The 72,089-nt window shown below is 45.5% G+C and overlaps 1 protein-coding gene and 1 long non-coding RNA gene across 2 annotated transcripts; both read left to right on the top strand.

Moving 5' to 3' along the window:
- The first annotated feature begins 27,972 nt into the window (after positions 1–27,972).
- LOC123052246 (GDSL esterase/lipase At4g10955) lies at positions 27,973–29,921 on the top strand. The gene is made up of 2 exons (XM_044475369.1): positions 27,973–28,715; positions 28,809–29,921. Exons 1-2 carry the CDS (start codon positions 28,645–28,647, stop codon positions 29,572–29,574), a joined length of 837 nt encoding a protein of 278 aa, XP_044331304.1. The 5' UTR covers positions 27,973–28,644; the 3' UTR covers positions 29,575–29,921.
- A 678-nt stretch (positions 29,922–30,599) lies between these two features.
- LOC123049075 (uncharacterized) lies at positions 30,600–32,651 on the top strand. The gene is made up of 3 exons (XR_006423438.1): positions 30,600–31,138; positions 31,631–31,727; positions 31,841–32,651. It is a non-coding gene; the product is annotated as an uncharacterized lncRNA (long non-coding RNA).
- The last annotated feature ends 39,438 nt before the right edge of the window (positions 32,652–72,089 follow it).

The following is a 72,089-nucleotide window of genomic DNA, read 5'->3' on the forward strand; positions in this document are numbered from 1 at the left end:
AGGAGGGGGAGGAGGAGGCTGGCGGCCAAGGAGGGCGCACCAAGGGGGGAGTCCTACTTGGACTCCTAGTCCAAGTAGGATTCGGCCCCCCTCCTTCCTTCCAACGGAGAGGGAAAGAGGAAGGGAGAGAGAGGGAGAAGGAAAGAGGGGGGCCACGCCCCTCTCCTTGTCCAATTCGGATTGGGGCAAGGGGGGCGCGCGCCACCTCCCGTGGCCTGCCTCCTCTCCTCCACTATGGCCCAATAGGCTCAATAACTTGCCCGAGGGGTTCCAGTAACCTCCCAGTACTCCGAAAAATCCCTGATTTTCTTCGCAACCATTCCGGTGTCCGTATATAACCTTCCAATATATCAATCTTTACCTCTCGATTATTTCGAGACTCCTCGTCATGTTAGTGATCTCATCCGGGAATCCGAACAAACTTCGGTCACCAAAAAACATAACTCATAATACAAATCGTCATCGAACGTTAAGCGTGCGGACCCTATGGTTCGAGAACTATGTAGACATGACCGAGACACATCTCCGGTCAATAACCAATAGAGGAACCTGGATACTCATATTGTCTCCTACATATTCTACGAAGATCTTTATCGGTCAAACTCCATAACAACATATGTCATTCCCTTTGTCATCGATATGTTACTTGCCCGAGATTCGATCGTCGGTATCCTCATACCTAGTTCAATCTCGTTACCGGCAAGTCTCTTTACTCGTTCCGTAATGCATCATCCCACAACTAACTCATTAGTCACATTGCCTGCAAGGCTTATAGTGATGTGCATTACCGAGAGGGCCCAGAGATACCTCTCCAATATACGGAGTGACAAATCCTAATCTTGATCTATGCCAACTCAACAAACACCTTCGGAGACACCTGTAGAGCATCTTTATAATCACCCAGTTACGTTGTGACGTTTGATAGCACACAAAGTGTTCCTTCGGTATTCAAGAGTTGCATAATCTCATAGTCAGAGGAATATGTATAAGTCATGAAGAAAGCAATAGCAATAAAACTAAGCAATCATTATGCTAAGCTAACGGATGGGTCTTGTCCATCACATCATGAATAATAAACATGTACTAAGTTTCCGGTTAATACAATTCTAGCATGAATAATAAACATTTATCATGATATAAGGAAATATAGATAACAACTTTATTACTGCCTCTAGGGCATATTTCCTTCAATATGAAGTCTCCAACAAGTTCTATAGCTGCAAGCTGGAGGAGAACAGTTATGTCTGTGAACACATACTCAAAATTGCTGGGTATTATTATCACTTAACTAGTTGGGAGTTGATCTTCTAGTTGATTGTGTTATTAACAGAGTTCTTCAATCACTGCCACCAAGCTACAAAGGCTTCGTGATGAACTATAATATGCGAGGGATGAACAAAACAATTCCCGAGCTCTTCGCAATGCTTAAAGCCGCGGAGGTAGAAATCAAGAAGGAGCATCAAGTGTTGATGGTTAACAAGACCACTAGTTTCAAGAAAAAGGGCAAGGGTAAGAAAGGAAATTTCAAGAAGAATGGCAAGCAAGTTGCCACTCCCGGGAAGAAGCCCAAAGCTGGACCCAAGCCTGAAACTGAGTGCTTCTACTACAAAGGGACTGGTCACTGGAAGCGGAATTGCCCCAAATACTTGGTGGATAAGAAGGATGGCAACGTGAACAAAGGTATATTTGATATACATGTTATAGATGTGTATCTTACTAATGCTCGTAGTAGCGCCTGGGTATTTGATACTGGTTCGGTTGCTCATATTTGTAACTCGAAACAGGAGCTACGGATTAAACAAAGATTGGCTAAGGATGAGGTGATGATGCGCGTCCGGAATGGTTCCAAGGTCGATGTGATCGCCGTCGGCACGCTACCTCTACATCTACCTTCGGGATTAGTTTTAGACCTGAAATAATTTTTATTAGTTGCCAGCTTGAGCATGAACATTATATCTGGATCTTGTTTAGTGCAAGACGATTATTCATTTAAATCAGAGAATAATGGTTGTTCTATTTATATGAGTAATATCTTTTATGGTCATGCACCCTTGAAGAGTGGTCTATTCTTGTTGTATCTCGATTGTAGTGATGCACATATTCATAATATTTATGCCAAAAGATGCAAAGTTGATAATGATAGTGCAACATATTTGTGGCACTGCCGTTTAGGTCATATTGGTGTAAAGCGCGTGAAGAAACTCCATGCATATGGACTTTTGGAATCAGTTGATTATGAATCATTAGATACTTGTGAACCATGCCTCATGGGCAGGATGACTAAAACTCCGTTCTCCGGAAAAATGGAGCGAGCTAATGACTTATTGGAAATAATACATACCGATGTATGCGGTCCGATGAGTGTTGAAGCACGCGGCGGGAATCGTTATTTTCTGACCTTCACATATGATTTAAGTAGGTATGGGTATATCTACTTAATGAAACAAAAGTCTGAAACATTTGAAAAGTTCAAAGAATTTCAGAGTGGACTGGAGAATCATCATAACAAGAAAATAAAGTTTCTACAATCTGATCGCGGAGGCGAATATTTCAGTTACGAGTTTGACCTTCATTTAAAACAATGTGGAATTGTTTCACAACTCACGCCACCTGGAACACCACAGCGTAATGGTGTGTCCGAACGTTGTAACCGTACTTTATTGGATATGTTGCGTTCTATGATGCCTCTTACTGATTTACCACTATTGTTTTGGGGTTATGCTTTAGGGACAACTACATTCACGTTAATAGGGCACCGTATAAATCCGTTGAGACGACACCGTATGAGCTACGGTTTGACAAGAAAGCTAAGCTGTCGTCTCTTAATGTTTGGGGTTGCGACACTTATGTCAAAAGGCTTCAACCTGATAATCTCGAACCCAAATCGGAGAAATGCGTCTTCATAGGATACCCTAAGGAAACAATTGGGTACACCTTCTACCACAGATATGAAGGCAAGATCTTTGTTGCCATGAATGGAACATTTCTAGGGAAGGAGTTTCTCTTAAAATAAGTGAGTGGGAGGAAAGTAGAACTTGATGAGGTAATTGTACCTTCTCTCAATTTGGAAAGTAGCACATCAGATAAATCCGTTCCCGTGATGCCTACACCAATTAGAGAGGAAGTTAATGATGATGATCATGAAACTGCAGATGAAGTTACTACTGGACCTCATAGGTCGAACAGAGCATGTTCCGCAACAGAGTGGTACGGTAATCCCGTCCTGGAAGTCATGTTACTAGACCATGACAAACCTCTGAACTATGAAGAAGCTATGATGAGCCTAGATTCCGATAAATGGCTAGAGGCCATGAAATCTGAGGTAGGATCCATGTATGAGAACAAAGTGTGGACTTTGGGGGACTTACCCGATGATCGGCAAGCCATTGAGAATAAATGGATCTTCAAGAAGAAGACAGACACTTATGGTAATGTTACCATCTACAAAGCTCGACTTGTCGCGAAACGTTTTCGACAAATTCAAGGGGGTTGACTATGATGAAACCTTCTACCCCATAGTGATGTTTAAGTTAGTCCGAATCATGTTAGCAATTGCCACATTGTATAATTATGAAATTTGGCAAATGGATGTCAAAACTGCATTCCTTAATGGATTTCTTAAAAAAGAGTTGCATATGATGCAACCATAAGGTTTGTCGATCCTAAAGGTGCTAACAAAGTGTGCAAGCTCCAGCGATCCATCTATGGACTGGTGCAAGCATCTCGGAGTTGGAATATACGCTTTGATGAGGTGATCAAAGCATATGGTTTTATACAGACTTACGGTGAAGCCTGTATTTACAAGAAAGTGAGTGGGAGCTCTGTAGCATTTTTGATTTATATGTGGATGACATATTGTTGATTGGAAATGATATATAATTTTTGGATAGCATAAAAGGATACTTGAATAAGAATTTTTCAATGAAAGACCTAGGTGAAGCTACGTATATATTGGGCATCGAGATCTATAGGGATAGATCGAGATGCTTGATAGGACTTTCACAAAGCACATACCTTGATAAAGTTTTGAAGAAGTTCAAAATGGATCAGTCAAAGAAAGGGTTCTTGCCTGTGTTACAAGGTGTGAAGTTGAGTCAGAATCAAAGCCCGACCACTACAGAAGATAGAGAGAAAATGAAAGTCATTCCATATGCCTCAACCAGAGGTTCTATCATGTATGCTATGCTGTGCACCAGACCTGATGTGTGCCTTGCCATTAGTTTGGCAGGGAGGTACCAAAGTAATCCAGGAGTGGATCACTAGACAACGGTCAAGAACATCCTGAAGTACTTGAAAAGGACCAAGGATATGTTTCTTGTTTATGGAGGTGATGAAGAGCTCGTCGTAAATGGTTACGTCGATGCTAGCTTCGACACTGATCTAGATGACTCTAAGTCATAGACCGGATACGTGTTTATATTGAATGGTGGAGCTCTCAGTTGGTGCAGTTCCAAGCAGAGTGTCATGGTGGGATTTACATGTGAAGCGGAGTACATAGCTGCTTCGGAAGCAGCTCATGAAGGAGTCTGCATGAAGGAGTTCATATCCGATCTGGGTGTAATACCTAGTGCATTCTGGTCCAATGAAAATCTTTTGTGACAACAGTGGAGCAATTGCCTTGGCGAAGGAATCTAGGTTTCACAAGAAGACTAAACACATCAAGAGACGCTTCAGTTCCATTCGTGAAAAGGTCAAGGACGGAGAGATAGAAGTTTGCAAAATACGTATGGATTTAAATGTAGCAGACCCGTTGACTAAGCCTCTTCCGCGAGCAAAACATGACCAGCACCAAGACTCCATGGGTGTTAGATTCATTACAATGTAATCTAGATTATTGACTCTAGTGCAAGTGGGAGACTGAAGGAAATATGCCCTAGAGGCAATAATAAAGTCGTTATTTTATATTTCCTTATTAATGATAAAGGTTTATTATTCATGCTAGAATTGTATTGATTGGAAATTAACTTAAATACATGTGTGAATACATAAACAAATATCATGTCCCTAGTAAGCCTCTACTAGACTAGCTCGTTGATCAAAGATGGTTAAGGTTTCCTAACCATAGACATGTGTTGTCATTTGATAATGGGATCACGTCATTAGGAGAATAATGTGATGGACAAGACCCATCCGTTAGCTTGGCATAATGATCGTTCAGTTTATTGCTATTGCTTTCTTCATGTCAAATACATATTCCTATGACTATGAGATTATGCAACTCCCGGATACCGGAGGAATACCTTGTGTGCTATCAAACGTCATAACATAACTAGGTGATCATGAAGATGCTCTACAGGTATCTCCGAAGGTGTTTGTTGAGTTGGCATAGATCGAGATTAAGATTTGTCACTCCGAGTGTCGGAGAGGTATCTCTGGGCCCTCTCGGTAATACACATCATAAGAAGCCTTGCAAGCGAAGTGACTAATGAGTTAGTTGCACGATGATGTATTACGGAACGAGTAAAGAGACTTGCCGGTAATGAGATTGAAATAGGTATGAAGATACCGACGATCGAATCGCGGGCAAGTAACATATCGATGGACAAAGGGAATTATGTATGTTGTCATAACGGTTTGACCGATAAAGATCTTCGTAGAATATGTAGGAGCCAATATGGGCATGCAGGTTCCGCTATTGGTTATTGACCGGAGAGGTGTCTCGGTCATGTCTACATACTTCTTGAACCCGTAGGGTCCGCACGCTTAACGTTCGTTGACGATATAGTGTTATATGAGTTATATGATTTGGTGACCGAATGTTGTTCGGAGTCCCGGATGTGATCAGGGACATGGTGAGGAGTCTCGAAATGGTTGAGAGGTAATGATTGATATATATGATGATGGTATTCAGACACCGGAAGTGTTTCGGAGAAAACCGGATAGTCATCGGAGTACCGGAGGTGGTACCGGTCACCCCCGAGAGAGCATTGGGCCACAAGAGGGGAGCACACCAGCCCATCAGGGGCTGGCGCGCCCACCAGGGCAGCCGCCCAAGTGGGGAAGGAAAGGGCGGAGGATTCGGCCTCCCCTTCCTTCTCTCTTCCCCCTTTTCCTTTCATCTCCAGCAAATAAGGAAAGGGGGCGCCACTTGGGGAGGACCCCAAGTAGGATTCGGCCTACTTGGCGCGCCCTCCTAGCTGCTCCCTCCTCCCCCACCTATATATATGTGGGAAGGGGGCGCCTAGCACAAGCACATCAATCCCTTAGCCGTGTGCGGTGCCCCCCTCCACCATTTACACCCCCGGTCATATTATCGTAGTGCTTAGGCGAAGCCCTGTGGAGATCACTTCACCATCACCACGCCATTGTGCTATCGGAACTCATCTACTACGTTACCATCTTGCTGGATCAAGAAGGCGGACGACATCACCGAGCTGAACGTGTGCAGAACGCGGATGTGTCGTGCGTTCGGTACTTGATCTGTTGGAGCACGAAGAAGTTCGACTACATCAACCGCATTGTTTAAACGCTTCCGCTTATGATCTACGAGGGTATGTAGACACACTCTCCCCCTCGTTGCTATGCATCCCCATGGATAGATCATTGCGTGTGCGTAGAATTATTTTTTCCATGCTACGTTTCCCAACAGTACACCACCAAGCTGCAAGAAAGGAATGGTCTTTACCAAGAGCCAAAAAATTCCATGTATGCAGTCTATGAGATTGACAAAAACTCATACACATATACGAAGGCTACTGCAAAACCAACATTGAAACAACTACAGAATCTACACTGAAGCTATGGTAGTCTCACTTGCACAGAATCCTTATACGCATTGAAACTTCAGAATCCTTATACGTACTGAAAATCCTACTAGAGTTACACTGAATTCTGTAGTAGTTTACACAATCTGCTAAATTGAACCTCCTGCTATAGAATCTACACATATACGCACTGACCAAGAACCAAAATAGGACGATCTAGTCTCGTGTGTGCTTGGCTTGCCCACTTGGCCCATTAGCCTCGACTTTTTGGATCGGGTCAGTGACCTAGCGGGCTGACCCGGCCCATTCCCATCTTGAATTTGTGCTAAGAGATCATCTCTTAAATAAGAGAAGACACACCTTTTCATATGGATTCTCTCTCCTCCACCTCAACATTTGTCCTATGTGGCACACCTAAGATAGCATCATTGTACATGCCCTAAGTTTAAACCTTAAGTGCAACTTCATTTTGTGCTAGAAATGATAGATCAATTATAGTCTGCATCTTCTTCTGAATCTCTTTCAGATAGAGTTCAGGAAACTGATGCTCGTACAATGGCATTGTCAGTTGTTGCAATTGTGCATGACACTGATGCACCTATTATGCAAATAGTTATATACATTGACAATGAACCATACACATTCTTTGTTGATTGCGAAAGCACTCATACCCATTAGATCATTATTTTGTGTTTGAAGTCACATGTGTTTTTGCCAATAACACCATTTTAATTTAAGTTTGTTGGGGTCACTTCGATGCAGTGTAATTACTACATTCCTTCATGCAAATGCACATGCAATGATCATAACTTTTATTAAACAATTAGATTGCTACCACTAGGATCTTAGATGGCATTCTAGGCTTGATTTGTTATATGTCCATAGCCCAATACAAATTCAATGGGAACACAAATAGATGTCACTCTACAAGAAAGGGCAGTTAATTGCCTTGCAAGAGTTTATTACTAATGAAGTTGCCCGCACTATCATATCAATTTATTTATTACTTAAGTCAACCTCCTATTTACCAGTTATTCTGGAGTTGCTTCATTGATTTCCAATTCTTTTTAGTACACCTGAAGGATTGCCTCCTTGTAGGGCCTATGATCATGTTTGTCCTATCATTCCTAGTGATCATCATGTCTCCACTCAATCTTAGAGAGTTGCACCACACCTGAAAGATGAGATGGAGTCACATGCCACTAAATTACTTAAGTAAATCATGATTAGGTAGAGCAAAAATGTTTCTCCCCTCTAGGGTTACTTGTTAAGAAGGACAATAATTGGTGCATGGTTGTTGACTGGAGGAACTTAAATGCATTAACTGTTGAATGAAAGTGTCCTCTTCCAGTTACAGATGAACCGTTGGATGATTTGCCTCATGCTTGTTGGTTTCCAAGGTAGAGATAAAGGTGGGTTATCACCAATTAAGATTAACTATAGGAGAAGAGTTCAAAACTGCACTTTAGACCCACAATGGTCACTTTGAGGTCACAATGATGGCCTTTGGATTGACTGGTGCACCTGGTGTCTTTCAAGGAGCAATGAATAATACCATAATTCCAGTTTTGCGCAAAGGGTGCTCGAACTTCTGTGATGATATCCAGTTTCGCGCAAGAGTGCTCTAGTTTCTGTGATGATTCCTTATCAACAGTTAAACCATAATGGACCATTTGTTGCATACTGAACAAGTTTTGCAATTACACTCTTCTCATCGTAGAAAGAAGATGTCCAAGTGTTCTTTTGCTCAATGGGAAATTGCTTATTTGGGACATGTTATCAGTGGATCTTGATTGAGTACATACCCTAGTAAGATGTTGTTATTTCTAGTCGGTCCACACCTTCCAATAAGAGGATTCTTAGGTCTCTTTGGGTATTATAAGGAGTTCATAAATCACTATGGCATCATCAGCAAGCCATTAACTAATCTTCTCAAGAAGGACTCTCTTCTTTTGTGGACTCCTTTGTGCAGCGATCGCCAGCTAACTTGGAGGATACGATGGAGTGCGATTCTAATTGAGTCGGTAAAAATTATTAGCATGGGTGATCATATCTGTTTTATCAAGAACAATTAAACCACCATGGCTAGTTATGGCATGGATGGCTGCCTTATCCATGGGTCATTGAAGAACCCACAACAGGAGAACCCCAAGCCTCGCAAGAAGTTCACAGTAGGAGCTCACATCACCCTCAACCCCCCAAGGAAGAAGAGGTTTCTTGGAGATCCCAATGAATCCTCATCCATGTCCCATCAAGGATCATGTCCGTCAGAGGTACGTGCTAATGGTTCACTAATCCAGCGTGAGTTTTTACGTGATCACATCAAGGAGATGGAGGAAAATATTGCTTAGGGCACCAAGACACCTTTGGCAACGAGTTTGAGGGTCACCGCAAACATGGAAGATATGGTGGATGTGCTCAAGCTTCACATCACTAACTTAGAGGAGTCCAATAAATTCCTTCGTGCGACAATCACCCACTTCCACACACCTGCACCTGCCAAGAACCCTAGTATAGACAATAAGGGGGGTGAATGAATCTCATTGGCTTATAATGTTAATATTGGGAGATTTTGAAGCACTTGTATCTTCTTTATCGCCTTACGTGGTGATTCCTAGTTAAACTTGAATTTGCTTTCATTGAATAAAGTGGGTCATCTAGTTCCTTTTTTATGAAGGGAAGAATTTTATCCAATGAGTAATGGAGAGCATTCATGAACAGTTTTGTTGCATCACCTTGAAAATTATATTAGATGCACGATCAAATGTGTGTTAGTGTATTTTCACTAGTTTATGATTCTAAGTCTTTATATCTCCGGTGTCTGTTGGGTAGTAAAGGTGAGCAATTACATGGAATAGGTTACTTTAATTTCAATTGTCCTCTTTAAAGTTATGAAAAGAAATTGAAAGATCGGTGTGTGACATTATCCAACCATTGAATTAAATTAAATAGAGCAAGTAGCACCAAGGTCAAACTTTCTAAATAAATTAGGCCTTTTCAAAAAACCCGATCTTAAACAAAGACGCATCCTTAGCTTGCATGTCACATGTTAAAGTAAACAAATGTGACATGGGCACATAACATTGCCTTTCAAAGAAAGCGGGGATAGTAACCTAGTGTTTTGAAAAAAGTAGTACATTTGCTAATCGATAGAGTAGCAGAGGTGTTGAAGCCTTCATGATCATCTTGATATTACGAATAGAAGGAAATATGCCCTAGAGGCAATAATAAAGTTCTTATTTATATTTCCTTATATCATGATAAATGTTTATTATTCATGCTAGAATTGTATTAACCGGAAACTTAGTACATGTGTGAATACATAGACAAACAGAGTGTCCCTAGTATGCCTCTACTTGACTAGCTCGTTAAAAAAAGATGGTTAAGTTTCCTAACCATAGACATGTGTTGTCATTTGATGAACAGGTTCACATCATTAGAGAATGATGTGATGGACAAGACCCATCCATTAGCTTAGCATAATGATCGTTTAGTTTTATTGCTATTGCTTTCTTCATGACTTATACATATTCCTCTGACTATGAGATTATGCAACTCCGAATACCGGAGGAACACTTTGTGTGCTATCAAACGTCACAACGTAACTGGGTGATTATAAAGATGCTCTACAGGTGTCTCCGAAGGTGTTTGTTGAGTTGGCATAGATCAAGATTAGGATTTGTCACTCCGTGTATCGGAGAGGTATCTCTGGGCCCTCTCGGTAATGCACATCACTATAAGCCTTGCAGGCAATGTGACTAATGAGTTAGTTGCGGGATGATGCATTACAGAACGAGTAAAGAGACTTGCCGGTAACAAGATTGAACTAGGTATGAGGATACCGACGATCGAATCTCGGGCAAGTAACATACCGATGACAAAGGGAATGACGTATGTTGTTATGCGGTTTGACCGATAAAGATCTTCGTAGAATATGTAGGAGCCAATATGAGCATCCAGGTTCCGCTATTGGTTATTGACCGGAGATGTGTCTCGGTCATGTCTACATAGTTCTCGAACCTGTAGGGTCCGCACGCTCAACATTCGATGACGATTTGTATTATGAGTTATGTGTTTTGGTGACCGAAGTTTGTTCGGAGTCCCGGATGAGATCACGGACATCACGAGGAGTCTTGAAATGGTCGAGAGGTAAAGATATATATTGGAAGGTTATATACGGACACCGGAATGGTTTCGAAGAAAATCAGGGATTTTCCGGAGTACCGGGAGGTTACCGGAACCCCCCGGGAAAGTTATTGGGCCCATTGGGCCATAGTGGAGGAGAGGAGGCAGGCCAGGGGAAGTGGCGCGCGCCCCCCTTGCCCCAATCCGAATTTGACAAGGGGAGGGGGCGCGTCCCCCCTCTTTCCTTCTCCCTCTCTCTCCCTTCCCCTTTCCCTCTCCGTTGGAAGGAAGGAGGGGGGCCGAATCCTACTTGGACTAGCAGGAGTCCAAGTTTGGCTCCTCCCTTGGCGCGCCCTCCTTGTCTGCTAGCCTCCTCCTCCCCCTCCTTTATATACGTGGCCAGGGGGCACTCCAAAGCACAACAGTTGTTTCTTAGCCGTGTGCGGTGCCCCCCTCCACGGTTTACCACCTCGGTCATATTGTCATAGTGCTTAGGCGAAGCCCTGCATGGATCACATCACCAACACCGTCGCCACGCCGTTGTGCTGACAGAACTCTCCCTCGACCCTCTACTGGATCAAGAGTCTGAGGGACGTCATCGTGCTAAACGTGTGCTTAACACGGAGGTGCCGTACGTTCGGTACTTGGATCGGTTGGATCGTGAAGACGTTCGACTACATCAACCGTGTTACTAAACGCTTCCGCCTTCGGTTTACGAGGGTACGTGGACACACACCCCGTCTCGTTGCTATGCATCTCCTAGATAGATCTTGCGTGATCGTTGGAAAATTTTGAATTACTACGTTTCCCAACAGTGGCATCCGAGCCAGGTCTATGCGTAGATGATATATGCACGAGTAGAACACAAAGAGTTATGGGCGATAATAGTCATACTGCTTACCACCAACGTCTTACTTTGATTCGGCGGTATTGTTGGATGAAGCGGCCCGGACCAACATTACATGATCATGTTCATGAGATTGGTTCGACCGACGTGGTTCGCACACAGGTGGCTAGCGGGTGTCTGTTTCTCCAACTTTAGTTGAATCGAGTTTGACTACGGCCGGTCCTTGTTGAAGGTTAAAACAGCACACTTGACAAAAAATCGTTGTGGTTTTGATGCGTAGGTAAGAATGGTTCTTCCTAGAAGCCCGTAGCAGCCACGTAAAACTTGCAACAACAAAGTAGAGGACGTCTAACTTGTTTTGCAGGGCATGTTGTGATGTGATATGGTCAAGACGTGATGAGATATAAATTGTTGTATGAGATGATCATGTTTTGTAAAAGTTATCGGCAACTGGCAGGAGCCTTATGGTTGTCGCTTTATTGTATGAAATGCAATCGCCATGTAATTGCTTTACTTTATCACTAAGCGGTAGCGATAGTCGTAGAAGCAATAGTTGGCGAGACGACAACGATGCTACGATGGAGATCAAGGTGTCAAGCCGGTGACGATGGAGATCATGACGGTGCTTTGGAGATGGAGATCAAAGGCACAAGATGATGATGGCCATATCATGTCACATATTTGATTGCATGTGATGTTTATCTTTTATGCATCTTATTTTGCTTAGTACGGCGGTAGCATTATAAGATGATCCCTCACTAAATTTCAAGGTATAAGTGTTCTCCCTGAGTATGCACCGTTGCTACAGTTCGTCGTGCCGAGACACCACGTGATGATCGGGTGTGATAAGCTCTACGTTCACATACAACGGGTGCAAGCCAGTTTTGCACGTGCAGAATACTCGGGTTAAACTTGACGAGCCTAGCATATGCAGATATGGCCTCGGAACACTGAGACCGAAAGGTCGAACGTGAATCATATAGTAGATATGATCAACATAGTGATGTTCACCATTGAAAACTACTCCATCTCACGTGATGATCGGACATGGTTTAGTTGATATGGATCACGTGATCATTTAGATGACTAGAGGGATGTCTATCTAAGTGGGAGTTCTTAAGTAATATGATTAATTGAACTTTAATTTATCATGAACTTAGTACCTGATAGTTTTTGCATGTCTATGTTGTTGTAGATCAATGGCCCGTGCTACCGTTCCTTGAATTTTAATGCGTTCCTAGAGAAAGCTAAGTTGAAAGATGATGGTAGCAACTACACGGACTGGGTCCGTAACTTGAGGATTATCCTCATTGCTGCACAGAAGAATTACGTCCTGGAAGCACCGCTAGGTGCAAGACCCGCTGCAGGAGCAACTCCGGACGTTATGAACGTCTGGCAGAGCAAAGCTGATGACTACTCGATAGTTCAGTGTGCCATGCTTTACGGCTTAGAATCGGGACTTCAAAGACGTTTTGAACGTCATGGAGCATATGAGATGTTCCAGGAGTTGAAGTTAATATTTCAAGCAAATGCCCGAATTGAGAGATATGAAGTCTCCAATAAGTTCTATAGCTGCAAATGGAGGAGAATAGTTCTGTCAGTGAACATATACTCAGAATGTCTGGGTACCACAACCACTTGACTCAACTGGGAGTTAATCTTCCTGATGATAGTGTCATTGACAGAGTTCTTCAATCACTGCCACCAAGCTATAAAAGCTTCGTGATGAACTATAATATGCAAGGGATGGATAAGACAATTCCCGAGCTCTTCGCGATGCTAAAGGCTGCGGAGGTAGAAATCAAGAAGGAGCATCAAGTGTTGATGGTTAACAAGACCACTAGTTTCAAGAAAAAGGGCAAAGGGAAGAAGGGGAACTTCAAGAAGAACGGCAAGCAAGTTGCTGCTCAAGTGAAGAAGCCCAAGTCTGGACCTAAGCCTGAAACTGAGTGCTTCTACTGCAAAGGGACTGGTCACTGGAAGCGGAACTGCCCCAAGTATTTGGCGGATAAGAAGGATGGCAAAGTGAAAGGTATATTTGATATACATGTTATTGATGTGTACCTTACTAATGCTCGTAGTAGCGCCTGGGTATTTGATACTGGTTCTGTTGCTCATATTTGCAACTCGAAACAGGGGCTACGGATTAAACGAAGATTGGCTAAGGACGAGGTGACGATGCGCGTGGGAAATGGTTCCAAAGTTGATGTGATCGCCGTCGGATGCTACCTCTACATCTACCGTCGGGATTAGTTTTAGACCTAAATAATTGTTATTTGGTGCCAGCGTTAAGCATGAACATTATATCTGGATCTTGTTTAATGAGAGACGGTTATTCATTTAAATCAGAGAATAATGGTTGTTCTATTTATATGAGTAATATCTTTTATGGTCATGCACCCTTAATGAGTGGTCTATTTTTGTTGAATCTCAATTGTAGTGATACACATATTCATAATATTGAAGCCAAAGATGCAAGGTTAATGATGATAGTGCAACTTATTTGTGGCACTGCCGTTTAGGTCATATTGGTGTAAAGCGCATGAAGAAACTCCATGCTGATGGGCTTTTGGAATCACTTGATGCTTGCGAACCATGCCTCATGGGCAAGATGACTAAGACTCTGTTCTCCGGAACAATGGAGCAAGCAACTGACTTATTGGAAATAATACATACTGATGTATGAGGTCCGATGAGTGTTGAGGCTCGCGGTGGGTATTGTTATTTTCTGACATTCACTGATGATTTGAGCAGATATGGGTATATCTACTTAATGAAACATAAGTCTAAAACAATTGAAAAGTTTAAAGAATTTCAGAGTGAAGTGGAAAATCATCGTAACAAGAAAATAAAGTTTCTACGATCTGATCGTGGAGGTGAATATTTGAGTTATGAGTTTGGTCTTCATTTGAAACAATGTGGAATAGTTTCGCAACTCACTCCACCTAGAACACCACAGCGTAATGGTGTGTCCGAACGTCGTAATCGTACTTTATTAGATATGGTACGGTCTATGATGTCTCTTACTGATTTACCGCTGTTGTTTTGGGGTTAGGCTTTAGAGACGGCTGCATTCACGTTAAATAGGGCACCATCTAAATCCGTTGAGACGACACCATATGAACTGTGGTTTAGCAAGAAAACTAAGTTGTCCTTTCTTAAAGTTTGGGGTTGCGATGCTTATGTGAACAAGCTTCAACCTGATAAGCTCGAACCCAAATCGGACAAATGTGTCTTCATAGGATACCCAAAAGAGACTGTTGAGTACACCTTCTATCACAGATCCGAAGGCAAGATATTCGTTGCTAAGAATGGATCCTTTCTAGAGAAGGAGTTTCTCTCAAAAGAAGTGAGTGGGAGGAAAGTAGAACTTGATGAGGTAATTGTACCTTCTCCCGAATTGGAAAGTAGTTCATCACAGAAATCAGTTCTAGTGATTCCTACACCAATTAGTGAGGAAGCTAATGATGATGATCATGAAACTTCAGATCAAGTTACTACCGAACCTCGTAGGTCAACCAGAGTACGATCCGCACCAGAGTGGTACGGTAATCCTGTTCTGGAGGTCATGTTACTTGACCATGACGAACCTACGAACTATGAGGAAGCGATGATGAGCCCAGATTCCTGAAATGGCTTGAGGCCATGAAATCTGAGATGGGATCCATGTATGAGAACAAAGTATGGACTTTGGTTGACTTGCCGATGATCGGCAAGCCATAGAGAATAAATGGATCTTCAAGAAGAAGACTGACGCTGACGGTAATGTTACTGTCTACAAAGCTCGACTTGTTGCGAAAGGTTTTCGACAAGTTCAAGGAGTTGACTACGATGAGACCTTCTCACCCGTAGCGATGCTTAAGTCTGTCCGAATCATGTTAGCAATTGCCGCATTTTATGATTATGAAATTTGGCAAATGGATGTCAAAACTGCATTCCTTAATGGATATCTTAAAGAAGAGTTGTATATGATGCAACCAGAAGGTTTTGTCGATCCTAAAGGTGCTAACAAAGTGTGCAAGCTCCAGCGATCCATTTATGGACTGGTGCAAGCCTCTCGGAGTTGGAATATACGCTTTGATAGTGTGATCAAAGCATATGGTTTTATACAGACTTTTGGAGAAGCCTGTATTTACAAGAAAGTGAGTGGGAGCTCTGTAGCATTTCTAATATTATATGTGGATGACATATTGTTGATTGGAAATAACACGAATTTTGGATAGCATAAAAGGATACTTGAATAAGAATTTTTCAATGAAAGACCTCGGTGAAGCTGCTTATATATTGGGCATCAAGATCTATAGAGATAGATCAAGACGCTTAATTGGACTTTCACAAAGCACATACCTTGATAAAGTTTTGAAGAAGTTCAAAATGGATCAGTCAAAGAAAGGGTTCTTGCCTGTGTTACAAGGTGTGAAGTTGAGTCAGACTCAATGCCCGACCACTGCAGAAGATAGAGAGAAAATGAAAGTCATTCCCTATGCCTCAGCCATAGGTTCTATCATGTATGCAATGCTGTGTACCAGACCTGATGTGTGCCTTGCTATACGTTTAGCAGGGAGGTACCAAAGTAATCCAGGAGTGGATCACTGGACAGCGGTCAATAACATCCTGAAATACCTGAAAAGGACTAAGGATATATTTCTCGTTTATGGAGGTGACAAAGAGCTCGTCGTAAATGGTTACGTCGATGCAAGCTTTGATACTGATCCGGATGACTCTAAGTCACAAACCGGATACGTATTTATATTGAATGGTGGAGCTGTCAGTTGGTGCAGTTCCAAACAGAGTGTCGTGGCGGGATCTACGTGTGAAGGGGAGTACATAGCTGCCTCGGAAGCAACAAATGAAGGAGTCTGGATGAAGGAGTTCATATCCGATCTAGGTGTAATACCTAGTGCATCGGGTCCAATGAAAATCTTTTGTGACAATACTAGAGCAATAGCCTTGGCGAAGGAATCCAGATTTCACAAGAGAACCAAACACATTAAGAGCCGCTTCAATTCCATCCGCGATCAAGTCAAGGAGGGAGACATAGAGATTTGCAAAATGCATATGGATCCGAATGTTGCAGACCCGTTGACTAAGCCTCTTCCACGAGCAAAACATGATCAGCACCAAGACTCCATGGGTGTTAGAATCATTACTATGTAATATAGATTATTGACTCTAGTGCAAGTGGGAGACTGAAGGAAATATGCCCTAGAGGCAATAATAAAGTTGTTATTTATATTTCCTTATATAATGATAAATGTTTATTATTCATGCTAGAATTGTATTAACCAGAAACTTAGTACATGTGTGAATACATAGACAAACAGAGTGTCCCTAGTATGCCTTTACTTGACTAGCTCGTTAATAAAAGATGGTTAAGTTTCCAAACCATAGACATGTGTTGTCATTTGATGAACGGGATCACGTCATTAGAGAATGATGTGATGGACAAGACCCATCCGTTAGCTTAGCGTAATGATTGTTTAGTTTTATTGCTATTACTTTCTACATGACTTATACATATTCCTCTGACTATGAGATTATGCAACTCCTGAATATCGGAGGAACACTTTGTGTGCTATCAAACGTCACAACGTAACTGGGTGATTATAAAGATGTTCTACAGGTGTCTCCGAAGGTGTTTGTTGAGTTGGCATAGATCAAGATTAGGATTTGTCACTCCGTATATCGGAGAGGTATCTCTGGGCCCTCTCGGTAATGCACATCACTATAAGCCTTGCAGGCAGTGTGACTAATGAGTTAGTTTTAGGGATGATGCAATACGGAACGAGTAAAGAGACTTGCCGGTAACGAGATTGAACTAGGTATGAGGATACTGACGATCGAATCTCGGGCAAGTAACATACCGATGAAAAAGGGAATGACGTATGTTGTTATGCGGTTTGACCGATAAAGATCTTCGTAGAATATGTAGGAGCCAATATGAGCATCCAGGTTCCGCTATTGGTTATTGACCGGAGATGTGTCTCGGTCATGTCTACATAGTTCTCGAACCCGTAGGGTCCGCACGCTTAACGTTCGATGACGATTTGTATTATGAGTTATGTGTTTTGGTGACCGAAGTTTGTTCGGAGTCCCGGATGAGATCACGGACATGACGAGGAGTCTCTAAATAGTCGGGAGGTAATATTGATATATTGGAAGGTTATATACGGACACCGGAATGGTTCCAAAGAAAATCGAGGATTTTTCGGAGGACCTGGAGGTTACTGGAACCCCCCGGGAAAGTTATTGGGCCTATTGGGCCATAGTGGAGGAGAGGAGGCAGGCCACGGGAAGTGGCGCGTGCCCCCTTGCCCCAATCCTAATTGGACAAGGGGAGGGGGCGCGACCCCCCTCTTTCCTTCTCCCTCTCTCTCCCTTCCCCTTTCCCTGTCCGTTGGAAGGAAGGAGGGGGGGGCGAATCCTACTTGGACTAGGAGTCCAAGTAGGACTCCCCCTTGGCGCGTGCTCCTTGGCCGCCGGCCTCCTCCTCCCCCTCCTTTATATATGTGGCCAGGGGGCACCCCAAAGCACAACAGTTGTTTCTTAGCCGTGTGCGGTGGCCCCCTCCATAGTTTACCACCTCAGTCATATTGTCGTAGTGCTTAGGCGAAGCCCTGCGCGGATCACATCACCAACACCGTCGACACACCGTCGTACTGACAAAACTCTCCCCCGACCCTCTACTGGATCAAGAGCTCGAGGGACGTCATCATGCTGAACGAGTGCTGAACACGGAGGTGCCATACGTTCGGTACTTGGATCGGTTGGATCGTGAAGACGTTCGACTATATCAACCGCGTTGCTAAACGCTTCCGCGTTCGGTCTACGAGGGTACGTGGACACACTCTCCCATCTCGTTGCTATTCATCTCCTAGATAGATCTTGCGTGATCGTTGGAAAATTTTGAATTACATCGTTTCCCAACACGAATGTGCTAATACTCAGTGTGATCATGTATGTCATGTGGGTTTCAATTCATGCGATAGACTCATTCATTTACTTTTATCCGCACCTCTTGAACTTGATGACCTTGTTCTTACAAGCTGCAACATTTGCTTGGATTCTAGCAAAATTTTAAGCTTGGGGGAGTTGATGAGTCTATTTTGTGTGTTTATTGACACCTTTTATTTTGTTCCTTGGTGTTAGGATTCTTTGGATTGCCGTGATCGCGCACCCTTTTATCTATTTTGGATGGGATTTTTCCCGCGGGAGTATTTGGAGGCACAAGGAAAGAATCCCAATGATATAGTGCAAAAATTATGTTAATTGGGATAATAAAGGCTTACCATAAAATAATAAATAAAGGGGGGAAGAAATATGTGCAACATAGAAGACCAGGGCGATCGACGGTGCATGATACAACCACGCGCGCTCGTACCGCCGATCGTACCACTCGCCACTGCCACCGCCTTCCCCTGTATTTTACCCCTGTGCAATCGGATCGGGGGAAGAACGACCACAACCACAAAAAACTGCTCCAAAACAAAGAACCCTAGCCTCCGAAAGGAATCCAGAGGGGGAATTGACAAAAGGTCTCCGCTGCAGCAGCAACCCATCGAGAGGGCAACTCATGAATTGTGGGTTTATGATCTGAACACTTATGAATATTAATTGAGTCTTCTTTGAACTCTTTTATGTATGATTGTTATAGCTTTGTATTTCTCTCCGATCTATCTGTTTGATTTGGCCAACTAGATTTATTTATCTTCAGTGGGAGAGGTGCTTTGTAATGGGTTCGATCTTGCAGTGCTCTATATCCCGGTGACAAAAAGGGACAAGACACATATTTGTATTGTTGCCATTAAGGGTAAAACAATAGGGTTTATTCATATTAATTGGATTTACTTTGTCTACATCTTGTCATCTTGCTTAACGTGTTACTCTGTTTTATACTTAATACCCTAGATGCATGCTGGATAGCGGTCGATGGGTGGAGTAATAGTAGTAGATGCAGGAAGGAGTCGGTCTACTTGTCTTGGACGTGATGCCTATATACATGATCATTGCCTTGAATATCATCATAACTATGCGCTTTTCTATCAATTGCCCAATAGTAATTTGTTCACCCACCGTATATTATATGCTCGAGAGAGAAGCCTCCAGTGAAAACTATGGCCCTCGGGTCTACTTTTATCATATATAAAAACACAAAAATACCTTGCTGCAATTTTCTATTCTATTTTATTTTATCTTTATAATTTATCTATCTATTAGTACGAGATTTAATCCTTGCAAGTAGCTGCCAAGGGGATTGACAACCCTCTTGTTTGCGTTGGGTGCAAGTATTTACTTTTGTGTGTGCAGGTGTTGTTCACTAGTCTTTGTGTGATTCTCCCACTGGATTGATAACCTTGATTCTTAACCGAGGGAAATACTTATCTCTATTGTACTGCATCATCCTATTCTCTTCGGGGAAATCCCAACGCGGCTCATAATGAAGGAAATATGCCCTAGAGGCAATAATAAAGTTATTATTTATTTCCTTATATCATGATAAATGTTTATTATTCATGCTAGAATTGTATTAACCGGAAACATAATACTTGTGTGAATACATAGACAAACAGAGTGTCACTAGTATGCCTCTACTTGACTAGCTCAATGATCAAAGATGGTTATGTTTCCTAGCCATTGACATGAGTTGTCATTTGATTAACGGGATCACATCATTAGGAGAATGATGTGATTGACTTGACCCATTCCGTTAGCTTAGCACACGATCGTTTAGTATTCTGCTATTGCTTTCTTCATGACTTATACATGTTCCTATGACTATGAGAATATGCAACTCCCGTTTACCGGAGGAACACTTTGTGTGCTACCAAACGTCACAATGTAATTGGGTGATTATAAAGGTGCTCTACAGGTGTCTCCGAAGGTACTTGTTGGGTTGGCGTATTTCGAGATTAGGATTTGTCACTCCGATTGTCAGAGAGGTATCTCTGGGCCCACTCGGTAATGCACATCACTTAAGCCTTGCAAGCATTGCAACTAATGAGTTAGTTGCGGGATGATGTATTATAGAACGAGTAAAGAGACTTGCCGGTAACGAGATTGAACTAGGTATTGAGATACCGATGATCGAATCTCGGGCAAGTAACATACCGATGACAAAGGGAACAACGTATGTTGTTATGCGGTTTGACCGATAAAGATCTTCGTAGAATATGTGGGAGCCAATATGAGCATCCAGGTTCCGCTATTGGTTATTGACCGGAGACGTGTCTCGGTCATGTCTACATAGTTCTCGAACCCGTAGGGTCGGCACGCTTAAAGTTTCGATGATAGTTATATTATGAGTTTATATGTTTTGATGTACCAAAGGTTGTTCGGAGTCCCGGATGTGATCACGGACATAACGAGGAGTCTCAAAATGGTCGAGACATGAAGATTGATATATTGGACTACTATATTCGGACACCGGAATAGTTCCGGGGGTTATCGGATATATACCGGAGTACCGGGCTGTTACCGGAACCGCCCCGGGGGGATTAATGGGCCTACATGGGCCTTAGTGGAGAAGAGGAGGGGCGGCCAGGGCAGGCCGCGCGCTCCCTCCCCCTCTAGTCCGAATTGGACAAGGAGGGGGGTGGCGCCCCCCTTTCCTTCTTCTCCTCCTCCTCTTTCCCCCCTTCTCCTAATCCAACAAGGAAGGGAGGGAGTCCTACTCCCGGTGGGAGTAGGACTCCTCCTGGCGCGCCCCTCTCCTGGCCGGCCGCCTCTCCCCCCTTGCTCCTTTATATACGGGGGCAGGGGGGCACTCCAAAGACACAACAATTGATCTGTTGATCTTTTAGCCGTGTGCGGTGCCCCCCTCCACCATAGTCCACCTCGATAATACTGTAGCGGTGCTTAGGCGAAGCCCTGTATTGGTAGAACATCATCATCGTCACCACGCCGTCGTGCTGACGAAACTCTCCCTCAACACTCGGCTGGATCGGAGTTCGAGGGACGTCATCGGGCTGAACGTGTGCTGAACTCGGAGGTGTCGTCCGTTTGGTACTTAATAGGTCGGATCGTGAAGACGTACGACTACATCAACCGCGTTGTGCTAACGCTTCCGCTTTCGGTCTACGTGGGTACGTGGACAACACTCTCCCCTCTCGTTGCTATGCATCACCATGATCTTGCGTGTGCGTAGGAATTTTTTTGAAATTACTACGTTCCTCAACAGTGGCATCCGAGCCTGGTTTTATGCGTAGATGTCATATGCACGAGTAGAACACAAGTGAGTTCTGGGAGATATAAGTCATACTGCTTACCAGCATGTCATACTTTGGTTCGGCGGTATTGTTGGATGAAGCGGCCCAGACCAACATTACGCGTACGCTTACGCGAGACTGGTTCTCACGACGTCCTTTGCACACAGGTGGTTGGCGGGTGTCAGTTTCTCCAACTTTAGTTGAACCGAGTGTGGCTACGCCCGGTCCTTGCGAAGGTTAAAACAACACCAACTTGACAAACTATCGTTGTGGTTTTGATGCGTAGGTAAGAACGGTTCTTGCTAAGCCTGTAGCAGCCACGTAAAATTTGCAACAACAAAGTAGAGGACGTCTAACTTGCTTTTGCAGGGCATGTTGTGATGTGATATGGTCAAAACATGATGCTAAATTTTATTGTATGAGATGATCATGTTTTGTAACCGAGTTATCGGCAACTGGCAGGGGCCATATGGTTGTCGCTTTATTGTATGCAATGCAATCGCCCTGTAATGCTTTACTTTATCACTAAGCGGTAGCGATAGTCGTAGAAGCATAAGATTGGCGAGACGACAACGATGCTACGATGGAGATCAAGGTGTTGCGCCGGTGACGATGGTGATCATGACGGTGCTTCGGAGATGGAGATCACAAGCACATGATGATGATGGCCATATCATATCACTTATATTGATTGCATGTGATGTTTATCTTTTTATGCATCTTATCTTGCTTTGATTGACGGTAGCATTATAAGATGATCCCTCACTAAAGTATCAAAGTATAAGTGTTCTCCCTGAGTATGCACCGTTGCGAAAGTTCTTCGTGCTGAGACACCACGTGATGATCGGGTGTGATAGGCTCTACGTTCAAATACAACGGGTGCAAAACAGTTGCACACGCGGAATACTCAGGTTAAACTTGACGAGCCTAGCATATAACAGATATGGCCTCGGAACACGGAGACCGAAAGGTCGAGCGTGAATCATATAGTAGATATGATCAACATAGTGATGTTCACCATTGAAACTACTCCATCTCACGTGATGATCGGACATGGTTTAGTTGATTTGGATCACGTGATCACTTAGAGGATTAGACGGATGTCTATCTAAGTGGGACTTCTTTAATAATATGATAATTTAACTTAAATTTATCATGAACTTAGTACCTGATAGTATTTTGCTTGTCTATGTTGATTGTAGATAGATGGCCCGTGCTGTTGTTCCGTTGAATTTTAATGCGTTCCTTGAGAAAGCAAAGTTGAAAGATGATGGTAGCAATTACACGGACTGAGTCCGTAACTTGAGGATTATCCTCATTGCTGCACAGAAGAATTACGTCCTGGAAGCACCGCTGGGTGCCAGACCTACTGCAGGAGCAACACCAGATGTTATGAACGTCTGGCAAAGCAAAGCTGATGACTACTCGATAGATCAGTGTGCCATGCTTTACGGCTTAGAACCGGGTCTTCAACGACATTTTGAATGTCATGGAGCATATGAGATGTTCCAGGAGTTGAAGTTAATATTTCAAGCAAATGCCCGGATTGAGATATATGAAGTCTCCAATAAGTTCTACAGCTGCAAGATGGAGGAGAATAGTTCTGTCAGTGAGCATATACTCAAAATGTCTGGGTATAACAATCACTTGATTCAACTTGGAGTTAATCTTCCGGATGATAGCGTCATTGACAGAATTCTTCAATCACTGCCACCAAGCTACAAGAGCTTCGTGATGAACTATAACATGCAAGGGATGGATAAGACGATTCCCGAGCTCTTCGCAATGCTAAAAGATGCGGAGGTAGAAATCAAGAAGGAGCATCAAGTGTTGATGGTCAATAAGACCACCAGTTTCAAGAAAAAGGGCAAAGGGAAGAAGAAGGGGAACTTCAAGAAGAACGGCAAGCAAGTTGCTGCTCAGGAGAAGAAACCCAAGTCTGGACCTAAGCCTGAGACTGAGTGCTTCTACTACAAGCAGACTGGTCACTGGAAGCGGAACTGCCCCAAGTATTTGGCGGATAAGAAGGATGGCAAGGTGAACAAAGGTATATGTGATATACATGTTATTGATGTGTACCTTACTAATGCTCGCAGTAGCACCTGGGTATTTGATACTGGTTCTGTTGCTAATATTTGCAACTCGAAACAGGGACTACGGATTAAGCGAAGATTGGCTAAGGACGAGGTGACGATGCACGTGGGAAATGGTTCCAAAGTCGATGTGATCGCGGTCAGCACGCTACCTCTACATCTACCTTCGGGATTAGTTTTAGACCTGGATAATTGTTATTTGGTGCCCGCGTTGAGCATGAACATTATGTCTGGATCTTGTTTGATGCGAGACGGTTATTCATTTAAATTAGAGAATAATGGTTGTTTATTTATATGAGTAATATCTTTTATGGTCATGCACCCTTGAAGAGTGGTCTATTTTTGTTGAATCTCGATAGTAGTGATACACATATTCATAATATTGAAGCCAAAAGATGCAGAGTTAATAATGATAGTGCAACTTATTTGTGGCACTGCCGTTTAGGTCATATCGGTGTAAAGCGCATGAAGAAAATCCATACTGATGGACTTTTGGAACCACTTGATTATGAATCACTTGGTACTTGCGAACCGTGCCTCATGGGCAAGATGACTAAAACACCGTTCTCCGAAACTATGGAGCGAGCAACAGATTTGTTGTAAATCATACATACAGATGTATGTGGTCCGATGAATATTGAGGCTCGTGGTGGATATCGTTATTTTCTCACCTTCACAGATGATTTAAGCAGATATAGGTATATCTACTTAATGAAACATAAGTCTGAAACATTTGAAAAGTTCAAAGAATTTCAGAGTGAAGTTGAAAATCATCGTAACAAGAAAATAAAGTTTCTACGATCTGATCGTGGAGGAGAATATTTGAGTTACGAGTTTGGTCTTCATTTGAAACAATGCAGAATAGTTTCGCAACTCACGCCACCCGGAACACCACAGCGTAATGGTGTGTCCGAACGTCGTAATCGTACTTTACTTGATATGGTGCGATCTATGATGTCTCTCAAGCATAACCCCCTTTCCTTCTTCTCCTCCTCCTCTTTCCCCCCTTCTCCTAATCCAACAAGGAAGGGAGGGAGTCCTACTCCCGGTGGGAGTAGGACTCCTCCTGGCGCGCCCCTCTCTTGGCCGGCCGCCTCTCCCCCCCTTGCTCCTTTATATACGGGGGCAGGGGGGCACCCCAAAGACACAACAATTGATCTGTTGATCTTTTAGCCGTGTGCGGTGCCCCCCTCCACCATAGTCCACCTCGATAATACTGTAGCGGTGCTTAGGCGAAGCCCTGCGTTGGTAGAATATCATCATCGTCACCACGCCGTTGTGCTGACGAAACTCTTCCTCAACACTCGGCTGGATCGGAGTTCGAGGGACGTCATCGGGCTGAACGTGTGCTAAACTCGGAGGTGCCGTGCGTTCGGTACTTGATCGGTCGGATCATGAAGACGTACGACTACATCAACCATGTTGTGCTAACGCTTCCGCTTTTGGTCTACGAGGGTACGTGAACAACACTCTCCCCTCTTGTTGCTATGCATCACCATGATCTTGCGTGTGCGTAGGATTTTTTTTGAAATTACTACGTTCCCCAACACATAAGTAGCACACTTTGGACCAAAGGTCATTGCTGATTATGTGATGGTGGGTTTGCGGAGCTTTGTAGTGACTATACCTATCTCCCACCTTCCCTGATCATGGCAATAGGGGATAAACGGGGACCACCTTAGCTATATCCATGGGAAACCCGTAATCACCGTTCGGTAGCTAGAGTGGGGATGAACAGCAGTGGCGTATGTGATATGAGGCTATGGCATATATGCACGTATTTGTACTTGGTTCCGCCCACTTATAGAAATATATAAAGGGGCTTAGGAATCCGAACTTCAAATTATGCTTAGGCATAGGTCGCTTTACATATAACATACTAGTGGGGAATACAGAAGCCATATCGATTCCAACAACCATTATTTGACGTCTTGCGCTCTTTTATTTTACTAGTGCATTTTATTAGTGTGTTTACAATAACCTTGCAACATTTCAAACTTCCATTTTCGCTTTGAATTGGATCGCAACTAATTTGCACGCACAACATCATAAACCACTACAAGAGACAAAGTCTATTTTTTGTGCTCCCTGTGGGATCAGTACAAAGGGTACAACTGAACTTTGTGCACTTGCAGGCCATCATTTGCCTCCACAGTTTGTGTGCCGAGAATAATGTCTATCTCTTTCTATAGTGGAGATAATTGCATGTATTGACATGTCACATGCATATTATTAAAAGCTTGTGGTAAGAAGGGGTTTCACTTTAGTGTCTGAAATTAATATTACAAAGCCTTTGTATGCCCTTCATTGCTTGTTTGTGTAAGGCCTATGCTATGGGAGGCGTTTTGGCTCCGGGGAGCATTTGCTTCTGGATGAACAGTACCTTAAAAAAGTGGTAAAATGTTTTCAAAAAATTCTAATTTTTTTGTGGATGTTCGTGTTAGTGTCGCAAGCATGCTTGACAATTTTCATGCGAAACGGAGCAGTAGTGTTCCGTCGATGAAAAAAACAAATTTGGGTGATATTTTTGGGTAACATTTAGTGTTCAATTTTTTATTTATTTTTGCATAGGCCAAGCTGTTTAATCTTTTTGGCTAAAACTTAGCAGGTAGCATTTGGATGTGACTACGAATACATAAAAAATTTGTTGGAATTTTTTCGACATTTCAAAAAATATTTTTAGCGCGCAGGAGTACGTGCTCCCGGGAGCCAAATTGGATTTCCGCTATGTTATAGTGTATATAACTTCGATCATAGGGATAGATTTCTAGCCGCATAGCTTCCTAAAAGTTTTGCAAAGCTTCTGCATAGTTTCCTTCCGTCAAGTTATCATGTAATCATTTTGCATATAAATAGCACTAGTCGTATGGTCACTATATGCTAATCTGGGGGAGGTTGGGCGGAATGCATATGAAATTGACACATTTTAAACCTAGATCTTCGTCATCCTCATCTCCCTTCCTTGTTCCACCTTGAGCTATAACGGTGTATATATTGACACTAGGTCTGACAAGCATCGGCGCCAAGTTCGTTGATCATGCATTATGTAGGGTCTCTCCTCTCTTTTCCCAATGATTTTTTTATCAACTCCGGGTCCAAAAAAATGTTTAGGGTGTATTTGATTCGGGGGATAGGTAGAATGGTTAGGGCTACCCCCAACCGCCTAGCCTACTTCCCTCGTCTAGACCAATGGATGGAGGACGGTGAGGATAGTTGGGAAAGAGGGGAAGGCGGGAGTCTGTCCGCATTCAGCCGCCGCCTGTTTTTTAGCAGATATTCTTCGAATTGGGCTATCCTCAGGCATTCAAACTGTAAATCAAACACCTAGCAGCCACCTAAAAACCGGCTATCCCCAGCCACCCAAGGGATAGCCCTCAAACCATACCGAGTCTTAAGGTTTCTTTCACACGAGCGAGCGGCTCGGTAAGTAAAGAGAACTCAGGATGACAACATGATTTGACACCACTGGAGTTTGGTACCAACATGTTAGATTATATATATAACATAGAACATTCATACGAATTTTGGGGCGTAAAAGAAACATTTCTTTGGCAATGAGTGCAAGGTGACCCGACGTCTGCAATAGCTGACCTTAACCTACGCACGCAGATCGTCGATCCATACCGTCCAGTCCAGCCAGACCCCAGTACACGAAAAGATGTTCCAACTTATATACAATTATATATAAGCTCCCCGGCAGCAGATTATCAGGAAAACGAACGCGGCACCACCCCTCGGTGTGACGAACCGGACACGCGGAGCACGACCGCACTAGCCACACCAACACCCACACCCGCGAGGGAACAAATTCCCCTGGTTAGCGTAACAAAACGTGACCAAATCACCGGCTAACCATGGCGCCTGATCAACCACCGGTGTCACCAGCCTTCCCCCTGACGACAGCCACCCCCCACGCACCCTGTCCCCGCGGCCATCGACGCGTCGGGCCGCCTAACCCAACCTGTCATACACACGACGCACACAATGAATACCCCGCACAAGTACAGCGCGCGGAGCCCGCCACGAGATTCGATGCTTAGCGAGGGACACCTCCGTCCGCCCGCCCGCAGGGACGACGACGGTGATGTGCATCCATGCATGGTCCAGGCTGATTTAGGCAGGCCGTGGGCGACGGAATATATGCTCCCCTAAAGCTTGCGATCGACGGAGTCCGCCCGATCCGCGCCCGCCCTTTCACAGCCTGGAGCGCAACTATTCGCAGGCAGCAAGCAACTGGCGGGCAGCAGCGGCACGGCTGCCATCCGTCTGAGATCGATCGATCGATCGCCCCCAATTCCGATTCAGTCAAGTTGCGGGGAACTGGAAAGCGCGAGCTGGCTACCCCCTATAGCGATCTTTTGTTCTCTTTGTTCTCCGGTGGGTCGCCTTTATTCCCGCCATTAAACTATGCCTTCGCTCCACTAGCGGCTAGCAAATTCGGCCCAATCCTTCCTTCCTTCCTGCCCGTACACCACCTTCCGTCCCTCCCCTGCCTTGAGAGAAAGATCCTGCCAGGCTGCCTGCGAGCCCGAGGCTCCCGTCCCCGGTATATATTTGCGGCCTCCCCTTACACACTTTCCTTACGACATCCTCCACACTCGACTCAACCAAGCAGCAACGAGACGCAGAGCAAGCAGCAACAAGTAGCTTCGACCTTCAGCTTCTAGCGCATGGCGGAGATGGGGGTGCGTGACAACTTGCCCTGCTCGACTTCATGGAGAGAGCTCACACACACCAGCTGGTAAGCATGTGCCCGATCTTCCCTATTGTGCCCGATCTTCCAGCTTGCGTCGAGGAATGCGTGTCTCATGTTCCCTGTTGGTTTGGTTTGCAGGAGGGATGACGATTACAGGAGGATGGTGATGGCGAGCCTGATCGAGGCGGTGTACCTGCTGGAGCTGGAGAGGCAGGAGCGGAGGGACGCGGCGGAGGTGGCGCAGCAGTGGTGGAAGCCCTTCAGCTACCGCCTCGCGCACGAGCTGGTGGACGAACGCGACGGCTCCGTCTTCGGCGCCATCTTCGAGTGGGAGGACCGCCACCTGCTCGACCGCCGCGGCGCCAGCGCCGAGGAAAGGCCGACCGGCGCGCCCAGCGCGGTGATCGCGTTCCGGGGCACGCTGCTGCGCGCGCCCACCATCCGGCGGGACGTGGAGGACGAGCTGCGCCTGCTGGCGTGCAACAGCCTCCGCGGCTCCGCCAGGCTCCACGGCGCGCTGCAGGCGCTCAGGGCCACCATCGACAGGTTCGGCTCCGAGAACGTGTGCCTCTGCGGCCACTCCCTCGGCGCCGGCTTCGCGCGCCAGGTCGGCAGGATGCTCATGGCGTCGCGCCAGCAGCAGCAGCCGCAGCCGCAGCAGCAGCAGCAGCAACAGAACCCCGCCGCGGCGCTCGAGTTCCACCTCTTCAACGCGCCCTACCTGTCGCTGCCCACGGGCGTGCGGAGGGTGGTGAGGACGGCCGACTGCCTGCTCAAGACGGTCCGCACCGGCGTCGCCGCCGTCGGCAGGTGGCACGGCAAGGCGCTCAAGAACGTGGCCTACGCCAACTGCGTGCTCGGCTACACGCGCCTCGACAGCGACGGCAGGAAGTTGTTCGAGTGAGAAGAGAACATGCTACGCCAACTGCAACTGATCTGCCACACCCATGACTGACGCCATGACTCGCCTGAAGAGAGGGAGGGATCCAGCGCTGAAAACGTGCGACTGTACTGAAAATCCCAAACACGCGGCACGTATCTCGATCATGGAGGCCATGATCCCGAACGAACGATCTATCTATTATCAGCTTGTACTACTAGTAGGATTCAATTTGAAGGAGACAATAAGCATCCTGCCCGGCCCGGGGATGCACGGCTTAGGTAGCTAGCTTAGTCTGCATGCTTGCTCTCTAGTCTGTACATGTTAATCGCGTTTCCATTGTCAATTGTGAATTATATTATTTATTATCAGCTACGTAAGTATTTTCCATGGACTTTTGCCAAATTACCCCGTGCATACATACATCCATCCGTAATCCGTTCATGAGAGCGGCCCGGCCGGTCGTATCGTATCTCATTCTGTCTCCTTTTTGGCGAATCGTGGGGTGCCCCCACATTCCACCATCACCAGGAACTCATCGGCCGCTAAGATTTGTGTCGGTTCATTAAAAAAACGGCACCAAGAAGAAGAAAGTTTATCTAATCACATGCGCGACGCACACACGGAGAGAGAGAGAGGACGAAACAAACAACGACAAGAATGAAAGGAAGGCTGCCTTTTCACACCCAACGATCGTAGAAACGTGCGGAGAAGCGATGGCTAAGCAACCGGTGAACCGCGTGGCAAGCACGCATGAGCATGACCGCACGCAACTTAACTTTCGCCGTGAAAGTGCAGGTTGGGCGTGTGCATCTGCAGTCTGCATCATGCATTGTCGCCGGACCTGTATCGTTGTAGCGTGGGGAGAGACAGAGTGCTCCCGTTTCTTTCACTTCTGTCCCGAAATGAGAGAAAGAAAAGAAACGAAATATCTGAGCCGCAGTGCGTGATTTGGAGTGGCCGACAGCTCGAGGAACCGATGCAACCTCTGAAAAACGTCGTAGCCGGCAGCTCGAAGAACTGATATAACCTCTGAAAAAACAAACGTCGTAACCGACAGCTGGAGCTTTCCGGGTGTTCAATGCGCCGTTACTCCTATTTTTGGGTTTTTACTGCTTTGAACAAATCGATTGCTTCGTCCACAAGATATTTCTGGATGTACCATTTTTCTGGATCTACCATTCCTCCTCCTCGCCTCTCTCTCTCTCTCTCTCATTTCTTGATCGACAGATACTCATCCTCCCCTCGCAAAAGAAGAAGAGAGATTCATTTATTGATCCGTTTGTTGGGAGATGATTGATTCCGTTTCTCGATTCATTTGTTATCAAGGGATAATTCAACCTCTCTCCCATTTCATTTGTTGACAGATGATCCAGCCTCTTGCATTTTTCTTTCTTTTGTGAGGGATCTTGCATTTCATTTGTAGAGAGACAGCAATTCATCCTCTCCTCCCATTCCATTTGTAGAAAGATAGGACAATCCATCATCCCTCGGCCATTCCCTTTTGTCGAGAGATAATCCATCCATTACCACATTGTCCGCAAAATGCATCATGATCAGGACAGTTACCGTCGCGACAGGGAACAAGGTAACCATTCCGGATCTCTACCCCAACCTTTGCATATTATCTATGTGTTCCCGTGGTTTCATTATGGCCATGGATCCAGCCAGTACAGGGCCCTCTCCCCTAAAGAAAAATAGAATTATCCATGAATGCAATGCAACTGAAATTTTTGCAGGCACAATTTAACGGAAACACTGAAAAAATGACATCAGATTTTAGGCATGGCAAATATGTCATTTTTCATGGCATTGTATTGGCGCGATGAAGGCAAAATTTAGTTTGCAAGCATGACAAATTTCTGATAAAAAGAACTGAGGTCGATTTTTCAAGCTCGCCAATTAAACTTGTCATCCTCGGATAACATAATTTGTCTTGAAAAACGTTTGATTTACCATGGTAAAAAAATGTGGCATCAGATTTGTTGTGGAGTCCCAATTTAAAGCCATTTTTTTTTCTGACTCGCATAATTCGCAGTTTTTAGGAAAATCTGAATCAACATCCAATTGTTATTTTCAGGAACTCCTGGGCCGATGATGCCTCCGTCCAAGGGCGAGGAGGAGGAGGAGCCTCCTCGTAAGCCTCCGGTGTCCACAACATGCTTCATATTAGGATTGTAAGATGCTAATCAATCAACGGACCACCTTAATAAATTAGTTTCATCCTCTACGAAGGGACATATATACGTATCTAATTTCCTGGTGCCTGTTTTCCTGTGTGATGTTGCAGTTTCGCCGCGCTATGTTGCTGCTGCTTGGTCGACGAGCCGCTCATGTGACACGCTTGTCTTGCGTGCCGTGCCGTGCTTTGTACATACTGCAGGAAACATGCTATCATATCAAAATAAGTCTGGCCCGTGAATGCTTTGCTTTCCTTCTGAAATTCGGAGAATCCTCCTTGCACACAAGTGATTGTTGGAACTATGTAGGTCGGGACTATTAAGCAAATTCAATAATTTCTAGGTGAAACTTTAGCCCATATTGCTACTCGAAATGGAGTTAGACCGGTATATTTTTCGACAAATTTATTTCTACCGCTAAGAGTTTGAGAAGAACATACATACACATGCATTTTCTTCCGCCTCGCCCCGCACACCGTGTTTTGTGAACAAAATAAGATGGGCTTGAGCCCTTGCCAAGTGTGTGCGTCTTCTTTTTTACGTGTGTGACAGAAGTCGAAACATTTTGTGTGATAGTGGAAGATTAATCCCCCCGCAAAAAATAAAGAAGATTAATCCGAGCAGTTTCATGGCCTGCTCCTCTCCTTTCATCTTCTACAATGGTTCAGTTTTGACCGCTCAAGTATATAAGGAGTCACTCCTACATCCACACACAGAGAGAGAGAGGACCACTCGAACCGTACGGGAGAGAGTTGATAACGCTTTGGGGAGTGTTCACCTGACTACTCGTTGATTCGTCCACTTCCTCGACATTGTCTACTTCGTCTTCATGGCTTCAAATGGCTCCAACGATGCCACCGTTGTGGCCGTTATGATTGCTGCCAATGTTGCTACCAAGGGTGCTTCTTCTTCATGTGCCACGTATGTGTTCTTATTCCTCTCTTAGGGACTGCTTTTGGTGTTAATGTTGGCAATGCTATAATTTCCTTATCTACCAAATTGCAAATCTAGATTGTTGAGCACTAGTAGTGGTTGGATTATTTTGTATATTAGGTTCCTGTTGCATTGTCTACTTTATTTTGGGATTAATTCTAATAATATAAATCATATTTCCAAGAATCCCCCAGAAAAAAATATGGGCAGTTTTTCATCAATTGGCTTTGCAGCCCTCAAACCTTGTGTACATGAGGGTGTGAATTACAAGAAGTGGTGCACAAGGACTATGCTTTGGCCAACAGCCAGGAACTATTTTCATGCCTCCAAGGGAAAACCTGAAGGCACGCTTACTTCTCAACAGGAGGAAGCGTCTGAGGTTGTTGATAACCTCTTCAAAGGTACTGTTCTTATCGTTCTTGGCGACAAATATAGTCAATCCTTACATGATTATATTTAATAGCAGAGATAGGTGGGACCACGCCAAGTTTGGGTCTCGGATGTAGGTTGTGAGTTGTATCTCATGGAGCCGTATCATGACTACAAATCGATCGATCACTGCTTAGTTATTGAGCAGGCAAATGAGAGTCACTTGCCAAGGAACATGAGCACTTCTCTTGTGTGTTGCCAGAAAAAATTATTTTGCCAAGCTTCCTCCCTCCTTGAGAAATTTTGCCACTTTCCCGAAACACAGACATGATTATTTCGTTGTGAATCTCATTGGGACTCTTAATGCTCAAGAATAGGCGAGGGCAAAAGACACATGTGCTCTACTCAATGAAGAAAATTCTAGTGCCAATGTGGTACAAAGGAATAGGTTTTTCAAAGTACAAAAGAATAGTTTGCGGTCCCACAAGTTCAATAAGAACAAATATGAGGGCAATGGCAAGTTTGAAGGCAAGAACAAGGGCTCACGGTCTAGCAACTTCAAGGAGACTGATAAGACAAAATTAGTATGCCATGTGTGATGTGTGATTCTAGGCACCGACAACATGATTGGCAACATCATGGGAAAAGCGGCAAGACCACTGATGTTATTATTGACGATATTGAGATGAAGACAACGATGTATGGTAATTTCCATATTTTTTTTTCAGTATGTGATTTTGCTGAATGGTGGATTGACGTGAAAGCTAATGTTCATGTGAGTGTTGAAATCTTCCACTTATTGGGATGTTAGGCGTCGTTTGTCTGATGGGGAATGTGTCACATGACTATGTTAATGTTGTTGATACAGTCAATTTGAAGTTTACTTGGAAAAGATCAATGCCGCTGAAGAACGTGAAACATGTCCCCTCCATCAATAAAAATCTCGTTAGCAGATATCTGTTGTATCAGGATGGCTTTAAGTTAGTCTTTGAATCCAATATAAATTGTAGTGTGCAAGTATGGATAGTTTATTGGTAAAGGCTATGGGTGTGGAGGCTTGTTCTGCTATCTTTATTAGATTTTTGTTTCATTTAATTTGTTAATCTTGTTAGCAACGAGAATGAATCAAATGTTTAGCATTCTCGACTTTATCATATTATTTTTGGTTTCATGACGCGCTTAGCCAAAATAAGTTATAGGGTCTAAGTGTCAAATGTGTGCGCAAGCAAAGGGCCAAAATCATTGTTCTGAGCTTGTCAGAACACTTCAGCACAAAATGAACTCTCCACGAATTTATTTCACAATCCGACCCTTTTTGGAAACGCCACAGACCGTGGCGTTGCTGGTGAACACCGAAACGCCAAACCACGCCCCGTTTCTGCCCTGGCCAACAGTCAAAAGAGAAAGCACACGGGGTGAGGGTTAGACAGACGAAAGGGATCGAGCATGATTGGCGCTAGGAGGGAGAAGAAGCGGATTGATCCGTGGTTACTAGTATTGATGAGACTATGATTGTGATTTCAGATTGTGAGAAATTTTGGGAAAGGGCTAGTTATTTCAATCCCCATCCCCTGTTTATCTGTTCTTCCACTACTCAGGCATCCTACGACTTGGCTTTGTGCAGATCATCTAGCAAGTTGTCCATAGCTAGTTTGTCCGCTAGGCAGATTCGGGAGATGGAGGTGGGTGCTATTCACGGGAAGGAGAAGGAGGCGGAGTTGAGATGGTAGTGGCGGAGGGTCTGCGTAAGCCAACGACCAAGGATGGGGAAATCACTCTCTTGGCTCCCTCGCTGCTGCTTCGCAAGGAGAAAGTCATGTCTCGGGAAAAATGGGGCGATGTGCGCCCACTCGTCATCGACATGGACGCTGCTCAGAAATCCGTTAATTGTCACTGGTGATTTGGCGGCTCCTCTCTCCCTTCCAGGTGAACCCAAGGACTATCATCAATGGGCTACGTGCTTCGACGTGGCGAATGCAAGGTGTGGTCATCATCCAGTAGGTGGCAAGCAAGGATAGGAGGTTCCTCAACTTCTCCGTTTATGGAGGCCGAAGCTTCGTGCTCAAGGCACAACCATGGCACTTCAAACCAGAGGGTGTCATTTCCGCCGCCTTTGATTGCAGCGTAGATCTGGCGGATGTCGATCTCGACGGCATGGCCATTTTGGCTCAAGTGTGTGATCTTCCGTTTGAACTCATGATGGAGGATATGGGCTAGATTATTGCAAAACAATTGGAAGAGGTGATTGCAATGTCTCATCGCAATAAGGTTATACTGGAAACGTTTTTACGTGTTCGAGTGGAAATTTTGCTTCACGAACCTCTTAGACACAAAGTGGCTTTCACTCCTTTAGGTAGTAAAGATGAGTTAGAGTTTGATGTAAAAATGAAAATTTGTCAATGTATTATACTTGTTGTGATTAGTTAGTCACTCTTCAAAGCAGTTCTGTAGCATTCCAAATGACAAGAGAAAGGCTATCTACCCCAAAAGTCTTCATGTGGAAGTCTAATTGAAGGGGCTGGGCTCGACAAAGCGAGCTCTTACTTTTGGTGTTGTCTTCCAAGCAAGTGGAATATCTCCACTTCGGGGAAGTCTCCCAAAATTCAGAGCTCATGTCTTCATGCCTTGTTCCTTTCAGTAGGCTTCCACAAGAAGATTGTTGGGGTAGATTGCCTTCCTATCGTCCTTTGGAATGCCGCAAAAATGCTCCAGAGACTGGCCTACAAACCCACAACACACACAATATTGTGGTGATTTTCATACTTTACATCAGATTCTAACTCATTTTTTACTACCCAAAGGAGTAAAGGCCGTAATGCATTTAAGAGGTTTGGGCAGCAGGTGCTCTACACCCACACACATACGCACACACGCACGCAATTTTTTCCACAGTCACCTTGTTAATGAGAAACCGCTATCACCTCACCCGCTTGTTCTCCAAGAGTCCAATCCATATCCTCTGTCATGAGCTCAGATAGAAGGTCATGCACATGAGCCCAAATATCCATGACACCGAGATCGACATTTGCAGGATTGTCGCTTCCCTCGAAGGAGATGACACTGAGGGAGTCCTGGACTAAGGGGTCCTCGGGCGTCCGGCCTGTTAGCCATGGGCCGGACCGATGGGCTGTGAAGACATGAAGACCGAAGACTGCACCCGTGTCCGTATGGGACTTTCCTTGGCGTGGAAGGCAAGATTGGGAACCAAATATGTAGATTCCCTTCTTTGTAACCGACCTTGTGTAACCCTAGATCCTCCTGGTGTCCATATAAACCAGAGGACTTAGTCCGGAGGGGGGAGATACTCATTATCATAGTCATACAAGCTAGACTTCTAGGGTTTAGCAATTACGATCTCGTGGTAGATCAACTCTTGTAATACTCATATTCATCAAGATCAATCATGCAGGAAGTAGGGTATTACCTCCATAGAGAGGGCCCGAACCTGGGTAAACATTGTGTCCCCTGTCTCCTGTTACCATCAACCTTAGACGCACAGTTCGGGACCCCCTACCCAAGATCCGCCGGTTTTGACACCGACATTGGTGCTTTCATTGAGAGTTCCACTGTGCCGTCCTCAAAAGGTTCGATGGCCCCTTCAATTGTCAACAATGATGCTGTCCAAGGAGAAACCTTCCTCTCCGGACAGATCTTCGTGTTCGGCGGCTTCGCGCTGCGGGCCAACTCATTTGGCCACCTGGAGCAGATCGATAGCTACGCCCCTGGCCATCAGGTCAGATTTGGGAGCTTGAACTACGTCACGAACATCCGTGGAGATTTGATCTTCGCCGGATTCAAGACCGCGGCAACCGCTCCTAGTCACCTTGATGAACATGACCTAAATCTGTCGTCAGACCGCATCCAGGAGATAGCTCCTATAACTGCTCTAGCCTTAGATCCGGAGCATACCGCACCATCCGAGGACGGGAGGCTCAACCCACCATGGAGGCCACAGATTCCCCAGCGTTGGAGCCGCACATGGACTTAACCTCACACAATATTTGTGTCACCGGAACTCCGGACTCGTCTCTGGGTGTAAGTTCCGAACCATGTGAGTCCGCGGATGCCGAACTTGATCGTTTATCGATCTCCGAGTTCAGCGCCGCAGACATCTTCCAGCACTCGCCTTTGGGCGACGTGCTAAACTCATTAAAGAACCTGTCCTTGGCGGGGGACTCACAGCCGAACTATGTTCGGTTCGAACTAGGGGCTGATGATGGAGAATCTTGTTTTCCACCCGCCACCCACTTCATAGCCACAGTCGAGGATTTAACTGACACGCTTGATTACGACTCTGAAGACATCGACGGTATTGACGACGATGCTGATGAGGAGCAAAATCAAAGTCCGCCATTCACTGGACGCTGGACGGCCACTTCTTCGTACGATGTGTACATGGTGGACACACCCAAAACAACCAACAATGATGACAAAGAAAATCCAGTTGAGAATAAACCTCCTGAGACACAGCAAAAACGCCGGCGTCCTCGGCGCCGCTCTAAGTCACATCATTCCAAAGATAGCAATACTGGCACCGGAGAAAATAATACTCCGGACGATGCCGAAAACAATGAAGACCCTGCTGAGGTCACGTCCGAGCAGGAGGATCAAGAAAACGGGCAAACTAGCCCCGACGAACAGGCCAGGCCCAACGACTCGGAGAACGGTAGTTATCGTCCACTCTCTGAGGATGAGGAAAGCCTCGGCAACGAAGATTTTATCGTGCCTGAGGAACCTCTCGAGCAGGAGCGCTTCAAGCGCCAGCTAATAGCCACCGCAAGGAGCCTGAAAAAGAAGCAGTACCAGCTTCAAGCTGACCAAGATCTGCTCGTCGATAGATGGACTGATGTCCTGGCAGCCGAAGAATACGGCCTCAGATGCCCAGCCAAGAGTTACCCGAAGCGAAGGTTACTACCTCAGTTCGACGAAGAGGCGCCGGAGCCCATACCTCCCTCACGTAATGCGGCTGATCGACTGCTACGCGGTCGGGACAGTGCGGCGGACCTTCCACCACGTGGTCGGGATAGGGCGGCAACTCAGGCCGAACAGCAGCCTGCCTCACCACCACGTAAAAATAGAGACAAAACAGTTTGGGGTCATACATACGACCTTCGTCAAGACCTGGACAGTAGAGCAGGACATACAAGATCGATCTACGGATTGCGAGGACGTGCCTTGACACGCGAGGACGGCTATCTATTCGGACGTGACAAACCTAGTCACGCCCGGGCCGAAAACTGCAGACGGACTCCATTAGTGCTACGTCGCGATGCGGCCCGCTATAGAGGCGCCGCACACCCTCTTTGCTTCACTAACGAAGTAATGGATCATGAATTCCTAGAAGGATTCAAACCCGTAAGCATCGAGTCATACGATGGAACAACCCATCCCGTGGTATGGATCGAGGATTTCATCCTCCACATCCACATGGCCCGCGGGGATGATCTTCACGCCATCAAATACCTCCCACTAAAACTCAAAGGGCCAGCTCGGCACTAGCTAAACAGTCTGCCTGAAAATTTCATTGGCAGCTGGGAGGACATGGAAGAAGCTTTCCTTGACAACTTCCAAGGTACTTATGTCCGGCCACCAGACGCCGATGACTTAAATCACATAGTCCAACAACCTGGAGAGTCAGCCAGGAAATTATGGACTAGGTTCCTAACTAAAAAGAACCAGATCGTCTACTGTCCGGATGCCGAAGCCCTAGCGGCCTTTAAACATAGCGTCCGTGATGAATGGCTCGCCCGCCACCTCGGCCAGGAAAAGCCAAAATCCATGGCAGCCCTCACGGCACTCATGACCCGCTTCTGTGCGGGAGAGGATAGCTGGCTGGCCCGCAGGAAGAATACAACAAGTGACACGGGCACCTCCGAGGCCAAAAATAGCAACGACAAGCTCCGACGTAACAGACACAAACGCCAAAGTAATGGTGACAACACTGATGACACGATAGTCAATGCTGGATTCAGTTGTTCCAAGTCCGGTCAGCAGAAGAAGCCATATAAAAGAAACAATCAGGGACCATCAAGCTTGGATCGCATAATCGATCGTCCGTGCCAAATCCATGGCACCTCTGATAAACCAGCCAATCATACCAACAGAGATTGTTGGGTTTTTAAGCAAGCTGGCAAGTTAAGTGCCGAGAACAAGGAAAAGGGATCGCAGAGTGAGGACGATGACGAGGAGCCCCTACAGCCAAACACAGGGGGACAGAAGAAGTTTCCCCCTCAGGTCAAAACGGTGAACATGATATATGCTACACACATCCCCAAGAGGAAGGTATAAGGAGGTTTATGTGGGATAGAGCGTATCATGTCACGGGGTTTGGATGCACCGGCGAAGTTTGCACCAACTCTCAAGGTGAGAAAGGGCAATGCACAGTACCGAAGAGGCTAGAAAATTGCGAAAAGGTAAGTGTGCATATAATCCATGGACTCACATTAGTCATAAAGAACTCATATACTTATTGCAAAAATTTATTATCCCTCGAAGCAAAGTACTACTACGCATGCTCCTAGGGGAAGGGTTGGTAGGAGTTAACCATCGCGCGATCCCGACCGCCACACAAAGGATGACAAGCAAGAAATACCTCATGCTCCGACTTCGTTACATAACGGTTCACCATAAGTGCATGCTACGGGAATCACAAACTCCAACACAAGTATTTCTCAATTTTACAATTACTCAACTAGCAGAACTATGATATTACCACCTTTATATCTCAAAACAATTATCAAGCATCAAATTTCTCATGATATTATAATTAAAGCAAATTGCCGTGCTGTTTTAATACTCACAAAATAATATAAGTGACGCATGAGAGGTCAATAGTTTCTATAAAACAAATCCACCACCGTGCTCTAAAGGATATAAGTGAAGCACTAGAGCAAAAACTATATAGCTCAAAAGATATAAGTGAAGCACATAGAGTATTCTAATAAATTCCGATTTGTGTGTGTCTCTCTCAAAAGGTGTGTACAGCAAGGATGATTGTGGTAAACTAAAAAGCAAAGACTCAAATCATACAAGACGCTCCAAGCAAAACACATGTCATGTGGTGAATAAAAATATAGCTCCAAGTAAAGTTACCGATGGAAGTAGACGAAAGAGGGGATGCCTTCCGGGGCATCCCCAAGCTTTGGCTTTTTGGTGTCCTTAAATTATCTTGGGGTGCCATGGGCATCCCCAAGCTTAGGCTCTTGCCACTCCTTGTTCCATAATCCATCAAATCTTTTACCCAAAACTTGAAAACTTCACAACACAAAACTTAGCAGAAAATCTCGTGAGCTCCGTTAGCGAAAGAAAACAAAATACCACTCCAAGGTACTGTAATGAACTCATTATTTATTTATATTGGTGTTAAACCTACTGTATTCCAACTTCTCTATGGTTTATAAACTATTTTACTAGCCATAGATTCATCAAAATAAGCAAACAACACACGAAAAACAGAATCTGTCAAAAAACAGAACAGTCTGTAGTAATCTGTAACTAACGCAAACTTCTGGAACTCAAAAAAATCTACCAAAATAGGAAGACCTAGAATTTTTTTATTGATCTGCTGCAATTGGAATCAGTATTTTATCACGTTCTGGTGATTTTTAACAATTGTTTTCGTGAACTGAAAGTTTCTGGAATTTTCAGCAAGATCAAATAACTATCATCCAAGAAGATCCTATAGGTTTAACTTGGCACAAACACTAATTAAAACATAAAAACAAATCTAACCAGAGGCTAGATAAAATATTTATTCATAAACAGAAGCAAAAAGCAAAAAACTAAAAATAAAATTGGGTTGCCTCCCAACAAGCGCTATCGTTTAACGCCCCTAGCTAGGCATAAAAGCAAGGATATATCTAGGTATTGCCATCTTTGGTAGGCAATCCATAAGTGGCTCTCATAATATATTCATGAGGTAATTTTATTTTCTTTCTAGGGAAGTGTTACATGCATTTCCTTAATGGAAATTGGAATGTAATATTCCCTTCCTTCATATCAATAATTGCACCAAACGTTCTAAGGAAAGGTCTACCAAGAATAATAGGACATGAAGGATTGCAATCTATGTCAAGAACAATGAAATCTACGGGCACATAGTTCCTAGTTTCAATAATAAGAACATCATTAATCCTTCCCATAGGTTTCTTAATAGTGGAATCCGCAAGGTGCAAGTTTAAAGAGCAATCATCAAATTCGCGGAAACCTAACAAATCACATAAAGTTTTTGGAATCGTGGAAACACTAGCACCCAAATCACACAAAGCATAGCATTCATGATCTTTAATTTTAATTTTAATAGTAGGTTCCCACTCATCATAAAGTTTTCTAGGGATAGAAACTTCCAACTCAAGTTTTTCTTCATAAGATTGCATGAAAGCATCAACGATATGTTTTGTAAAAGCTTTATTTTGGCTATAAGCATGAGGAGAATTTAGCACGGATTGCAACAAGGAAATACAATCTATCAAAGAGCAATTATCATAATTAAATTCCTTGAAATCCAAAATAGTGGGTTCATTAATATCTAAAGTTTTGATCTCTTCAATCCCACTTTTACCAATTTTTGCATCAAGATCTGAAAACTCCGAATTTTTGGGACGCCTTCTAGGTAAAGGTGGCTCATATCCAGTCCCATCATTATCAAGATTCATATTGCAAAACAAAGATTTAATAGGAGACACATCAATAACGTTTAAATATTCATCTTTATTCTCATAAAAACTAGAAGAACATGCTTTTACAAAGCAATCTTTCTTGGCACGCATCCTAGCGGTTCTTTCTTTGCACTCATCAATGGAAATTCTCATGGCTTTGAGAGACTCATTGATATCATGCTTAGGTGGAATAGATCTAAGTTTCAAAGAATCAACATCAAGAGAAATTCTATCAACGTTCCTAGCCAATTCATCAACCTTGAGCAATTTTTCTTCAAGCAAAGCATTGAAATTCTTTTGTGAATTCATAAACTCCTTAACACTAGTCTCAAATTCAGAGGGCATCTTGTTAAAATTTCCATAAGAGTTGTTGTAGGAATTACCATAATTATTAGAGGAATTAGTAGGGAATGGCCTAGGATTAAAGTTTCCTCTATATGCGTTGTTACCAAAATTATTCCCACCAACAAAATTCACATCCATAGATTCATTATTATTCTCAATCAAAGTAGACAAAGGCATATCATTAGGATCACAAGAAACACTTTTAGTAGCAAATAATTTCATAAGTTCATCCATCTTTCCACTCAAAACATTAATTTCTTCTATCGCATGCACTTTTTTATTAGTAGATCTTTCGGTGTGCCATTGAGAATAATTAACCATAATATTATCTAGGAGTTTAGTAGCTTCTCCTAAAGTGATTTCCATAAAAGTGCCTCCCGCGGCCGAATCTAAAAGATTTCTAGAAGCAAAATTCAATCCGGCATAATTTTTTTTGTATAATCATCCAAAGATTCAAACCGTGTTTAGGGCAATTATGTATCATTAAATTCATCCTCTCCCAAGCTTGTGCAACATGTTCATGATCAAGTTGCTTAAAATTCATTATATCGTTTCTAAGAGAGATGATTTTAGCGGGAGGAAAATACTTAGAGATAAAAGCATCTGTGCACTTATTCCATGAATCAATGCTATTTTTAGGGAAAGACGAAAACCAAACTTTAGCATGATCTCTAAGCGAAAAAGGAAATAGCTTCAATTTAACAATATCATTGTCCACATCTTTCTTCTTTTGTATATCGCACAAATCAACGAAGCTATTTAGATGGGTAGCGGCATCTTCAGTAGGAAGGCCGGCGAATTGATCTTTCATGACAAGATTCAACAAAGCAACATTAATTTCACAAGACTCAGCATCGGTAAGAGGAGCAATCGGAGTGCTAAGAAAATCATTGTTGTTGGTATTGGTAAATTCACACAATTTAGTATTGTCTTGAGCCATCGTGACAAGCAAGCAATCCAACACACGAGCAAACAAGAAGCAAGCGGAAAAGAGAGGGCGAATAAAACGGCAAGGGTGAAGTGGGGGAGAGGAAAACGAGAGGCAAATGGCAAATAATGTAATGCGAGGGAGATGAGTTTGTGATGGGTACTTGGTATGTCTTGACTTGTGCGTAGACTCCCCGGCAACAGCGCCAGAAATCCTTCTTGCTACCTCTTGAGCACTGCGTTGGTTTTCCCTTGAAGAGGAAAGGTATGATCATGTATATAGGCATCACGTCTACGACAAGTAGACCGAAACGATTCTGCATCTACTACTATTACTCCACACATCGACCGCTATCCAGCATGCATCTAGAGTATTAAGTTCATAAGAACAGAGTAATGCTTTAAGTAAGATGACATGATGTAGAGGGATAAACTCATGCAATATGATATAAACCCCATCTTTTTATCCTCGATGGCAACAATACAATACGTGCCTTGCTGCCCCTGCTGTCACTGGGAAAGGACACCGCAAGATTGAACCCAATGCTAAGCACTTCTCCCATTGCAAGAAAGATCAATCTAGTAGGCCAAACCAAACTGATAATTCGAAGAGACTTGCAAAGATAACCAATCATACATAAAAGAATTCAGAGAAGATTCAAATACTGTTCATAGATAAACTTGATCATAAACCCACAATTCATCGGTCTCGACAAACACACCGCAAAAGAAGATTACATCGAATAGATCTCCACAAGAATCGTGGAGAACTTTGTATTGAGATCCAAAAAGAGAGAAGAAGCGATCTAGCTAATAAGTATGGACCCCAAGGTCTGAGGCAAACTAATCACACATCATCGGAGGGGCTACGGTGTTGATGTAGAATCCCTCCGTGATCAATGCCCCCTCCGGCAGGACGCCGAAAAAGGCCCCAAGATGGGATCTCATGGGTACCGAAGGTTGCAGCGGTGGAATTAGGTTTTCTTGGATGCTTCTGTTGGTTTGGGGGTACGTAGGTATATATAGGAGGAAGAAGTACGTCCGTGGAGCAACGTGGGCCCCACGAGGGTGGAGGGCGCGCCTGGGGGGGGGGGGTAGGCGCGCCCCCTGCCTCGTGCTCTCCTCGTTGCTTTCTTTACGTGGACTCCAAGTCCTCTGGATCACGTTTGTTCCGAAAATCACGTTCCTGAAGGTTTCATTCCGTTTGGACTTCGTTTGATATTCTTTTTCTGCGAAACACTGAAATAGGCAAAAAAACAATTTGGGCTGGGCCTCCGGTTAATAGGTTAGTCCCAAAAATAATATAAAAGTGTATAATAAAGCCCATTAAACATCCAACACAGAATATAATATAGCATGGAACAATAAAAAATTATAGATACGTTGGAGACGTACCAGTCGTCTTTGGATCTCCGGACAACTTCCGAAGCGAGGAGTTATTCTTCGACATCGTCCCCTTTCGCAGCGGCTATCACGCACTGCTTGGACGAACCGCATTTGCCCGATTCAATGCGGTACCTCACTATGCTTATCTCAAGGTCAAGATGCCTGGACCACGTGGCATCATAACAATCAATGGAAATACGGAACGCTGCCTCCGTACCGAGGAGCATACCACGGCCTTAGCAGCAGAAGTACAACGCAGCCTTTTCCAGCAAAACCATAATTCGGCGGCCGGGCCCCCAGACACCATTAAGAGAGTCTGGACTATTCTATAGCAAGACAACCCCGCTCGTCAAGAGCTTAACTAGCAATTTGGCCTCCGTCCCAGTCCCAATCAAATGGCGGCATTCGTACCACGCGTACACAACTACGCACTCAAGATTCCATGGGCATCGATGGAGGCATAGCTAGCTCGTGATCCACAGTGCGGCTCGACCGACCCTGGATCCGCACACCTTAACCTTTTCTTTTTCATTTCGGGTTCTTCTCTTCTCGAGGCTTTTCAAAATAACCTGATGATCAGACCAATCACGGGACGGATACACCAAGGAGGCAAGGAGCTTTGACGTACAAGGGAATCCCCAGGTGGTCTCTGCTAACGATTGCTATAGCTATTTTACATACCCGCATGCAGCTCGCTCTTGGTCACAACATGTTAAATAGCCTTACTTGCTTATCGCATTACTCGCACAAGTACGCCTCAACGTATTAATCAACTTACAATGGAAAATAATTGGCAGCGTCAGCTTATTACTTGATTTTTCCTTGCCTTTGTATTTATTACTCATCGCACCCGTACACTCTGGTACGTATTAATTCGCCAGGGGCTTCATCACGCCCCACAATACGACAATAAAGTCCGAACACTTTTTACAGTACAGTTCGGCACCCCGAACTTATAGCATTATATGCATCAGCTCTGAATCATGTCTTTGGTCAATAGTTGGGTTGCCCGGCTCCTTTGCTTACTGCCTTATGTTCCGCTATATCGGCTAGGGTAGTAAAGGGAGAACTACTGTGATTGTGTCCCGGTTCTTCCGGAGGAGCACCTCAGTAGACAAAGCCGAAAACTGACTGTCATGATGCCGCGAGAGCTGGTCAGCTGTTCGAGAGGGTTCAAATCCTTAAAGATTTTTTCCCCTTTATGCGAGGAATCAGTTTTTTCCGATCAGGTGGGTATAGCGCCCTTAGTTCGGCCTTCCGAATACCAGGGGCTTCGCCAAAATTCTCATTGTCAAACTCCTATGGCTAAGTGAGGGTGATAAAAGCCGTATAGTCTGATTGCCTTGTTCGTTGCGCTAAACACCTCCTTTAAGGGCCAGAATGTGGAGTAAAGAGTGTTTAGACTTATCCCGAACACCCCCGTACTATCTACGTGGGGGCAGAAGCCGACGACTGGCTAACCCTCAGATTTCATAAACGGCCGCACAGGAGGTAAAATTTTACGTGTCCTGGAGGCGGAGCAATGTGGAGAGCAGGTCCTTCATGGCTAGCTCGGCCGCCTTGTGCAGCTCGACCAGCTGTTTCAGCTAGTCTCTGAAGGGCACCGGATGTTCTGCTCCGAGGTATTGAGACCAGAACAGCTTCTCTGTAGAACTCCCTTCTTCGGCTCGATAGAACTCGGCAGCATCCGATACGTTGCACGGCAAATCCGTAAACGCCCCTGGAGAGCACCAAATTTGGGTAAGTAAAAGGAGCGCTTCCTTCGCAGACTTGCTTTGCATAATGAAAGCCTTACCCGCCGCGATCTTCTTGGCCGCCTGGATTGCCTGAAGGGCACTCTAGGCTTTGGCTCGGGCATCTTGTGCGCTCTGACGGGCCTTCGCAAGTTCGTACCCTTGCGTCTTAGAATCACGCTCCAAGGACTCGTACTTCTTGACGGCGTCCTGGAGCTCTTGTTGGACCTCGCTGACCCGGGCCTCGTGCTTCTCGTGCGCGGCGCGTTCGTTGGCTGCTTTGTTCTCGGTCTCGGCTAACGCCTTCTTGAGGGCCACCACCTCGGTCGTGGCCCCTAATAAAGTTCATGACACTTTAGTCAGCACGAACCATTCATCCTTCCTAAATATACACGCAGGTTACTGCATACCTTGGCTGTCCTCCAGCCGCTTCTTCATGAGGCCGAGCTCTTCCTTGGCCTGCTCCAGGTTCTGCTTCAGTCCGGAGACCTCCGCAGTATGAGCGGCAGCAGCCAGCAGCGATGCCTGCTTATTCATATAGACATCTTATGTTAGACTCCTGCGAAAATTATTTTGATCCTCTGTTCGGTTGTTTCTTTCCGAACACCGAACAGAGCATCAGGGGCTACTGTCTACACTGTGATATTCTCTCTACAATTACATTACTTACCTCAAAGCCTGTTAGAAGGCTAGCGCAGGCTTCGGTCGGTCCAGTTTTGGCGGACTGAACCTTCTCGATCACCGTACCCATAAGGATACGGTGTTCATCCACAATGGAAGCACCTTGCAGCGCTTCCAGCAGATTATCCGGTGCCTCTGATTGGACAGAGGTCACCGGTGGAACAGGCACACCTCCTCCTTTCGGGGAAGGCTGCTTGCTTGACTCTGGAGCCGTGTAGGTCCCCGGAATGGTATCCAGCTGGGGGCCGAATTGAACTTGGCCCCCATCACCACTCCCCATGGGGGCTTTTCCCCCATGTGTCCGGCGGCTGAGGAGTCATCCTTTGGCGCCACCCTGACGACCTCCGGAACCTCTCCCTGACCTGGGAAGGTCCTTTGGGACACCACCTCATCATCACCCTTGGTCGAGGGAGAGTGAGCGGGCGGCGGTGACACATTGGCCATCTCCTTTGAATCTAGCGAACCTCCTGTTGAGGATCGCGGGGAGCTATCGCGGGCCAGATTGCAATAGCATAATTTAAACATATTAATGTTACAAAGTGGAAAGGCCGGACATTTGGATGTGCATAAGGTACTTACGAGGTGGCCTGAGGCTTGGTTCGGGGGGGGGGGTGGGGGTGCTCCGGACTGCTATCGACATCCCACGCGGAGTTATCCGCGAGGGAGCCCTTCCCCCTCTTGGGCACCTTCGCTTCCAGATTTGGGGAGGCCCCCCTTTTCTTCCTTCCTCCCTCAGGGGGGAGTCGCTTTCTTCCTCCTCCTCATCATCGTCTTCGGCGGCCGAAGAATGAGTCTCGTCTTCGGACGTCATGTCCGAAGCACCTTTTCGGCGAAGGCCACTCCTGGCCCCCTTGGTCGTTTTCTTGGACTTCTTCTCCGACACATCATAAGGCGCCGGAAATAGCATCTTCGTCAGAAGTGGGGTTTCTTGGTCTCGGGTAGTGGAGCCGCACAGTAAATCCGCCCCGCTATATCGATCCAGACCTAAAAAATTGATAGGAAGGCTTAGACTCCTTCCTCAAAATATGCCAGTAAATGGCATACCTTGAAAATATGAAAAAACTTACCGAATTAGCCTGGCGTTTTAAGCTAAGCCCGCGATCCTCGGTCGTGGGCGGTGGTGTCTCGCCGGCCTTGAAGAGCACTTTCCAGACGTCTTCTTGCGTCGTGCCGAAGAGCTCTAGTAGCATCTGGTGCTTGGCTGGATCGAACTCCCACAAATAGCAAGTCCGGCTCTGGCACGGAAGGATCCGGCGAATGAGCATAACCTGGATCACGTTAACAAGTTTGATCCTCTTGGTTATCATGTTCTGGATGCACATCTGGAGCCCAGTCAGCTCACTCGAAGAACCCCAGGTTAGGCCCTTCTCTTGCCAGGAGGTGAGCCGCATCGGAACTCCGGATCGGAATTCGGGGGCCGTCGCCTAGCTGGTGTCGCGCGGCTCGGTGATGTAGAACTACCCCGACTGCCACCCCTTCACCGTCTCCACAAAGGAGCCTTCGGGCCAGGTGACATTGGGCATTTTGCCCACCATGGCGCCTCCGCACTCTGTTTGTTGGCCGCTCACCACCTTCGGCTTCACATTGAAGGTCTTCAGCCATAGGCCGAAGTGAGGTGGGATGCGGAGAAAGGTCTAGCACACGACAATAAATGCCGAGATGTTGAGGATGGAGTTGGGGGCTAGATCGTGGAAGTCCAGCCCATAGTAAAACATCAATCCACGAACAAACGGGTGGAGAGGGAATCCCAGCCCGCGAACGAAATGTGTGAGAAACACAACCCTCTCATGGGGCTCTGGGGTAGGGACGATTTGTCCCTTGGCCGGGAGTCGGTGAACGATCCCCTTGGCCAGGTATCCAGTCTCCCGGAGCTCCTTGATGTCCTTCTTCTTGACAGAGGAGGCCATCCACTTGCCTCCAGCTCCAGATCCGGACATGATCGGAGTGCTTTCTCGGGCAGGGAAAGCTAGAGCTTGGGCGCTGGAGCTCGAGTATGGATGGGCAGAGGAAGGAGAAGACGTGGGAGAAGAAGGGGGAATCCTTATCCCCTTATAAGGGCAGTGAATACTGAACGCCTCCCCACTCGCCTCAAAACTCACCTGTTCCCAAGGGCTGTGTAAATGGCACGGTTGGGTTACCCGCGCCCGCATTGATGAAAATCCCGCAATAAGGGGACACAATTTCTGCTTTGACAAGACGTGCCAATGGAAACCGCATCTCAAAACACGGAACGACGGACAAGAACGGTTTTATATAGTGACCGAACAGATGTGATGTCATCTTGCAAAAAGTTGTCAGCAGATTGGACTCGTGGAACATTATATTCTCTCTGCGGTTGTGTGTGGTGTGTGTGTTACAGGTCCGGACACGTCGATACGTCCGAAGACTATTTTGGAGTTCGGAAGGAGGAACCCACCTTGCAATGCCGAAGACAATCTGCGCGCCAAACACCTTGTCATTGAAGCCAGGTTCAGGGGCTACTGAGGGAGTCTTGGACTAAGGGGTCCTCGGGCGTGCGACCTGTTAGCCATGGGCCGGGCCGATGGGCTGTGAAGACACGAAGACTGAAGACTGCACCCGTGTCCGAATGGGACTTTCCTTGGCGTGGAAGGCAAGCTTGGGAACCAAATATGTAGATTCCCTTCTTTGTAACCGACCTTGTGTAACCCTAGATCCTCCTGGTGTCCATATAAACCAGAGGACTTAGTCCGGAGGGGGGAGATACTCATTACCATAGTCATACATGCTAGACTTCTAGGGTTTAGCAATTACAATCTCGTGGTAGATCAACTCTTGTAATACTCATATTCATCAAGATCAATCATGCAGGAAGTAGGGTATTACCTCCATAGAGAGGGCCCGAACCTGGGTAAACATTGTCTCCCCTGTCTCCTGTTACCATCAACCTTAGACGCACAGTTCGAGACCCCCTACCCGAGATCCGCCGGTTTTGACACTGACAGACACCTTTGCTCCTGAAGGGCCATGGTTGTGCCTTGAGCACAAACCTACGATCACCCTCCACAACGAAGTTCGGGATGGAATGCCCATCCTTGCTGGACACCTCCTGGATGGTGACCATGCCTTGCAGCCGCCACGCCGCTGAACGGAGTTTGTCGATGATGATCCTTAGGTTCACCTGGTAGGGTGAGAGGAGTTGCCCAACCACCAGGAACCTATTGATGGACTTCCGAGCAGCATCCATGTTGATGACAAGGGGGTAGATCTCTTTATGGCCTGCCTGAGCCATAGTCTTCCCCTTACAAAACAATGGTTACAGATCTAGGGCTACAACTCCCCCAACTATTATAAGTGGCATTTGTAGACTCCCCCCACCGCGCCCCCTCCCACCACCACCAGTATCTCCCCTCTAGCTCCTTCCTCCTCCCTACACAGCCCTCTCCAAACACAGCGGCTCTGTTGCATGTTGCAAAAGATGTTTTCATGCACACTTGCATAGAGTAATACATGACAGCTTTACACAGGACACACGAACAAAGATGATTCAAAGAAACCTGCTTCTTGGGATTAAAATAGCTAGCCCTCTCCTCAAAGTCCCCACTGTTCAATTGAGTAATCGAACCCTCATCAAAGCCAGTTACAGGTGGATCGAGCCATTTCTTCTCTCCCAACGGTAATCATGCCTGATCCCCTCTCCCGTATCAAGCCTTCACACACCTGAAATCTCTCATTTCCCTTGATGGCACTCAAATCTATCCTTCCTGGCGCAAGATCCCTCCTACCCCCACACACAAATCAATGCTAATCTCACCCCAAATTCCTCTCCAAAAAACTCGAAGCACTCACCTTCATCAATCCAGGCATTTCTTCCTATTCGCTGAAGAACGAAGAATAGTCGTCGCACTTTCCCTCAAGCTCCCCCGCTCTTGGTCCTCAAGAAGAGCACCCCTTGAGGGAGTCCTGGATTAGGGGGTCCTCGGACAGCCGGACTATATCCTTTGGCCGGACTGTTGGACTATGAAGATACAAGATTGAAGACTTCGTCCCGTGTCTGGATGGGACTCTCCTTGGCGTGGAAGGCAAGCTTGGCAATACGGATATGTAGATCTCCTCCCTTGTAACCGACTCTGTGTAACCCTAGCCCCCTCCGGTGTCTATATAAACCAGAGGGTTTAGTCCGTAGGACAACAACAATCATACCATAGGCTAGCTTCTAGGGTTTAGCCTCTACGATCTCGTGGTAGATCAACTCTTGTAATACTCATATCATCAAGATCAATCAAGCATGAAGTAGGGTATTACCTCCATCGAGAGGGCCCAAACCTGGGTAAACATCGTGTCCCCCGCCTCCTGTTACCATCCGCCTTAGACGCACAGTTCGGGACCCCCTACAATAGATCCGCCGGTTTTGACACCGACATTGGTGCTTTCATTGAGAGTTCCGCCGTGCCGTCACCACAAGGTTTGATGGCCCCTGCGATGATCGGCAACGATGCGATCCAGGGTGAGGTTTTCCTCCCCGGACAGATCTTCGTGGTTGGCGGCTTCGTACTGCGGGCCAACTCAATTGGCCATCTCGAGCAAATCGAGAGCTACGCCCCTGGCCGTCAGGGCAGGTTTGGAAATTTAAACTACACTGCCGACATCCGCGGAGACTTGATCTTTGACGGATTCGAGCCCATGTCAGGTGCGCCGCACAGTCATGACGAGCACGACTTAGCTCTGTCGTCGGACGGTGTTCGGGAGATCACACCTATGGCTACGCCGGCCCTAGATCCAGAGTCGATTGCGCCGTCCAAGGACGGGTGGATGGACCCCGCCTCGGAGGCCACTCACTCAGTGGCGATAGAGCCGAATACTGACTTCACCTCCTATAAGAGCTGTGTCGCCGGATCCTCCGATTCGTCCCCGGCCACAGGCCCTGAACCGCCTGCGTCCATGCCTATCGAATCTGATTGGGTGCGGATCATGGAGTTTACCACCGCGGATATCTTTCAGCACTCGCCTTTTGGCGATGTGCTAAATTCATTAAGGTCTCTCTCCTTGTTAGGAGGCCCTTGGCCGAACTATGTCCGGCTCGAGTGGGAGGTGGACGACGAAGAAATTCGTTCCCCACCCACCACCCACTTAATAGCCACTGTCGATGACTTAACCGACATGCTCGATTTCGACTCCGAAGACATCGACGGTATGGACGACGATGCAGGAGAAGAACATGAACCACCGCCCACAGGGCGCTGGACAGCCACTTCATCACACGATATATATGGTGGATACACCCAAAGAAAACAATGACGAGGAACGGAAGGATGCAGCGAGGGATTGTTCCCTCGAGAAGCAACCAAAGCGACGGCGTAGGCGCCGCTCCAAATCCCGCCTCGGCAAAAAACAGCGATAACAGCGCAAGAAAAAATAATACCCCGGTCGACCCCAGAGGAAACAACGACCACACGGACCCAGCGACAGAGCAGGATGAACCAGCGGACGGCGAACATAGTACGGAGCCGCTGCCGATCACGGCGACACCGAGGATAAAGCTCATCAACCTCTCTCCGGAGAGGAAAATAGTCCGGACGACGATGCACACATCATCCCGGAAAGGCACTTGGAACAAGAGAACCTCCATAGAAGGCTTATTGCCACCGCGAGGAGTCTGAAGAAGCAGAAGCAAAGGCTTAAGGCCGCGCAGAATACGCTCAACAGTAGATGGAACAAAGTGCTCGACACTGAAGAAAAGTACGGTGGCAGTCACCACACAAAGAGCTATCCAAAGCGCAAGCTGTTGCCTGAATTCGATGATGAGGCCTTAGAGCCTACACAGCCGAAAAATAAAACGGTCGACCGGTCGGATCGACCACCTCGTGGCCGCGATAGAGCGGCTAACGAGGCCGCACATAAGTCAGCACACGATGCACGCGAGGACTTGCATCAAAAAGCCGGCGTGACCAGATCCATCTACGGATCTAGGAAGCGCGCTACAGCGCAGAATCAAAACCGAACACTACAACCGTCAGAACGCCATGACACATCCAAATACAGGGGTGTCGCGCACCCCCTATGCTTCACCGATGAGGTGCTGGATCACAAATTTCCAGAGGGATTCAAACCCGTGAACATAGAGGCGTACGATGGAACAACAGATCCTGGGGTCTGGATTGAGGACTTCATCCTCCATATCCATATGGCTCGCGGAGACGATCTCCACGCCATCAAGTACTTGCCCCTCAAGCTGAAAGGACCAGCTCGACACTGGCTGAAGAGCCTCCCCGAAAATTCAATTGGAAGTTGGGAGGAGCTTGAGGATGCTTTTAGGGCTAACTTTCAAGGGACCTATGTCCGACCTCCGGATGCAGACGATTTAAGTCATATAATTCAACAGCCCGGAGAGTCAGCTGCCCGGACGCCAAAGCCTTAGCAGCTTTCAAACACAGTGTCCGAGACGAATGGCTCGCCAGACACCTCGGCCAAGAAAAACCGAGGACAATGGCAGCCCGAACAAGCCTTATGACCCGCTTTTGCGCGGGCGAAGATAGCTGGCTGGCCCGTAGTAGCACCAGTGACCCAGGCACATCTGAAGTCAGGGATGGCAATGGAAAACCACGATGAAGTAAAAGCAAGCGTCGAAATAACGAAGACAGCCCAGACAACACGGCGGTAAACGCCGGATTTAGGGGCTCTCGACCCGGTCAACGGAAAAAACCTTTCAAAGGCAACAGAGATGGACCGTCCAGCCTAAACAATATTTTAGACAAATTATGTCAGATTCATGGCACCTCCGATAAACCTGCAAATCACACCCACAGAGAATGCTGGGTCTTCAAGCAGGCCGGCAAGCTAAACGCCGAACACAAGGGGAGGGAGACACCAAATGAAGACGAGGATGAGCCTCGCCAGCAAAACACTGAGGGACAGAAAAAATTCCCACCAGAGGTCAAAACAGTGAACATGATTCATGTAACAAAAAGGAGGAGCAAACACGCACTCCGAGACATATGCGCCGTAGAGCCCGTCACCCCTAAGTTCAACCCTTGGTCGGCCTGCCCGATCACTTTTGATCGCAGGGATCACCCGACTAGTATCCGGCACGGAGGATTGGCTGCCTTGGTGCTAGACCCAATAATCGACGGATACCATCTCACCCAAGTCCTCATGGACGGCGGCAGTAGTCTTAATCTGATATATCAGGAACACAGTCCGCAAAATGGGGATAGACCCGACAAGAATCAGCCAAAGCAATACTACCTTTAAAGGAGTAATACCAGGCCCAGAGGCCCGCTGTACGGGCTCTCTAGTACTAGAGGTTGTATTCGGTTCTCCCGACAACTTCCGAAGTGAAAAGTTAACCTTCGACATCGCTCCATTCCGAAGCGGCTATCAAGCACTACTCGGAAGAACAGCCTTCGCTCGTTTTAATGCAGTACCGCATTACGCTTCTCTTAAGCTTAAGATGCCCAGTCCACGTGGCATCATCATAGTTAGCGGAAACACTGAGCGTTCCTTACGCGCGGAAGAACGTGTGGAGGCTTTAGCAGCCAAACACTAAATGGCCTCTCCAACCAGAATAAATGGTCGGTCGTCAAGACCGCGGACACGGCTAGACGAGTCCGGCGCACCACTAGCTGTAACAGCTTAGATAAACCTGAGATTGGTTTGATGGATATACCCCCATAGGCGGTACCAGGGGCTTCCCGCATGTAAAAAGGACTACAGTTCGGCTTTACCTCATTTAGATTGAATTTTAATGGGAATAATCAGTTTTTCGCACAACGACTTTCATCTAAGTTTTTCTCTTTTACAGATGACAATCATGCTACACCCTTGCAGGATACGGCACAACGGAGACACAGGCGCAGACGTGCAGCAGGGCCCCGCTCAAAGGTTTCTTTTTAGATTAAGACCCTGTGTAAACCTTTCTTACTGTCTCTTGTTGCTTGACACCCCCCGGATACCTAACACAACCGTGAGGGATGCTGGCGTTGTTGGCATTTCGCCACGTCAGACTAATGCACGTACCTGGAAATTTAGGGTCCATTATCAAGGGCATTACTCAGCCCGGTACATGTTTTAAAGACCGAACACCTTAGGGAGTGTTCGGCGTCGCAAGTTTGGCCTTATATGCACCAGCTCCGAATCATGTCTTTGGTCAAATGTTGGGTTTGCCCGGCTCCCGCGTTTTGCTACCTTACGTTCCGCTCTATCGGCTAAGGTGGCACCGGGAGAACTACTGCGATTGTGCCCTGGTTCATCCGGATGAGCACCTCAGTAGAGAAAGCCGAAAACTGACTGTCATGATAAATCGCGAGACTGGTCAACCACTCGATGACCTAGCGGAATCTTCGGGATTCCTCCGCATTAACGAAGGGCCGGTTTTCCCGGTCATGTATGTACGCGACCCGTATTCGGATGAGCGCGGAAGTGCCAGGGGCTATATAGTAGCCGCACTGTCAAACTCCTATGGTTAACCGAAAGTGTTAAAGCAATATAGTCTGATTGCCTCGTTGTCCGCGCTACCACCTCCTTAATGGACCAAGACATTGGATCAAGTGTGAACACGCGCTTTTGCGAATACCCCTGCATTATATGCGTGGGGGCTGAAGTCGACGACTGCAAACTTTCAGGTTATATATATATATATACATACATAAACGGCCGCACAGGAGGCATCATAATACTTTCAGGAAAAAGTATAAGCACAGCCTTTATAATTCAAATAGCATTGTTCTTACAATCGGGATACATGTCACTCGAACATGACACTCTTCGAGCACTGAGCCTCTATTAAACGAGCACCTTCTAGGACTTCTTCAAAATAGTGCTCGGCCAAAACCTGGCTTACGGCCGGATTCTGGGTTGCAATAGCGGTGGCCTCCTTCCCTGCCCAGTATGTCTTAACACGGGTAAGAGCCATCCACGCACCTTCTATACACGCCGACCTCTTTACAGCGTCGATATGCAGCACAGCACCAAGGAATCGTTGCACTAGACCAAAATAACTATTCGGTCTTGGTCTTTCCGGCCAATGACGATCCACGACAGACCTCATGGCAAGTCCGGACAACCTATGGAGCTCGGCCCACTCGGCCATTTGCTCATTTAACAGCAGCGGACGCGCTGGAGCATTGAACCGCGACCGGAACAACTTTTCCACCTCATGATCTTTTTGATCTTTGAAAAACTTGGTCGCATCAGTAGCACTCGCTGCCAAATCCAAGTACGCGTCCGCAGAACTCCATAAATTGATCCAGAGGGGCATACTTAGGATCTCCGAAGTTCGTCCGCAACAAAAAGGGCTTCCCAGCCGTGATATCTCCGGCTTGACGTAGCTCCTCCTTCGCCTCTCTGATTTTAGAGCGGGTTTCCTTGGCTGCTACCATGGCTTTCTCAATGTCCGCCATCTTCGTTTGACTTTCCCTTTCAAGAAGCTCATAACGGTCGGCGGCATCTTTCAATTCAACAGCCATCTTGGCTATTTTCTCTTTGCTCAGGCAATGCGCAGCCTGTTCGGCTCTCAACTCTTCGACCGCCTTTAGGGCGGCCGCATCACTCCTCCGGGCTTGCTCCTTGGCTCGGGCAAGTTCCGCCCGAAGGGTCTCCACGGCGGCAGCTCCATCTGCAGTTAAAGCATATTATAGATAGTAGCATCATGCTCCTCTTAATATATATTGGCCACCGGAGAATACATACCCTGTGCCTCGTCAAGCCGCCTGTTTACAAGCATGATGTCGGCATCCGCCGCATCAAGTTGCCATTTCAGTTTGGCAAATTCACCAGTCCGGCTAGCCACCGGACCCTCAGCCGCCTGCACATGAAAGCGGCGTGATCATTACCTGGGACTACGATCCTCTGTTTGCCTCCTTTTTCGAAAGCAACCAGAGTCTCAGGGGCTACTATCTGCACAAGGCACACCTAGCGTGTGCAGTACCGTCAAAAATATACATATTACTTTGCGTACCTCAAAGCCTCTTAGAAGGCTCATAAAAGCTTCATGCAACCCGCTTTCGGCGGATGAAATCCTCTCAACCACCGTACCCATTAACGTACGATGCGCTTCTGAGATAGCCGCTTGCTCCAGAAAATTCATGAGTGTGTCTGGTCGCGCACCGGACAGTTCCGGACTCTTTCTGTTGCTCCCCTTAGGAGACGAATACTCCGGACCTCGGGAGGCCGAAGGGTTACCTTATGGCCTGGGTGGATCAGGAGAAATCCTTCGTGACGACACCTCTGGGTCGTCCGCCTCATGAGGCGGGGAGGCATGGGGAGGCGTTTCGCTTTCCATCATCTCCGGAAGAAGATCCCCCGAAGACGAACTCTGTCGAGAAGGGCTACGATCCGAACTACAAGACATACGTCTCGGTTATTGTCCTCGGAAATAAAGTAAGATATATTTACTATAAAGTCCTTTTGTTTACTTACAGCTCGGTGGAGGACTGGTCCCCTTGCGGGCACTGTGCGGTAAGGATGCCCTCCAGGGTAGGGCCCCCTGACAAAGGTTTCTTCCCTTGTTTGGAAACCATTGTTTCCAAGTCTTCAGAGGCGGCCCTCTTCCTTCCTTGGGGAGAGGGAATTTTAGATTCTTCTCCCCGGTTATCCTCCTTCGCGGAGGCACTAATTCCCCCGGTTTGGATGAATAATGAGTGAGGCTCGCTTTCAGCTTCTTTGTTCCTCCCTTTATCTTCCCTTGATGGCGCAAGCTCAAGCATCCTGGCTAGTACAGGATCCGGTGAGCCTTCGGGAAGGGGGGCCGAACACCTGATCATCTTCGCCTTTTTTATCCAGTCCTGGTCAAAGACCGAATTTTTGGAATGATGTTGTGATAAATAAAGAGACATTATGTTCGGCCGAAGAATTACTTACTTGGGTGTCTGGACGATTGCAGTTTAGGCCCGCATCCTCGGTGGTGTCCGGACACTTTATTCGTGATCCGAAGAACAATCTGTACATCTCTTCGAGCGTCACGCCGAAGAATTGCTGAATGGTTCGCGGTCCTTCCGGGTTGAACTCCCACATATGGAGAGATCGGCGTTGGCATGGCAGGACCCGACGAACTAGCATGACTTGCATTACTTTGACAAGGCTGACATCTCTCTTGAGGAGATCCCGGATGCGACTCTACAATGTCGGCACGTCATTAGTCGGCCCCCAGTCCAGCCCCTTGTTGACCCATGATGCCAGTTGTGGCGGGGGGCCCGAATGGAAGGCAGGGGCAGCTACCCACTTAGTACTTCGGGGAGCCGTGATGTAAAACCACTCCCGCTGCCATAAGTTGGACATCTCGGGGAAGGATCCCTTTGGCCATGGAGCATCGACGCCTTTGCTTATTATGGCGCCTCCGCACTCTGCGTGTTGCCCATCGATCAACTTCGGGTTCACATTGAAGGTCTTGAGCCATAAGCCGAAGTGTGGGGCGATGCGGAGGAAGGCCTCACACACGACGATAAACGACGAGATGTGAAGGATGGAATCCGGAGCCAGATCATGGAAATCGAGCCTGTAATAGAACATAAGCCCTCTAACAAAGGGATCAAGACTGAAGCCTAGCCCTCGGAGGAAGTGGGAAACAAATACGACGCTCTCGTTGGGTTCGGGAGTGGGGATGACCTGCCCTTGAGTAGGCAGCCTGTGCGAGATTTCGGCGGTCAGATACCTGGCTTCTCTTAGCTTCTTGATGTCCTCCTCTGTGGCGGAGGAGTCCACCCACCGGCCTTGAAGGTTGGATCCGGACATGATTCGAGGTCCGAAGCGCTTGGCCTCCGCCTTGGGTGCTGGGATTCGAGGTGGGAGAAAGGAAAGATCGAGCGCAAGAAGAAAAGGACAGGCCTTGACCCCTTTATAAAGAGGGTGAATATCAAGCGCCCACCGCACGACCATCTGGAACTTACCTAAAATCGAGGAGTCTTACCAGCGGGCATGATTGGGTTACCCACAACCGTATTGATGAGAATCCCGTAAAAAGAGGGACACGATCTCTGCTTCGACAAGACGTGCCAACAAAACCGCCTCGCAACAGGTGCAGTGGCGTGCTCGAAAAAACGGTTCGTCATGACCAGATCACGGCAGAACGTCGCATTTAGAAAAGCTGTCAGTAGATTAGAATTGTGGAAACATTATTCTCTCTACGGTGGTATGTGGAATTTGTTTTGCAGAGCCGGACACTATCCTTGTGTTCAAAATCTTCTATGGAATATTCGGAGGAGGAACCCGCCTTGCAATGCCGAAGACGATCTGCGCGCCGGACTCATCGTCATTGAAGCCTGGTTCAGGGGCTACTGAGGGAGTCCTGGATTAGGGGGTCCTCGGACAGCCAGACTATATCCTTTGGCCGGACTGTTGGACTATGAAGATACAAGATTGAAGACTTTGTCCCGTGTCCGGATGGGACTCTCCTTGGCGTGGAAGGCAAGCTTGGCAATACGGATATGTAGATCTCCTCCCTTGTAACCGACTCTGTGTAACCCTAGCCCCCTCCGGTGTCTATAAAAACCGGAGGGTTTAGTCCGTAGGACAACAACAATCATACCATAGGCTAGCTTCTAGGGTTTAGCCTCTACGATCTCGTGGTAGATCAACTCTTGTAATACTCATATCATCAAGATCAATCAAGCAGGAAGTAGGGTATTACCTCCATCGAGAGGGCCCGAACCTGGGTAAACATCATGTCCCCCGCCTCCTGTTACCATCCGCCTTAGACACACAATTCGGGACCCCCTACCCGAGATCCGCCGGTTTTGACACCGACACCCCTCCTCTCCGCCACTGGACGCTCCCAAAGGCCGGCCGGGACCGCCGCCACCGCCGCCATCAAACCCACTCTCCTCTCGCTGCCAGATCACCATTTGATCATGAGAGCTCAAAGTTTGTTTTGCAAACCGCCCTTCTCTATTCTCTTTGTTGGTCGTTGGTGTATTGTTGTAAAAGAAAGTTTGTTTACTAAGGCATCTACAACCGACCTCCATTCTCTCCCTATACGTTCGCCCGAACAGCCCAGACAAAAAAAGATGAAAAAAGCCACCAAACAACCTCCCCACTATTCCGCTATATGCTAGGATTGACAGACACTCCCCAAACCATATATATGTGATGAGTATGAGGAGTGCCTGGACATCCCGGACACGTACTCCATGCCAGCCAAACCAATCTAGTCCCACATTGCAGCCACACATCGTTTTTCCCTCTCTCTCATCTCTCTCGTTTTCCTGGGCAAAGGAAGAGGATGAAGCTCATGAGTTTGCGTCTGAAGAGGAGCTCGCCCCATGTCGGACAGGAGCTCTCGCGCGCGATTGGGAAGGAGCCCACGCGCAGAAGCCAAGCCCACATTCAAGGCCGTACAAAAGCTAGCATGCTGAAATTCGCGCCCACATCAGAGAGGAGCTCCCGCGTGCGGCCGGACAGGAGCTGGAGCTCGCGCGTCAGAGCCCGCACCCGCATCCGAGGCTGGAGCTAGTCACTGATCAGGAACAACTGTGTGTTTGTGTATGTGTGTGCACGTGCACACACGTGTGCTTGCTAGCTAGCCTACACTGTCGTGCGTGCGATGGTTGTTGCATGCAAAGTCGTGTGTTGCCGCGCGTGTTGGCTGTTTTGTCTGCAACTGCATGCATGTGTGCTAGCCATGAGTTTGATGTTCCGTGCACACTGGCCTGGCGTCGTCGCGTGTTCTCGGCGAGGTGCTCATGTCGTGCCCATGAAGCTCGCCATCAGAGCTCGCGATTACCACCGCCACTGGTGGTTGCGCTGGAAGGCCGGCTGACACCAACGTTGTTGCATGCTCTAGTGAGACTGCACGCAACATGCTCGTCAAAATGCTTCAAAGTACTAAGAAGCACAATTTAGGGGGCACGTGTCGACCCAGGGGGAACTAGGGTACCACGGGCCATCTGCCTACGGCCCAGGGAGCGCCCCTCGGCCCAACTCACAAGGCGGCCCGCCAGCGGGCACCGCAAAGCCAGTAGCCGCGTGAGGGCTTTGCCCCGCGAGGGACTTCCACGACGAAGGACTTCATCAAGACTGCTGCTACCTCTTGAGCACTGCGTTGGTTTTCCCTTGAAGAGGAAAGGGTGATGCAGCAAAGTAGCGTAAGTATTTCCCTCAGTTTTTGAGAACCAAGGTATCAATCCAGTAGGAGGCTACGTGCGAGTCCCTCGTACCTACACAATACAAATAAATCCTCGCAACCAACGCGATAAGGGGTTGTCAATCCCTTCAGGGTCACTTACGAGAGTGAGATCTGATAGATATGATAGGATAATATTTTTGGTATTTTTTTGATAAAGATGCAAAGTAAAATAAAAGCAAACTAAAAAGCAAAGGAAATAACTAAGTGTTGGAATATTAATATGATGAAGATAGACCCGGGGGCCATAGGTTTCACTAGTGGGTTCTCTCAAGAGCATAAGTATTTTACGGTGGGTGAACGAATTACTGTTGAGCAATTGACAGAATTGAGCATAGTTATGAGAATATCTAGGTATGATCATGTATATAGGCATCACGTCCGAGACAAGTACACCGACTCCTGCCTACATCTACTACTATTACTCCACTCATCGGCCGCTATCCAGCATGCATCTAGAGTATTAAGTTCATGAAAACAGAGTAACGCCTGAAGCAAGATGTCATGACGTAGAGGGATAAATTCATGCAATATGATAAAAACCCCATCTTGTTATCCTCGATGTCAACAATACAATACGTGCCTTGCTGCCCCTACTGTCACTTGGAAAGGACACTGCAAGATTGAACCCAAAGCTAAACACTTCTCCCATTGCAAGAAAGATCAATCTAGTAGGCCAAACCAAACTGATAATTCGAGGAGACTTGCAAAGATAACCAATCATACATAAAAGAATTCAGAGAAGATTCAAATATTGTTCATAGATAATCTTGATCATAAACCCACAATTCATCGGTCTCAACAAACACACCGCAAAAAGAAGATTACATCGAATAGATCTCCACGAGAGAGGGGGAGAACATTGTACTGAGATCCAAAAAGAGAGAAGAAGCCATCTAGCTACTAACTATGGACCCGAAGGTCTGAGGTAAACTACTCACAGTTCATTGGAGAGGCTATGGTATTGATGTAGAAGCCCTCCGTGATGGATGCCCCCTCCGGCGGAGCTCCGGAACAGGCCCCAAGATGGGATGTCGTGGGTACAGAAGGTTGCGGCAGTGGAATTAGGTTTTTCGCTCCGTATCTGATCGTTTGGGGGTACGTAGGTATATATAGGAGGAAGGAGTACGTCGGTGGAGCAACAGGGGGCCCACGAGGGTGGAGGGAGCGCCCTGGGGGGGTGGGCGCGCCCCCTACCTCGTGGCTTCCTATTTTGTTTCTTGACGTAGGGTCCAAGTCTCCCGGATCATAATCTTCCTAAAAATCACATTCCCGAAGGTTTCATTCCGTTTGGACTCCGTTTGATATTCCTTTTCTGTGAAACTCTGAAATAGGCAAAAACAACAATTCTGGGCTGGGCCTCCGGTTAATAGGTTAGTCCTAAAAATAATATAAAAGTGAATAATAAAGCCCAATAATGTCCAAAACAGTAGATAATATAGCATGGAGCAATCAAAAATTATAGATACGTTGGAGACGTATCAAGCATCCCCAAGCTTAATTCCTGCTCGTCCTTGAGTAGGTAAATGATAAAAAAGATAATTATTGATGTGGAGTGCTACTTGGCATAATTTCAATGTAATTCTTCTTAATTGTTGTATGAATATTCAGACCCGAAAGATTCAAGATAAAAGTTCATATTGACATAAAAATAATAATACTTCAAGCATACTAACTAAGCAATTATGTCTTCTCAAAATAACATGGCCAAAGAAAGTTCATCCCTACAAAATCATATAGTTTAGTCATGCTCCATTTTCGTCACACAAGAATTCTCTCATCATGCACAACCCCGATGAGAAGCCAAGCAATTGTTTCATACTTTAGAAATCTCAAACCTATAAACTTTCACGCAATATATGAGCGCGAGCCATGGACATAGCATTATGGGTGGAATAAAATATGATGATGGGGGTTATGTCGAGAAGACAAAAAAGGAGAAAGTCTCACATCAACGAGGCTAATCAATGAGCTATGGAGATGCCCATCGATTGATGTTAATGCAAGGAGTAGGGATTGCCATGCAACGGATGCACTGGAGCTATAAATGTATGAAAGCTCAACAAAAGAAACTAAGTGGGTGTGCATCCAACTTGCTTGCTCACGAAGACCTAGGGCAATTGAGGAGGCCCATTGTTGAAATATACAAGCCAAGTTATATAATGAAAAATTCCCACTAATATATGAAAGTGACAAAACAAGAGACTCTCTATCATGAAGATTATGGTGCTACTTTGAAGCACAAGTGTGGCAAAGGATAGTAGCATTGTCCCTTCTCTCTTTTTCTCTCATTTTTTGGGCCTTCTCTTTTTTATGGCCTTCTCTCTTTTTTTATTCCTCACTTGGGACAATGCTCTAGAAAATGATGATCATCACACTTCTATTTATTTACAACTCAATGATTACAACTCGATACTAGAACAAAGTATGACTCTATATGAATGCCTCCGGCGGTATACCAGGATATGCAATGAACCAAGAGTGACATGTATGAAAGAATTATGAACGGTGGCTTTGCCAAAAATACTATGTCAGCTACATGATCATGCTAGCAATATGACAATGATGAATGTGTCATGGTAAACGGAATGGTGGAAAGTTGCATGGCAATATATCTCGGAATGGCTATGGAAATGCCATAATAGGTAGGTATGGTGGATGTTTTGAGGGAGATATAAGGAGGTTTATGTGTGAAAGAGCGTATCATATCACGGGGTTTGGATGCACCGGCAAAGTTTGCACCAACTCTCAATGTGAGAAAGGGCAATGCACGGTACCGAAGAGGCTAGCAATGATGGAAGGGTGAGAGTGCGTATAATCCATGGACTCAACATTAGTCATGAAGAACTCACATACTTATTGCAAAAATCTACAAGTCATCAAAAACCAAGCACTACGCGCATACTCCTAGGGGGATAGATTGGTAGGAAAAGACCATCGCTCGTCCCCGACCGCCACTCATAAGGAGGACAATCAAAGAACACCTCATGTTTCAAATTTGTTACATAACATTTACCATACGTGCATGCAACGGGACTTGCAAACTTCAACACAAGCATCTCTCAAATTCACAACTACTCAACTAGCACGACTTTGATATTACTACCACCATATCTCAAAACGATCATCAAACATCAAACTTCTCTTAGTATTCAACACACTCATAAGGAATTTTTTACTATTCTTGAATACCTAGCATATTAGGATTATTTAAGAAAATTACCATGCTATTTAAGAATCTCAAAATAATCTAAGTGAAGCATCAGAGATCAATAGTTTCTATAAAACAAATCCACCACCGTGCTCTAAAAGATATAAGTGGAGTACTAGAGCAAAACTATATAACTCAAAAGAATAAGTGAAGCAAAGAGTATTCTCATAATTTCCAAATCATGTATGGCTCTCTCAAAAGATGTGTACAGCAAGGATGATTGTGGTAAACTAAAAATCAAAGAATCAAATCATACAAGACGCTCCAAGCAAACCACATATCATGTGGTGAATAAAAATATAGCTCCAAGTAAAGTTACCGATGGAAGTAGACGAAAGAGGGGATGCCCAGAAGGCATCCCCAAGCTTTGGCTTTTTGGTGTCCTTAGATTATATTGGGGGTGCCATGGGCATCCCCAAGCTTAGGCTCTTGCCACTCGTTGTTCCATAATCCATCAAAATCTTTCACCCAAAACTTGAAAACTTCACAACACAAAACTCAACAGAAATCTCGTGAGCTCCGTTAGCGAAAGAGAACAAAAGACCACTTCAAGGTACTGTAATGAACTCATTCTTTATTTATATTGGTGTTAAACCTACTGTATTCCAACTTCTCTATGGTTTATAAACTATTTTACTAGCCGTATATTCATCAAAATAAGCAAACAACACACGAAAAACTGAATCTGTCAAAAACAGAACAGTCTGTAGTAATCTGTAACTAACGCAAACTTCTGGAACTCCAAAAAATCAGCCAAACTAGGAAAACCTAGGAAATTTGTTTATTGATCAGAAGCAATTGGAATAAGAATTTTATCACGTTCTGGTGATTTTTAACAATTGTTTTCGTGAACAGAAAGTTTCTGGAAATTTCTGCAAGATCAAATAACTATCATCCAAGAAGATCCTATAGGTTTAACTTGGCACAAACAGTAATTAAAACATAAAAACACATCTAACAAGAGGCTAGATCAAATATTTATTCCTAAACAGAAGAAAAATTAAAAAAACTAAAATAAAATTGGGTTGCCTCCCAACAAGCGCTATCGTTTAACGCCCCTAGCTAGGCATAAAAGCAAGGATAGATCTTTGGTATTGCCATCTTTGGTAGGCAATCCATAAGTGGCTCTCATGATAGATTCATATGGTAATTTTATTTTCTTCCTAGGGAAGTGTTCCATGCCTTTATTTAATGGAAATTGGAATCTAATATTCCCTTCCTTCATATCAATAATTGCACCAATCGTTCTAAGGAAAGGTCTACCGAGAATAATAGGACATGAAGGATTGCAATCTATATCAAGAACGATAAAATCTACGGGCACATAATTCCTATTTGCAACAATAAGAACATCATTAATTCTTCCCATAGGTTTCTTAATAGTGGAATCCGCAAGGTGCAAGTTTAGAGAGCAATCATCAAAATCATGGAAATCTAGCAAATCACACAAAGTTTTGGGAATAGTGGAAACACTAGCACCCAAATCACATAAAGCATAAAACTCATGATCCTTAATCTTAATTTTAATAGTTGGTTCCCACTCATCATAAAGTTTTCTAGGGATAGAAACTTCCAACTCAAGCTTTTCTTCATAAGATTGCATCAAGGCATCAACGATATGTTTAGTAAACGCATTATTTTGACTATAAGCATGAGGAGAATTTAGCACGGATTGCAACAAGGAAATACAATCAATCAAAGAGAATTTTTCATAATTAAATTCCTTGAAATCCAAAATAGTGGGTTTAGCAACATCTAGGGTTTTAATCTCTTCAATCCCACTTTTATCAATTTTAGCATCAAGATCTAAAACTCCAAATTTTTGGAACGCCTTCGAGGTAAAGGTGGATCATATTCAGTCCCATCATTATCAAGATTCATATTGCAAAACAAATATTTAATAGGGGACACATCAATAACTTTTAGATCTTCATCTTTATTTTCATAGAAATTTGAAGAACACGCTTTTATAAAGCAATCTTTCTTAGCACGCATCCTAGCGGTTCTTTCTTTGCACTCATCAATGGAAATTCTCATGGCTTTGAGAGACTCATTGATATCATGCTTAGGAGGAATAGATCTAAGCTTTAAAGAATCAACATCAAGAGAAATTCTATCAACGTTCCTAGCCAATTCATCAACTTTAAGCAATTTCTCTTCAAGCAAAGCATTGAAATTCTTTTGCGAATTCGTAAACTCTTTAACACTAGTCTCAAATTTAGAGGGCATCTTGTTAAAATTTCCATAAGAATTGTTGTAGGAATTACCATAATTATTAGAGGAATTCAAGGATAAGGCCTAGGATTAAAGTTTCCTCTATACGCGTTGTTACCAAAATTATTCCTACCAACAAAATTCACATCCATAGATTCATTATTGTTCTCAATCAAAGTAGACAAAGGCATATCATTAGGATCAGAAGAAACACTCTTACTAGTAAATAATTTCATAAGTTCATCCATCTTTCCACTCAAAACATTGATTTCTTCTATCGCATGCACTTTTTTATTAGTAGATCTTTCAGTGTGCCATTGAGAATAATTAACCATAATATTATCTAGGAGTTTAGTAGCTTCTCCTAAAGTGATTTCCATAAAAGTGCCTCCCGCGGCCGAATCTAAAAGATTTCTAGAAGCAAAATTCAATCCGGCATAATTTTTTTGTATAATCATCCACAAATTCAAACCATGAGTAGGGCAATTACGTATCATTAATTTCATCCTCTCCCAAGCTTGTGCAACATGTTCATGATCAAGTTTCTTAAAATTCATAATATCGTTTCTAAGAGAGATGATCTTAGCGGGAGGAAAATACTTAGAGATAAAAGCATCTTTGCACTTGTTCCAAGAATCAATACTATTTTTAGGCAAAGATGAAAACCAAGCTTTAGCACGATCTCTAAGCGAAAAAGGAAATAGCTTCAGTTTAACAATATCATTATCAACATCTTTCTTCTTTTGCATATCACACAAATCAACGAAGGTATTTAGATGAGTAGCGGCATCTTCACTAGGAAGGCCGGCGAATTGATCTTTCATGACAAGATTCAACAAAGTAGCATTGATTTTGCAAGATTCGGTATTGGTAAGAGGAGCAATTGGAGTGCCAAGGAAATCGTTATTGTTGGTATTGGTAAAGTCACATAATTTGGTATTATCTTGAGCCATCGTGACAAGCAAGCAATCCAACACACGGGCAAACAAAAAGCAAGCGAAAAAGAGGCGAACGGGAAAAGAGAGGACGAATAAAACGACAAGGGTGAAGTGGGGGAGGGGAAAACAAGAGGCAAATGGCAAATAATGTAATGCGGGAGATAAGGGATTGTGATGGGTACTTGGTATGTTGACTTTTGCATAGACCTCCCCGGCAACGGCGCCAGAAATCCTTCTTGCTACCTCTTGAGCACTGCGTTGCTTTTCCCTTGAAGAGGAAAGGCTGATGCAACAACGTAGCGTAATTATTTCCCTCAGTTTTTGAGAACCAAGGTATCAATCCAGTAGGAGGCTATGCGCGAGTCCCTCGTACCTGCACAATACAAATAAATCCTCGCAACCAACGCGATAAGGGGTTGTCAATCCCTTCACGGTCACTTACGAGAGCGAGACCTGATATATATGATAGGATAATATTTTTGGTATTTTTGTGATAAAGATGCAAAGTAAAATAAAAGCAAACTAAAAAGCAAAGGAAATAACTAAGGGTTGGAAGATTAATATGATGAAGATAGACCCCGGGGCCATAGGTTTCACTAGTGGCTTCTCTCAAGAGCGTAAGTATTTTACGGTGGGTGAACGAATTACTGTTGAGCAATTGACAGAATTGAGCATAGTTATGAGAATATCTAGGTATGATCATGTATATAGGCATCACATCCGAGACAAGTAGACCGACTCCTGCCTGCATCTACTACTATTACTCCACTCATCGACCGCTATCCAGCATGCATCTAGAGTATTAAGTTCATGAAAACAGAGTAACGCCTTAAGCAAGATGACATGATGTAGAGGGATAAATTCATGCAATATGATAAAAACCCCATCTTGTTATCCTCGATGGCAACAATACAATACGTGCCTTGCTGCCCCTACTGTCACTGGGAAAGGACACCGCAAGATTGAACCCAAAGCTAAGCACTTCTCCCATTGCAAGAAAGATCAATCTAGTAGGCCAAACCAAACTGATAATTCGAAGAGACTTGCAAAGATAACCAATCATACATAAAAGAATTCAGAGAAGATTCAAATATTGTTCATAGATAATCTTGATCATAAACCCACAATTCATCGGTCTCAACAAACACACCGCAAAAAGAAGATTACATCGAATAGATCTCCACGAGAGAGGGGGAGAACATTGTATTGAGATCCAAAAAGAGAGAAGAAGCCATCTAGCTACTAACTATGGACCCGAAGGTCTAAGGTAAACTACTCACACTTCATCGGAGAGGCTATGGTGTTGATGTAGAAGCCCTCCGTGATGGATGCCCCCTCCGGCGGAGCTCCGGAACAGGCCCCAAGATGGGATCTCGTGGGTACAGAAGGTTGCGGCGGTGGAATTAGGTTTTTGGCTCTGTATCTGATCGTTTGGGGGTACGTAGGTATATATAGGAGGAAGGAGTACATCGGTGGAGTAACAGGGGGCCCACGAGGGTGGAGGGCGCGCCCTGGGGAGGTGGGCGCGCCCCCTACCTCGTGGCTTCCTCTTTTGTTTCTTGATGTTCCTAAAAATCACATTCCCGAAGGTTTCATTCCGTTTGGACTCCATTTGATATTCCTTTTCTGCGAAACTCCGAAATAGGCAAAAAAACATCAATTCTGGGCTGGGCCTCTGGTTAATAGGTTAGTCCTAATAATATTATAAAAGTGAATAATAAAGCCCAATAATGTCCAAAACAGTAGATAATATAGCAAGGAGCAATCAAAAATTATAGATACGTTGGAGACGTATCAACTGCCATCATGACAGGCCGCCCCACGAGGCCTCCCGAGGAGCTTACGTGGTGCGGGTCGGATGCCCATCACATGGGTGACGTCGCCCGTGGCAGGCGCTAGCCTGTGTGGCCAGGGCAGTTTCTCCTTTCGTGCTAAGGGAGCAGCTACCCCTACCTCCCCCAAAAGCAAGTCCCAAAGGTTTCCCCTTTAGTGAAAGAAGACCAAGACGATGGCGTGGCAGGACGGAGGTCATCGTGGAGCCCTGATGACCCACAAGTATATGGGATCAATTGTAGCCTTTTCGATAAGTAAGAGTGTCGAACCCAACGAGGAGCAGAAGGAAATGACAAGTAGTTTTCAGCAAGGTAATGTCTGCAAGCGCTGAAATTGTAAGTAACAGAGTAGTTTGATAGCAAGATAATTTGTAACGAGCAAGTAATGATAGTAGTAACAAAAGTGCAACAAGGTAGCCCAATCCTTTTGAGGCAAAGGACAGGCCAAAATGGTCTCTTATAATAAGCAAAGCGTTCTTGAGGGTACACGGGAATTTCATCTAGTCACTTTCATCATGTTGATTCGATTTGTGTTCCCTACTTTGATAATTTGATATGTGGGTGGACCGGTGCTTAGGTGCTGTTCTTACTTGAACAAACCTCCTACTTATGATTAACCCCCTCGCAAGCATCCGCAACTACGAGAAAAGTATTAAGAATAAATTGTAACCATAGCATTAAACTTTTGGATCCAATCGGTCGCTTAAGGAATAGCGCATAAACTAGGGTTTAAGCTTCTGTCACTCTCGCAACCCATCATCTAATAACTACTCCACAATGCATTCCCTTAGGCCCAAATATTGTGAAGTGTCATGTAGTCGACGTTCACATGACACCACTAAGGGAATCACAACATACATACTATCAAAATATCGAACACATATCAAGTTCACATGATACTTGCAACAAGATTTCTCCCGTGACCTCAAGAACAAAAGTAACTACTCACAAATGATAATAATGCTCAAGATCAGAGGGGTATTAAATAGCATATTGGATCTGAACATATAATCTTCCACCTAATAAACCATATAGTAATCAACTACAAGATGTAATCAACACTACTAGTCACCCACAAGCACCAATCTATAGTTCCGGTACACAGATTGAACACAACAGATGAACTAGGGTTTGAGAGGAGATGGTGCTGTTGAAGGAATCGCTCCACCGGAGGGCAAAAGTGCTCCTGCCCAAGTTCCGCCTTGAGATGGTGGCGCTCCCCCTGAAAGTCTTCTCCTTATTTTTTCTAGGTCAAAATCACTTATATACCAGAAGATGGGCACCGGAGGTGGGCCGTTGAGCTTGCGCAGCCACCATGTGTTGGGAAACATTGCATGGAAAACAAAAAAATTCTACGCACACGCAATGATCTATCCATGGATATGCATAACAACGAGGGGGAGAGTGTGTCTATGTACCCTCGTAGACCGTAACGGAAGCGTTTCTCAATGCGGTTGATGTAGTCGAACTTCTTCGCGCTTCAACCGATCAAGTACCGAACGAACGACACCTCCGCGTTCTGCACACGTTCAGCTCGGTGACGTCCCTCACCTTCTTGATCCAGCAAGACGTCGAGTTAGTAGATGAGTTCCGTCATCATGACGGCGTGGTGATGATAATGGTGAAGTGATCCTCGCAGGGCTTCGCCTAAGCACTACAGAAATATGACCGAGGGTGTAAACGGTGGAGGGGGCTCCGCACACGGCTTGGAAATTGTCTGGTATGTGCTAGGGGCAGCCCCCACATATATATAGGTGGGAGGGAGAGGGGAGAGGCCTGGAGGTGCCCCAAGTAGGACCGAATCCTACTTGGGTTCCTCCTAGGCCGGGCGCCCCCTTCCTTATTTACTCGTGGGGGAAGGAAAGAGGAGGGAGGAGGGAAGGGAAGGGGGAGGCCGAATCCCCCTTTCCTTCTCCCTTCCCCTCTTTCCTTCTCCTCTGGTTCGGACCATATGGGGGGCACACCAGCCCCTGGTGGCTGGTGTGTTTCCCCTCTTGGCCTATTAGGCCCATATCTTTTCCCGGGGGTGCCCGGAACCCCTTCCGGTGACCCGATAAGTACCCGGTACCCCCAAAACACTTCCGATGTACGAATACTATCGTCCTATATATGAATCTTTACCTCTCGACCGTTTCAAGACTCCTCGTCATGTCCGTGATCTCATCCGGGACTCCGAACAACATTCGGTCACCAAAGCACATAACTCATGTAATACTATATCGTCAACGAACGTTAAGCGTGTGGACCCTACGGGTTCGAGAACTATGTAGACATGACCGAGACACCTCTCCGGTCAATAACAAATAGCGGAACCTGGATGCCCATATTGGCTCCTACATATTCTATGAAGATCTTTATCGGTTGAACCGTTATGACAACATATGTAATTCCCTTTGTTTATCGGTATGTTACTTGCCCGAGATTCAATCGTCGGTATCTTCATACTTAGTTCAATCTCGTTACCGCAAGTCTCTTTATTCGTTCCGTAATACATCACCTCATGACCAACTCCTTAGTCATTGGCTTGCAAGCTTATGATGTGTATTACCGAGAGGGCCCAGTGATACCTCTTCGATACTCGGAGCGACAAATCCTAATCTCGATCTATGCCAACTCAACAAACACCTTCGGAGATACCTGTAGAGCATCTTTATAATCACCCAGTTACATTGTAACCTTTGATAGCACACAAGGCATTCCTCCGGTATCTGGGAGTTGCACAATCTCATAGTCGAAGGAATATGTATTTGACATGAAGTAAGCAATAGCAATAAAACTGAACGATCATTATGCTAAGCTAACAGATGGGTCTTGTCCATCACATCATTCTCCTAATGATGTGATCCCATTATCAAATGACAACTCATGTCAATGGCTAGGAAACCTTAACGATCTTTGATCAACGAGCTAGTCTAGTAGAGGCTCACTAGGGACACATTGTTTGTTTATGTATTCACACATGTATTAAGGTTTCCGATCAATACAATTCCAGCTTAATAATAAACCTTTATCATGAATAAGGCAATATAAAATAACAATTTTATTATTGCCTCTAGGGCATA

Source organism: Triticum aestivum, chromosome 2D (genome assembly GCF_018294505.1).
Source record: "Triticum aestivum cultivar Chinese Spring chromosome 2D, IWGSC CS RefSeq v2.1, whole genome shotgun sequence".
Taxonomy (NCBI): Eukaryota; Viridiplantae; Streptophyta; class Magnoliopsida; order Poales; family Poaceae; genus Triticum; species Triticum aestivum.

Coding starts and splice junctions, on each gene's coding strand:
- LOC123052246 (XM_044475369.1), top strand. CDS start 28,645: ATGGCGGAGATGGGGGTGCGTGACAACTTGCCCTGCTCGACTTCATGG. Junction 28,716..28,808: donor GAGCTCACACACACCAGCTG/GTAAGCATGTGC, acceptor TTTGGTTTGCAG/GAGGGATGACGATTACAGGA.